Source organism: Phragmites australis, chromosome 16, assembly GCF_958298935.1.
Source record: "Phragmites australis chromosome 16, lpPhrAust1.1, whole genome shotgun sequence".
NCBI classification, from domain to species: domain Eukaryota; kingdom Viridiplantae; phylum Streptophyta; class Magnoliopsida; order Poales; family Poaceae; genus Phragmites; species Phragmites australis.
The window spans coordinates 23,693,991-23,765,301 of NC_084936.1; the positions used below are offsets into that span (position 1 = coordinate 23,693,991).

At 43.9% G+C, this 71,311-nt stretch overlaps 5 protein-coding genes and 1 non-coding gene across 7 annotated transcripts; 3 read left to right on the forward strand and 3 right to left on the reverse strand.

The window, feature by feature from the left end:
- The first annotated feature begins 527 nt into the window (after window positions 1–527).
- LOC133894908 (zinc finger protein 8-like) lies at window positions 528–1,865 on the forward strand. Its single transcript, XM_062335106.1, has one exon. It carries the CDS (start codon window positions 765–767, stop codon window positions 1,641–1,643), a length of 879 nt encoding a protein of 292 aa, XP_062191090.1. The 5' UTR covers window positions 528–764; the 3' UTR covers window positions 1,644–1,865.
- Window positions 1,866–16,694: 14,829 nt separating this feature from the next.
- LOC133895743 (protein PHOTOSYSTEM I ASSEMBLY 2, chloroplastic-like) lies at window positions 16,695–20,036 on the forward strand. 2 transcript variants are annotated; one of them, XM_062336244.1, is made up of 5 exons: window positions 16,695–16,901; window positions 17,137–17,216; window positions 18,676–18,850; window positions 19,392–19,484; window positions 19,735–20,036. In XM_062336244.1, exons 1-5 carry the CDS (start codon window positions 16,787–16,789, stop codon window positions 19,863–19,865), a joined length of 594 nt encoding a protein of 197 aa, XP_062192228.1. In that variant the 5' UTR covers window positions 16,695–16,786; the 3' UTR covers window positions 19,866–20,036. The 2 variants fall into 2 exon arrangements, with proteins under 2 accessions (XP_062192228.1, XP_062192229.1); XM_062336245.1 differs by having other exon boundaries at window positions 16,698–16,901; window positions 17,137–17,213.
- Window positions 20,037–22,171: 2,135 nt separating this feature from the next.
- LOC133895437 (uncharacterized) lies at window positions 22,172–29,594 on the reverse strand. The gene is made up of 3 exons (XM_062335744.1): window positions 28,543–29,594; window positions 22,875–22,954; window positions 22,172–22,766 (listed from the first exon to the last, which is right to left on the reverse strand). The coding sequence occupies exons 1-3, from the start codon at window positions 29,422–29,424 to the stop codon at window positions 22,673–22,675; spliced, it is 1,056 nt and encodes a 351-aa protein (XP_062191728.1). The 5' UTR covers window positions 29,425–29,594; the 3' UTR covers window positions 22,172–22,672.
- A 13,733-nt stretch (window positions 29,595–43,327) lies between these two features.
- TRNAS-GCU (transfer RNA serine (anticodon GCU)) lies at window positions 43,328–43,409 on the reverse strand. Its single transcript has one exon. It is a non-coding gene; the product is annotated as a tRNA-Ser (tRNA).
- A 6,066-nt stretch (window positions 43,410–49,475) lies between these two features.
- LOC133896166 (probable E3 ubiquitin-protein ligase RHC2A) lies at window positions 49,476–53,217 on the forward strand. Its single transcript, XM_062336712.1, has 2 exons — window positions 49,476–50,588; window positions 52,906–53,217. The coding sequence occupies exon 1, from the start codon at window positions 49,689–49,691 to the stop codon at window positions 50,565–50,567; it is 879 nt and encodes a 292-aa protein (XP_062192696.1). The 5' UTR covers window positions 49,476–49,688; the 3' UTR covers window positions 50,568–50,588; window positions 52,906–53,217.
- A 14,211-nt stretch (window positions 53,218–67,428) lies between these two features.
- LOC133894887 (homeobox-leucine zipper protein HOX27-like) lies at window positions 67,429–69,692 on the reverse strand. Its single transcript, XM_062335071.1, has 4 exons — window positions 68,904–69,692; window positions 68,470–68,783; window positions 68,290–68,369; window positions 67,429–68,188 (listed from the first exon to the last, which is right to left on the reverse strand). The coding sequence occupies exons 1-4, from the start codon at window positions 69,148–69,150 to the stop codon at window positions 67,813–67,815; spliced, it is 1,017 nt and encodes a 338-aa protein (XP_062191055.1). The 5' UTR covers window positions 69,151–69,692; the 3' UTR covers window positions 67,429–67,812.
- Window positions 69,693–71,311: the final 1,619 nt, after the last annotated feature.

The window sequence follows — 71,311 nt, forward strand, 5'->3', positions numbered from 1 at the left end:
AAAGGGAAGACAACAGTCTCAGTGCTTTTGAAAATACCCTTATTCATGGGGTTAAGGGTATCTCCAATAGTTTGAGATAGCTACGGTAATACTCTTCCTTCTATACGGAGTTATTTCGTGCGCAATTCAAGGTGTACGGATCTATAGCAATACTACAAAATATGGCAAATGAGTATTTGAATTTTGAATTGGAGCATAAGACGGCATGCAGATGCACAAATTAACACGTCCTAGTTACTACACATAAGTAGACGGCAACACCAAAACTAATGCAAAGAATTAGGGTTAACCAGCCGGGACACATAGGCGTCTTCCCTGACAACCCTATACCTATAAGTGAAATTTTCATATGAGCATTCGTACATATGACTCACATAACTTATCAGGACCATTTGTTTATAGGTGAAAAAAATCATAGTATAAGTAATTAAAAAATATGGATAAGTGTTAGATAAAAAAAATAGATGGCTGAGATAAACCGTGGGTGCACAAACTGATTTGATTTTGTATTTCCCCCTACACCCCAAAACAGCTGGTCCCAATTAGAGCTGCGCAAAGCAACTAAGCAAGGCCCCTTGAGCTGCTCCAATCCATCACATTCCGTTTACCCCATATCCTAATATTCTAGCCTTCCCCACAATCACAAATCAATGAGCAAGCAAGCATCTCCAAACGCAGCAGCAGTTAGCTTTTCTCCACTTCTCCTCTCCCCAATCAAACCCTAGCCCTACGCTTGCTCCGTCCGGCGAGATCGGTCCAGCAGGATGAGCGAGCGGGATGCGCATGGGAAGCCCAACGGCAGCGCGGTCGCGAGCATCGACTCGTTCTCGCAGCTGCCGTTCATCCGCCCGGCCCATGAGAAGCGGCCTCCGCCGCCGCAGCCAAGCAGCTCCGGGACGGCGTGCATCCGGCTGTTCGGGTTCGACGTCCCGCAGGACGCCGCCACGGCCTCCTCCCCCACCGACGTGAAGGAAGCCAGCAGCGTCGTCAAACATAGCACGGCCACAACCAGTGTTGCTGAAGCGGACGCGGCTGCCCAAACGGCGGCAGGTGCGGGTGCAAGCGGCGACAGCGGGGGGAGTCGGAGGTTCGAGTGCCACTACTGCTGCCGGAACTTCCCGACGTCGCAGGCCCTGGGCGGGCACCAGAACGCGCACAAGCGGGAGCGGCACCACGCGAAGCGCGCGCAGTTCCAGACCGCCATGGCCATGCAGCAAGGCCAGTACTACCCGCTCCCGGACCCCCACCTCTACTACCCCGCCGTCGCCGCCTACCGGCACCACCACCGCTTCGCCGCCGAGCCGCCGCCGCACTACCCCTCGTGGACAGGCTCCAGGTACTTCAGCGGGCCCGGGTCCATCTCGCAGCCGATCGACGGCAGCCCGGTGACGCCGTCCGGGCTGTGGCGGGTCCCTTCAGGCGGCTTCGGCGTGGGGACGCCGTTGGCCGCGCGATGTCATGAACAGCCGGCGCCACCTCTGCCGGTGCCCGGAGGTGAGGAGCCAGTGGTCGTGGGAGGACCTGGCTCGACGTCGTTCTCGCCGTCGGCCTCCTCGTCGTCATCGTCGGCTTCGCCTCAAAAGCTCCCCGCCCCGCCGGAGCCGGAGCGTAAAGAGAATGTGAGTTTGGATCTGAGCTTGTAGTCGAGAAATGATGGTCGGCGATGGACTTGAAATTGTTGGTATTTTACAAAACAAAAACAATGAGTGCCCTCTTTTTTTTTTGGCCTCCTCTCATGCTTGGAACCATTTAGTTCAGGGTCAATACCGATTATGGTACTGCTCACTGCTTGTCGTGCTCGATCAGGTGATAAATACACATTATATCTCTCTGAGCCGTTTATCTGTTCTTTTCAAGCTGTTCAATTCATCTTGAGTGTTTCTTTTAGCTGAAATTGGGACGGAAAAGGGAGTACTAGAACTGGTTCAAGGAGTTAGTATTTTTTTACAATTTTAGCTCCTGATTTTTTTTCTTATTGATGATCATACGTTTATGCAAAATTGCAAGACTACATCCGCATGCATACAGCTTCCCTTCTTGGAAGATTCGAACTAGCATTTGCAAGCACAGATATTCTAGTAAATTGAGCCCGCTATTTTCTCTGAAGAATGTCCTGGTCCCTTAATTAACCTGTATCCGTTTACAGATATTATGCAATTAGAATATGCATGCATTGATTTCAAAAATCCAAAATCCATTCCTACTATTTTAAATTTGAAAAACATGCCTTTCGGTAAGCCACGAGGAAAAAAAAATCAGTAAGTACTTTGGAGCATGTGGCGCTTTCTTTAACACGTCTTGTTCTGAAATACTCAGACGTTTGATCAATCGTCATATGTTTCAAAACACTGTAAATTCCAAATTAAATGATTGATCATCACTCCCATTAGTCTTACTATCTTGAACTGGTCATTTTAACTATTTGATTAACTATCGAACCTCTAAAAGAGTTAGCTACAACAATAGGAAAAAAATTGGACAATTTACTCGCTTCTTCTTCGTTCTGAAGTGAGGGGAAAAGAAACTTTAGTTCTGGTTGTGAAAGATGGGTCCACTGATGAAAATGTACACATAGGGAGAAATATATATACATGCATGCTGTATTTGAATGTTGCTATTTTAGTTGGTGGCATCTAGGACGTTTACCTGGAGCTAATGCTTGCTTTCATGCTAATGGTCACTGATGAAGTTGTTAGTTTAATTTGCTTACAATATATAATTTTGTAAAATTCTCCTTCATACCATTTGTTTCTGATGTCGAAATTGTGGGCAGGAAATTATTCGTTACTTTTTACCCTTTGAAACATACGATCAAGCATTTTTATGTACGGAAAAAATATACAAATATTCTTATGCATCCCAACAAAAACTGCAATCTGACTTTAAGAAGGAAAAGGCTGGAAAGCTGTTGTTCAATAATTGCATATTCCTTAAAAAGAGTGCAGTAGTAGTAGAATAATCATAATATCCATCATTATACGATATAAAAGGTCAGCCAAACAAACTTTGAAGCTTTTGAATCATTAGTGTTTAGGACAATATATGTACACCTGATTAGTTAAACAAATATGTTTACTTCTTATCAAGTGCTAGTTTTGTAACAAGGTGCAGCACTAGAGTATTACAAGCTATTGCATTGCATGTTGATATGTAGTACTCCTGTATAGTACAACTGTCTGTCCCTATCATTCAGAACGCTTCAACCTGTTCAAACATACCATTCATTACATATGAGTTTTGAGACGATTAATGGAAACGTGATGTGCTGCGCAATTAAACTCGATGTAATATAGAGTCTAGTTCTAGATTAATGTAGCCACTCAAACATGTACAGTATGCACCAGTTTATGTCATATGTTGAGATTTTCCTACTGCCAATTCCATTTTGTTGGTAATATTAGTTGCCAATAGTTCTCAAATAACTAGTAGGATGCTAGCTACTGAACTTTATGTGAAAATATGGGCAAATAGAAAGTGTATAGGACCGATATGTTTGTGTTATCTCCAACATTTTTTTCTTCTTTTTTTTTTCAACTACGACAACGATAATACACGAGCACACACCACCACAAACATAATCACACACACTCGAATGCATCTTCACTATTATAGAAATGATTTAGTGGGACGTCCTTGTATATACATATATGTGAAGTCGTATGTGCAAAGATTATCACAGACGACAATAAAAACCGGCTGTGATAATGATGAGACCCCTCTAAGGTGGTGGGATGTTTTTATTACATATATTTTCTATTGGGAACCGTCTGTATTAGTATTACAGATGACTCATATTAGAGATGTCTGTAATTATTACAGACGGCTCGTATTTGGAACCATCTGTAATAAAACAAATATCACAAACGGCTCCAAATGCGAGTCGTCAGTAAAATTAATACAGACGGCTTCAAACATGAGCCATCTGAGAAAATAGCCATGGAGAGGTGGGACACTTTAGTATAGACTGCTCCAAACATAAAGCCACATGTACTTTTAGAACAGTACATCACCCCCTACCTCCGAATCGAAGCAGAACAGTGGTGACCGAACATGCACAGCTTTTGGAGGGAGAGGGCGATTTTGACCAAAAAAATTGTTAGATTTCAGTGAAAACTTGAAGATTCATTAGCATTTGTTACTCCAATGTAAGATTAATGTTTATGTTGGTTTAGATGGTCTAGATTTTGGTTTGGAGAGCTAGCTAGATCTAGATCTAGATCTACATTTTTTTCCATAATGATATAGTTTTGTTCTATTCATTAGATGATGTTGATTTGTGTTCTAATTTAGTCTTGAGAGATCAACTATATCTACATCTAGATTTAGATTTTTTTTATGATGATCTAGAATATATTAGTTGTTCTGGGTATATATGAAGCTTAAAGTATAGATGAAGGTTTAATTATGTGTTACTATAAATGGTTAGCTTTAATCTAGTGTTGTAGATAAATTTTGAATTTTTGTATATAAACATAAAATTATCAATAACTGTAGTATTTAAAGATAAATTTTGAATTAATGTTTTCTCTTATTTTTTAGATATTCATGTATATAATATAACCGTAATAATTAATTATTTTTGAATTAATTGTAATTTGTATGGTTTATTCATGCATGGATGCATGGTAGCTTTTTTTTTACGAAAAGTTTGATTGCTCTCTTTTATTAGGTTGATTTGATATTAATTTACTTCATATATTGTAGATGGATTGTGGTTAGATGTACTGTTCTCATACGAACCAAGGGTACCTTGATGGTGTGATGGCTTTTTGGCAGCTGCCGAGGAGGATCGATTGGAGAAGGGTGTTGAATTTATATATTGTCCTTGTTGCGATTGTAGAAACAAAAGATACTTTCTTAGATAGAACACAAACCTAAAAATCCAAGCACACTTGATTATCAGAGGCTTCAAACCGGACTACACTTTTGTGTCTTAAGCGTTTGCTTGTGAATCAAAAAGAGGCCAAATTATTGTGTTGGCACTCGAAGGGCCGCAAGCAAGATGGAAAGGTAAGGCACCCTGCTGATTCTCCCCAGTGAAGACATATTGACACGATCTTTGATGACTTTGGTGCAGAACTGAGGAATATAAGGTTTGTTTTGAGCACGGGCGGGATGAATCCTTTTGGGAACATAAGCAGTAGGCACAACACTTGGGGTCGACATGCTTTATTTTTAGTTTACCTGCTTGCCTTGCCTCTCTCACCCGCTCCTTTCATCAATTTTCACTATTACTTTTTAATCTTTTTGTCCTGAACAGCATGGTTGTTTGTGTATGTATGCTCGATGATGATAATGTTTACCGAAATTGGGCATTTAGGCTAAGTACAATAGATTGAGCCTGTAAACTTCTCTGTTACTATTTTGCTCAAGCTGGTTGTGAAAGTTGTGACTTGGGAATCTCCGAGTAACCCCTGTATACAGAGTTTTGCAGCTCGGTTGCTTCTCTGTGCACTTTCTGGTAACCTAAAATTTTGGATAAATTGCTACTAGATTGGTGGAGCTGTAGAATTGTTGATCTATTTAGTTCCATCTATTGCTCTATAGCTCGGTTTTTGCAGTTTCTGTTACATTCTACTTTTCTGAATCTGTTTAGTAGCTCTGTCCAGTAAGTTTGTTTAGTTTCAGAGAACGGATGGTAGATTCTTTTTCTAGGTGTGATCTTAGCTAAATGCCCAATTGTGATGTGTATTATGATCAGCTAGGGAGCATAATTTTATAATTCTAGGGCTAGCTATTTAGAACTATCTGAGAGCACATTTTAATTCTTCAGCACATTTTAATTCTTCAGCTTGCTGTTCATTACTGTTTTATATTTATGATGATTGGCATATTTGATTATGCTCCGATGGCGCTTTCTTTCAAGTTCATGTATATCAATTTTGAACAGTTTTGTTCTTGTTATGCTTTTTATGGAATATGGTTATTCATACTCTCATTATTGCACATATTACAACTTGCCTGCTATTCTCAGGATACTTCCCCATGCTGTTCTCCTTTGAAACTAGCTTGAGCTAAGTGATAGTTAGCAAAATCCTTCTGCTGAATCTTTCCCCATTCTTGAGCTAAGTGATAGTTAGCTTGAGATAAGTGACTTCCTATTTTGAAGATGGTGTCTGGAGATGAACATGAACTGTCTCCAGGCTCTTATCCTCAACAACAAGAGGGGGTCACTGCTCAACAGGATGTGAATGCCACTTCTCAGGAGCAAACAGAAGAAACTCAAGCGCAGAAGCGAAAGCGAGGTGGCCGGGGTAAAAACTAAATGCCAACGAATCACTACACTATAACTCACGTCAATGAGGCAGGTGTACCAACACAGCCTCAGCAAGATCAGGTGGCATTTCATAGAGCATGCGCCTCACTTGGATGGACAAGGGTCAGGATAACCTACCCAAACTGAAAGGCCATGCCACAGAGCAAGAAAAGCTTCTTGTGGGAAACAATTGAAGCTCAATTTGACTTCACTGAAGGATGCTCCTTGGAGGACATGGAAAGACAGGTAATAGCCAAGATGGGCAAGGCATGGAAGACCTTCAAGAGTGAGTTGTATAATACAGTTGTGAAGCATGATTTTATCCCTAATAATATTGCTTATGGGTACTTTACGGATCAATGGGCAGAGTTTGTGGAGAGATACCAGTCTGAGGAATTTTAGCAGCATAATGAGGCTAACAAGGCGTGCTAGTCATGCAACATGCACCCCCACAGGCTCGGCACTGGTGGGTACGTGTGCAAGGAGTTGGACTGGGACAAGGAGGATGAGCAGACAACTCAGGAGAATCGCTCTACACCATTTTCATAGATCCTGGAGAGGCAGGTCTAGAACTAGTTTTGAGGAACAGTCGTACGCTCGGTCGATGGTTCTGTCACCTTTAAGAATCCAAAAACCGAGCAAGTGGCTCAAAAAATCCTACAACTTTTGGAAGAATCCACTCAAGGATCATTCTAGCCATCTCGAAAAAAGACATACTAACCTCGACTCTGGGGAACAAAGAGCACCTAGGTCGCACACGTGGCATAGGTGTTTCCGTTCCATGGAAGTTGAGATTTTCTGACGATGTCGATTCATATAGGAGCCGAAGGAGAAACAAAACTGTGTGCGAAGCAGCCGAACGTGAATGGATGAGAATGGAGATTGTCATTGAGGTCGAAGCAAGGATAAAAGAATAGATGGACATGCTTGCAGAAAGGATGGAACAACGGGTCGAGGAGCGAGTACTGGCAATGAGGCAGCAAGATGCAGCCACGACACTTGAATCTCCATCGGCTCGGCATTGGAGCAGCTACGCATCTGCACCAGATAACGATCCAAATAACATGCTCGATCAGCATGACTCCCTATCGACGGATTTGAAGGTGACCCCTTGGCAACGACATTCCAAAAGAGGTCCCTAGCGAGAGATACCCTGTCGATGACATAGAGGCAGCTACCAAGTGCAAGCTCTTACTGCTTACCATTGTTGGCTCTGATAACATCATTGAGGTTGGCACGGGCTTGGTGTTCCTATGTTGCTGGGAATAGATGATCCACGGACTCCCGCTAGAACCTGGTTACGTTAGGGTGTCAATGGACATGGTATATAGGAATTACACTAAGGGTGGAAATTTCCCCCATCAGGTCGGGTCCCCGTGGGTTTCAGACCCGACGGGGGCAGGTTCGGGTGCAAAAAAACCCCGCGAAGCTATCGAGTCAGGTCAGGGCCTTACCTCGGGTCGGGTTCAGGTTTGGGTTTATTTTTTCACCTGTGGGTGTCACTCGAAACCCGAAACCCCGCCCGCCCTGTGCCCGCGCCCGCCCGCCCTGCCCCGCTCTGCCCCACCCTGCTCACCTGCCCCGCCGTGCCTGCCCCACTCGCCTGCCCAGCCGTGCCTGCCCCGCTCGCCCGCCCCGCCCCGACCCGCCGCCGTCACACTGCCAGGTTTCGGGTTGCCCCGTCGGGTTTCGGGTCCCCGTCGGGGCCGGGGCCAGGGATGGTTTTGCATCAGATATTGATTTCGGGTTCGAGTCGGGTTTGGCGAGTCGGGTTTTGGGTTCGGGTCCATTCCAGCAAAACCCGACAGGGGCAGACCCATTGCCATCCCTAAATTGCATGTCCCTCCCACTTCCTATTCCCCTAGAGGATGATGTTAGGACACTTGGGGAGGCCGTCCACTCCATTTAGTGGCCGAAGAAGTTCATAACACTGGTTGCCCCTCCATTGCCTCCACAACCTCTGTCTCCAATACACAACAGCAGTGACTTCTCTTTTCATCGTGCTCCACTGAATGTCAAATCTCCTTCTGCACCACATGAGCCACAACAATTGTCTAGCAAAATTGGCCAATATTCTGCCAAAACGGCACCTCTCGGAAACCGCAGAGCCAACAAACAGAAAGACAAGAGAAAGGAGGTAGAAGAAGAACCTCTATCAAACACCTATGTGGCATGCCATCCATTAATGAGCAAGAAAGCATTAGAGCAATTGAGCTGGGCAAGTATGATTCTGCACGACATATACAGGAAGAGGCTTCATGAGGAGAAACAACTTTCTCCTTGTTTCAGCGCCAAGTACAAGCTGCGATATTTCTTAAAACCAGCTGGATCCTTCCTCGTGACCTTCGAGAATTTATTCCTCTCTACCGTCTTCACAAGTTGGATGTTGATCTAGTGAGATGCTGGATACTGTAAGTGTTACTAATTGTGGTCTATACTTAATGAATCACCTAACTCATTGATACGCTCATTCATCTAATATACTCTTATGTGTAGACTTATGATTCAAGAAGCTAAGAGAGAGAATCTGAGAATTGGATTCCTTGACCCATATGTCGTATGTGGGTCAACGATCACTTGATCTCTAGGGTAGGTCGAAAATACATCACGGAGGCCATGGTCGCTCTCTGTGGATCGAAGAACTTTATTCTTCTATCGTACAACTACCGAGACCATTGGATGCTAATTTGTATCTATACACACAATCAACACTATATATACTTTGACTCGATGTACTATGACCTAGATAGGTATTTAGATCTGACAGATTTATTGACAAGGGTGTTCACGAAGTATGTTTCGATGGGCAGGATTGTACAGAGAGATAAACCCGCAGCGATCTAACAACATAAGTTATCGGTAATAATTCCTCCATCGCACATGAATTTACCATTATAATATGCATTCCATAGAACTAAATGTACCATGCATAAATTTATGCAGTATTACAGGTAGCCATAGGGCACCAACCTCTGTGGGTTCTATGTTGTCTAGTATATACTGCAAATCGTTTGCTCTAGTCCACTAGTATATCCGTCGGTTAGTGTAATTATAGTACATTAAAATGCATTTTTCATCTTTGTGCCTACAATGGAATAACTTTCATGTTGCATGCATATTTTATTGGCATAAGAAAGAGACGACCAACATATTCGAGAATAATTATCATGGTAAATCAAATGTGCTAGAACCTGGCTCTGGTACCAAATGTAAGCAAAAATCGTGAAAGCTATACAAGATCGTATTAGCACAAATTGATTTAACCGAATAATATAAAATAGCTTTTATATGTGCATTGCACAACTCAACTATTCATGTGCTATACCGCACAAACCTACCTGCTTGCAAATTAGCACCTTGCATCTTGGAGGTATTTCTCTCCTCTCTTCCTTCTCCCTTTCGCGTTCTCTCGATGATCAGAGAAAAATTACTCTTTTATGTGCTATGAGCATTTACCTTTCTTCTATTGCTTATGTGCTAACTGTGCAATTTTCTATGCTGCAACACACATATATATATACTTGATGTACACGAGCTTCAAAGCCCACCATGTTTCATTTTGCATGAAAGTGAACATTAATGGTCCAATTGCTACTATGTGAAATTGAAGGGTTAATGTCCACGGAAAGCATTAAGACCTCTATTAAACAATCTAAGTAAAATAGCCATTAGCACTTAGTGCATGCATGCAACTGATTCCATTACAAATGCTTAATGCATTCAGTTTTTCTTCGTGAAACATGCATAATATATTGTTAGTTCTTTTGAAGGGAGAGGAGAGGGTATTTTAACCCCATGATTCTCTAAGACCTTTTTCATATAAGAACTATTTTTTCTTCATTAGTTACATGGGACATTTTCTAACATACTATAGCAACAGATCGGTAACTGTTGCGTTAGGATTCTATTGCCACGGATCGGCAATCATTGCGTTAGGATTGTATCACCACGGATCATCGATCGTTGTGTTAGGATGTTGTTACCACGAATTCAAGTTGTGGCAATAATATTCTAATGCAACAGAGATTTATCATGGCGCTATATATTTATTGCAACATTATTATCTGTTGCAAAAGTATAGTGAAATTGTTGCAATGTTGTGTTTTATTACAATGGTTTTCAAATCATGATAATAACATATTACAATGCCATTTATTGCAACAACTTGCTGGGACTATTACCATAATTTATTTTGTTGCAAAACCTATTTTTTGCAATGATTTTGGACATATTGCCACAATTTGGGATGTTGCGAAATGTTGTTTCCCCTATAGTAAATTATGTATAGTTAGATATTGTGTTTAGCTATCTATGTTTATGTGTTATGAATAAAGTTATGTGTTATGAACAAAGTGCGATGTATATCTGTTTGATGTTCTTAGCCTTTATCATATGTAAATGCATGTATTTGTGTTCTGAATAATGTGTGATCGATGTTATGAATAATATGTCAATATACTATTTAATATTGTAAATTATGAAGTGTGTATCCATGTGATCCTTCCCCCTATTAGCCAATTTGTTTCTTGGCTATGCAGCTTGGAAGCAAATTTACTTATAAGGAAAAATGGTCATATATATGGGTTTTTTAAAAAATATATATATATCTATGAAAATTGTAGGGATCGATGGCGTCCTAAGAGGGGAGATTAAGACACATAAAACTAATAAGTTCTAAAAACTTTATAAGATAAATCAATATCAATTTCTATCTAAATGTGCTCTAGATTCGTCTAGTGTGTCTACTCTACCGTTCAAAAAGATTTGCAACCTATAGCCAATCCTAGCAAACTACTCTAGGAAGGTAAATAAGCAAATATATATTGCAAGTATATAAATGCAGAAATGTAAAGAAGGTAGAGAGAGCAAACTCGGCACAAAATTTTTTTGTCTCGTGATATCGATGTTATAAATATCACCCCTAGTCTACGTTGGAGCAGCCACCTAGGCTATAGCTCCCGAATGACACCCGGTCATAGCTCTTGAGCCACCTAGAACTCAAGTAGGTTGAGCCACTAAGCTACCAAAGTAAGGCATCACCACAACTCTCTCTTCCTGTTACTTACCGTCGTTTTCACTTCGGAGCTTGAACCACCAAGGCAAGAATCTTCACATCCCTGTATAAGCTTTTTATCGCCGCTCCACACCAAGTCGGAGGGTCAACAAGTTTAAGCCACCAAGACTCACGATGCTGATGAGTCACCAAGACTTTAAGGTGTCAGCGTACCACTTGGTTCAATATAGGATCACTTCTTGATCCTTTCTTTAGACAGCAACACCTAGCAACAACTCTCTCTAGGTCTATTAGCACTAATCACTCCCTAATCTTATGCTCAATTTCCTTAGATGATCACTTTTAGTATTTTGGTGGCTTAAATATCTTCTCAAGTATTTATAAGTTTTTCTGAACTCCAGCACACTCAAATGACCGAGTGCAGGTATTTATAATCTCAACCCCGCGAACTAGCCATTGCTCCAATGGCTAAAAAAGAATATGAACACCGGATGATTCGGTGTCAAGAGCAATACAAACACCAGACAACCCATCGTATACAGCAGTACAAACATCAGACCATCCAACGTATACAGCAGTAGAAACTAGCCGTTGGAACCCTACTCAAACTCATTGTGAACACTGGATATTTCGGTGTTAGTTTAATCCGGACTATCCAGTGTATAGACTTGAGCCGATCGAGCCACTTCTCCTTGTTCATTTGTCCGGCGTGTACAATCCTCTGATCACCGAACCATCTAGTGTATACAATCACACCAGACAAACCGTTGCAATATCTCCTGGAAAATGCTCCGGTGAAGCTTACTCCTCATCGCTGGACCATTCGGCGTGTACAATATTTTCATCTTTTATCTGAGAATGCTCCGGCTTGTACAAGCCCCTAATTTCCGGACCATCGGTGAGTTAAAACCTTTCCTTTGAAGATCTACACAAGTTCTGTAAAATGCTCCAATGTGCACATCACTCTAATACCGGATAATCCGGTGTATAGAACTGGAAAACCTCTTCTGAGTCAAAATACTCCAGCGTGAATTCTTTTTTAGCACTAGATCATCTGGTGAGTACACCTTCCTGAGTATCGGAACATCCGGTGAGTGTAATATTATCTGAATTCGTCCAATTTAAACTTTTTTAGTTCCGCTTCAATGATTTCTTTATATATTACATCCGTTAAACCTATTAATGCATATATTAAACAAACAAGTCTTATTAACTATATAATTATTAATCACTAAAATTATATTCATACCTAAAAGGACCCTATTCACTATAACAATTAACGTAGACGAGTTTCAAAAGTAACGGAGATGGGGTTCTCCGTTGTCTAAAATACAGTACCTTGTTTCAAGTCCTCACCGATACAAAAATGGCATTTCACACACCAGCTGCATATGTATGTTAGGTAGGTAGCACGGAGCATAGAAATTAAGAACATCTGAACCTTAGATGTACGTACGCATGGCTGCGATAAAACCGTCTCAACGGCAGCCGACGGGCCGAGTCAAAACTCCAGCCGGAGCCCGGCCGGAGCACTCCATTTCTGGTGTGTGCAGGCGTATTTTCTGCACGGGCACATCAACCAACCATGGATGGACACGCTACACTGAACACACCAATGCAGTGCAGGATCAAGTTTATACTATAAAGGGCATAACCTACTGCCGAGTTCATCGATCCGGCCGGCCGTTTGCCTGCCATGCATGCCTGCAGACGCAAGCCAAATAGACAGTTTTATAAAAAATTTATCTATATCTAGCTTTATAGTAGATGATTTTGAAATCATATATAACAAGATCGATATCGATGATATTTTTTTCAAAATAGAACCTATAATTATCTATAATAAAATTTAAAATTCATCGGCAATACCGGTTCCGGTAGTGTGACATGCATTCATAGGCACTGCCAGTACTAGCTGACATATATGCCCCCGGATCCGGATCCCCTGACCTCACAGGGACGAAATCACGAGTAAACAGTAAAATGTGAGTAGATGAAGAGTTTCCCTAACGCCAATTTACTGTAGCAAAAGTGATGTAGCAACGGTTCCGTTAATTTACTGTTCCTACTTTACTGTTCCCATTACACTGTAGCAGTACATCTGATCCATCCATCCATGATCCAACGGTTCACCGAAGTTTGAAGTCATCTAACTTCACCTACGGGTGAAGTCAGAGGATCCGATTCCATATGCCCCCGGCCGGCCGGCCGCTGCAGCAGTGGCACTGCTGGCCTGCGTCTGCATGCATGCAAGGCAGGCAAACGACCGGCCGGATCGATGAACTCGGCAGGTAGGTTATGCCCTTGTATAGTATAAACTTGATCCTGCACTGCATCGGTGTGTTCAGTGTAGCGTGTCCATCCATGGTTGCTTGATGTGCCCGTGCAGAAAATACGCCTGCACACACCAGAAATGGAGTGCTCCAGGCTCCGACTGGAGTTTTTACTCGGCCCGTCGGCTGCCGTTAAGACGGTTTTATCGCAGCCATGCGTACGTACGTCTAAGCTTCAGATGTTCTTAATTTCGATGCTCCGTGCTACCTACCTAACATATGCAGCTGGTGTGTGAAATGCTATTTTTGTATTGGTGAGGACTTGAAGCAAGGTACTATATTTTCGACAACGGGAACCCATCTCCATTACTTTTGATAACATAATAGTTTGATTCTTACAACCAGATCAAAGAGATGACGAGTCTGATAGAAGAAGCACAAGGAAGAGAGATTAATTACCAAAGCCTGAGAGAGCTACTGACCCCAGAGACTAAAAGGATCATGACAGAACCAGAAGCAAGGTACTATATATGAATCGATCCCTGTTGTAAGGTAAGCAAGCTTACATTATGTGCACAGAGCACCCTTACACTCTGCATGTTGTTGTGTCTATCTTTGTTTTTCTAGCAACGAAAGTCCAAGCCAGTGACCGACGTGAATTTTCTCAGTCTACCTTCTGAAGGGCCACGAAAGAAAGCTTGAGATATCGAATGCATTGCAACTTCCTGGAATAATTATACAGCCGTGTAAATCGTAACTTCATGAATAACTATTGTGTGAACAAAACTGAAAGATGAGGTTATCATGAGTAAAACTTGATTTCATCTTGTAGACCACAAATACTTGCTTTAACTGTTACGAAATAAAAGGTAGATTACAGAATATCCATTCCCCTTGGCGCAGGCTTGGATCAGTACTGCTAGGAAACCCAGTAAAGCATTGTGGTTATACAATTTTGCAGCTATGGCGCGTATAATTGCAACTTGGATCACTTCAGCTCTTAACCTTGGTCTTCCATATGTGGAAGAAAGAAAAAATGAAACGAGAAGATGCAAGGATGGGTTCGCCCAAGTTCCAACATTCAATTCTTGTTCACCACAAAATGGGAGCATCAGCCGAGAAGAGCCAAATTCCCCATAAAGAAGTGGAACAGATCTGACAAGACCCTGGTATCAGATTTTGTAACTTGTACGCACGTCATCGTCATAGAATTGAACCTGATGGAAGAAGTCCTAATGAGAATTATTTTACTTGAATATTCTAGCAAAGGATTGAACTGAAATGTCATGATTTAACAAGACATAAAAGCAGATGTCACATGTAAAAATTGTTAGAACCTAGAACTATATAAGATCATTCTTTGTTTGGTACAAATCAACAATTACATCAGAACTATATAAGATCATTATTTGTTCGGTACAAATCAACACAGTTACTACCAAGCCCATTTTTATTGAAGGATCTAAACACAGTTACTACCAAGTCCACATACCAAGTTTCTTTCAACTTTGAAGCGGTATTTATGCCAGATAAATAAGAGAATGACCAGATTTTTCGTTTCTGAAGTGGTACACTTTACAGGATTAGAAATATAAACTATAATTACAACTGTCCTAAGTGTGTAACTCTACTGGCATGAGTATGGGCATTCTTAAACACACAAATATATTCAAAGAGCATATTTGCACGTTCAAAATAGTCGTCAACATAGTATACAAAACAGGTTTGCACTGGATCCAAACTCCAAATTATCTCCCCCATACCCTCAAGTAATAATTCTACAAAGCACGGTTTTTGGGTAACAATAGCTAATTAGTTTTAACCAAAACCCTCAAGATACAGCCCAGGTGTATACACTCTATTCAGGGAATCACGGTGAACCTGAACAAACAAGCCAACTCGTGCTCATCAGCTCATGTGGATCCAGCGTAAAATGGATTTTTCCCTATACTACATGTACCAAGTTATCCAGAGAGGATTACTAAGGCCTTACACAACCAAAATCCAAAGTAATTAGCAAGGAGGAGACATCACTCCGTGGTGGTTGTGCACAAACAGAGCAGTCTAATATGTACCATTGTTGCTCTGAAGTCTGATACATTGCAAGCATTTTAATGCCCTTATCTCACATGAGCCATCAATTGCATATAAGCTATCATGTTGATCAAACATTTGAGCAGTGGCTGAACGCACTGTTTCTTCCAGATCAGGGACAGTTTATTGAATCATAAGCCTGAAGACTATAAGCACTACGGTCCATTCCTTAACTCGCACAGTGAAATGACTTACCTAAGCATCAGAATCCTTACATGTGTCAGTAACAAAGTACTTACAGAGTAGGAAAATGGTTATACGTTCTATGTGTCAGTAACAAAGTCCCTTCTATATATCACAAACATATACATCCAACCATTCCTACATGTAAGTAGTATTATCGTGAGATACTAATGCAAGTAGCGCCAGGAAGGACACATCGTTCTGCTCTGGCTACACAAGCACAGTCATTACCGACTGCAAACTCCCAATCCCCAGGTAACAAACCGTGTAAAAATTATAGCATTCAGCAAAAACTTTACTATAGCCATTTTATCATTGGAGAGTATTGTACTGGCATCACGGAACACTACGGCAGAGTGGAACTGTGTTCGTTAAGAGAGGTCGCACCTGGCACAAACGCACGGTGTTCGGGGAAGGGCGGTAGCCGCAGCACGGCCTGCTCGGCCTCCACGGTGTCCGACCGCGAGATCTGCACACAAAGCAGCCATCCTCAGCGCACCAATACGACCGCACAAGAGAGAAATCGGAGGTCAGAGGGAGGACGAACCGGGTCCCGGAGGACGGGCTTTGTGTCGTCCGGCGCGGGCCGGAGGGGCCGCTTCTTCTTCTCTCCCTCCTCGGCCGGGCTCCTGCTGCCCCCCAAGGCGGGGACGGAGGCGGTGGCGCCGCACGCCGCGGAAGGGCCTGCAGACGCGTGGGAGTGGACGCGCTCGGTCGACATGGCGAGCTGGCGGCGCCGCCGACGAGTGGTGCGAGCTCGCCGCGGCCACTTCCGTTTGGCTCGGCCTCGTTGGGTCTGAACCGAACCCGACCTGGCTCGGTCGGACCCAATCACACCAATGTGGTCGGGTCCGAACCGGACCGGATACTTGGCTTCCCCAATCTCCAGCACCGCAGCCGCTCGCTTGCCCCCTCTTCTCGTCCGCACAACGCCGAGCAAGAGGAGAGGGAGAGAGGCGAGCGGCAATGGCGGGCACCGGCAGCCACTCGCTCCTCTCGCCGGCCTCGTCTCTGTCCCCCGCGTTCCTCTCGCGCCACCGAGCTGCCGCCGTCGGTGGAGGAAACCGCCGGCCGAGTAAAGGTGAGTTCTTTCCTACTGGAGCGTACTCAGAGCCAAACTGCTTGTTCAGAGGCGGCAAATTTGCAGGATTTAGTATTACTGCCATGGCATCTTCGACTGCAGCGCAGATAACAGAATAATGCTTAGTTTGATGCTTGCTTTTAGGGGGGGGGGGGGGTGGTTTTCTTGGGGAAATATATCTATACTTATTTTGGTGTTGAGGCTGACCTTCAGTTCTTGCATGGTTGTGCTTCAGTGCGACCCCAGATCAGGTGTTGCTCGAAAGACGAAGGTTCGAAGGAATGCGCAGACAAGTCCTCCAGTAAGGGCAAGGTTGTGAGTGTTGCCTTCTCTTAATATCCTATTGCTCTTCACTGAACATGTGCCCCATTGCTGTAAGCCTGTAACCTTTGAAACATTAATAATGTCCAAGTTAAGGGCTCCCTCTCCAAGTTCCTTCTCTTCCAACTCTACAATTCGAGTTGAAAAGAGATGGATAAGAGAAGAGAGTACTAGTCCGTCCCGTAGTCGTACATTTAGAATCTAGAAAAGTCAAATTTCCCACTTGGCTTTTTTGTTTTAGGAGTAAACAACACCGAAGAATCGAGAGATTTCAAAATTTAACACTCAATTCACGTGCCTCTCCGGATTTAACACCCAATTCGCATGCCTTTTAGAATTTAACACTGAGGCTAAGAACTTCTTCATTTCATACCACCGTCAATTATTGTGGACTATTTTGCCCCTTTCTTCTTCCCTCACCCCTTCGTTCCCCTTTCTCCTCCCATTCCAGGCCGGCTCGGCCAGCTCTCACCGGCGGCCCAATCGGCCCGGCCGAGGGATCCAAAAGGAGTAGCGTGCCGCGAAAAATCCATTTGGGTGGGGCTCAGCCAAAAGGTGGCCAGCGGCGGGTGGCTCATGCGGACGGGCGTGCCCATGTCAGGGCGGAGGAAAAGAGGCCCGCGTAAAAGGGGGAGGAGGGCGAGGGGAAGCTCACCGTGCTCTCGGTTGGTCGGGAAAAGTTGTGGAAGGGTGGAATAGAACCGTCGGAGTTGGGGAAGGGGCTCGGTCCGGTGGAGAAGAGGACGAATCAGGCTTGGGAAATGGTGGAGAGTGTCGGGTAGACCTCTCCGAGGCTTCACACATCTAGGATATGGAGGAACGGGGCTTTGGCATGGCGGATTTTGCTCGGAGGCGCAGGATTTGGCCGGCCATGACAGACCAAGGACAGGAGCTCGAGCTCCTGTTAGCTGAGAGCCCCTCCCTCCCGCGCGCGAGCAAAGGAGCCACCGCCGGCCATGGTAGACAAGGGGGCTTGATGTCGGAATGGGAGGAGAAAGGAGAGAGAAGAGGGGAAGGAAGAAGAAAGGGGCAAAATAGTTCACAGTGGCAGAAAATGAAGAAATTCTCAGTCCCGGTGTTAAATTCTGAAAGGCATGCGAATTGAGTGTTAAATTCTGAAAGACATGCGAATTGAGTGTTAAATTCTGAAATCCCTGATGAATTACTCTTGTGTACGTGGAATGTACAGATGACATAATCTAACTGTCTGCGTAATCTTGGTCTATCGGTGTGCACTAAGTTTCGGTGTTACTTTTGAGTTTTGACAACCACAATGCTGCCATTGAGGAATAAATAAATTTTGACTGAGTTGTTTCTAATTTCTCGAGAATTGATTTTATGTTAGCCCAATACTGAGACAATATCTGAAGAGCCACAAGCTATTCCAGCAACATTTTACAGGGTTCCATTATCTTTCAAGTGACCAAGTACCGCATTTCTTTCTCTTATACAGGAAGAACATACTCCTTCAAGACGAAAATGTATTGCTTGCCTTTGTGCTGTGACACTAATCAGTGCATCAGGCCCAACAATTTGTGCACCAAACGGACTCGCCGCAGATATGATGAACAAGTCTGGCACACAGAAAGCTGTATGCCGAAACTGTAACGGCAGCGGTGCTGTAATATGTAAGTGTTTCACATTACTTTGATCTCTTTCTGTGAGCCTTGTTGATCCCCAATTCCTTCATCAGTCCTATGAGTAGAGCTTCCAACATCAATATTAACACAACATGTTGCTAGAAACAGAGCGTTTGAGCAATAATTTTGTTGATTGGAATTACTAGCAAGTTGTGGTGCCATTTAGCAAAGATAATTAGTTCATAGCCAAGCATGTCTCTATGATTTCAAAGAAACCACCTCCCCCCCCCCCCCCCCTTGTAGGCATTCCAGGATTTGCATGTTCACTAGTAATGTGTTGCATTTGTAGCAGTTTTCATTTTTATCACTTGAATAACTACATCGATTATTTGATTATAGAAGAAACCACATATCCAATCCTGCTCGGAGTGGCCAACTGGGATAGCTGGGCCTGGGTACTAATTTTTGTAGATGAAATGATCAATTGGGCATATACGTTATATAATTTATTTAGAACTTCAGTTCTTGCAAACTGCAACCTGGTGACCCTTTTTTCTTGGAGTGATAATTCAATTCCAGCTGGATTCAGGTGACATGTGTGGCGGCACAGGAAAATGGAAGGCCCTCAACCGAAAGAGAGCAAAAGATGTTTATGAATTCACAGAATGCCCCAACTGCTATGGTATGATCTTTCTGTCCATCGTATTCTAGACAGTTTATGGTACATCAAACATGTGCACTGATCATGATCGTGCAAAGGAATTCAGTTCTTAGATGCATTGTCACTGATGCTCGGCATGCAGTATTTCAGTTCTAATGTCCACTATTCCACTTCACTTCCCCACTGTTTTGAGCCCACACCAAATTTGTTCTGGAGTTTCTGTTGTTTTATTTGTTAATCATGTTTCTCATGAATCCCAATGTCTTATTAGGGCGGGGGAAGCTGGTTTGCCCAGTATGTCTTGGAACTGGCCTGCCGAACAACAAGGGACTCCTCCGGCGACCAGAAGCAAAAGAATTACTCGACAGGATGTACAATGGTAAGATATTGCCAAACTCGTAGATCTCTCAAAGGATTTTGCTTCTTGGTCACGAGTACAAAGAAACATTTGAGACAAATGTAGTTCTCGAGATGTTAAATTTTGTTCGTCTTTACACAAGATTACAGTTTCGATGAAGGCTTCTGCCTACGAGATTCTGGTTACAATATCAAAACATAGTGAATTCGAAAACACCATCCTTTTCTTTTCGTTCAAAGATATTGTTCAGTACGGATCAACGTGTTAGATAACTCAAAAACCCAAGACTCTACGCTCTACACACCTGAAGATGATGAATGGCAAATTTTTTTGAAGATTACGAGTATTGATTTGATGCGAAATGTATTGGACATCGGGATGCACACCTCGCAAGGGAGAGACGGCGCGTGCATGATAACTTATTCCGAGCTCGCTGTCAGCAACGTGCAGCGCTGGATGCGCTACGGCAACGAGCGCATCAGAGACTCTAATTTGTTGCCTTCGGGTCACAGAACAAAGAAGCACAACCACGACGATCTGAAAAACAAACCGAAAACACACAAATGCGACGAGCAACACGGAGGAGATCGAGCCGGGGCCTCAGAGACAACTTGGCAGATTGGATGCATCACAAATCAGATGGTACGGACAATGGATCTCCAGTCATCGGCCCCGAAACGAGAGAGAGAGAGAGGGTGGAAGACGAGGCATCGCCTGAGAGATGAAAGCTTCTCTCCTGGCCCGTGTTGGTAACTGGCAATGGCGAGACGGCGGAGTGCGGACGGCGCCGCAGGAGGGAGTGAGAGGGAGGGGGGTGATGCAGAATTGCCGATGGGTATGGGGCGGGATATATAATGGTTGCGCTCGATAACCCTAGGTCCGCTCCATGTGTGGAGAGATTTGATCATTTGACCTCAGAGTGTTAGTTAAATTGACACTAGATCCATTTGCATAGACTTAGGTGGCATGTGTCATCTCAACGGGCAATTACCACATGTTTTGGATGTTAAATGATCAATTTTCTCCCGTGTGTAGGCTTTGGAAGAGACTATGGCATTTTCAGGCCCATAATAATGCCCAATGATCCATATAGTTTTCACCGATTTGGGCCCATGAGATTCAACGTTCTATCTAATTTCCCATGCAAATTTTGGGCGTGTTTGGTTAGCTTGCCTCCAAGTCATCTCGCCTCGCTCGGCAAGACTAGCTTTGCTAGTGTCGGAGAGCTATTTCGGCGCAAGGAATCCAAATGCGCCCTTGCTTCTTCCCCATCCACGCCGAGGAGAGCGCTGAGCGCGAGCCCCTAATCGTAGTTCGTGCACGTGTTCGAGTTAATTCGCTTCAAACTGTGTGCTAGCAGATTACTTTTCCCAAGCCGGTGGCTAACAGATTGATGTGTCCACGGCGGTCACGAGAAGTGCCATGTCTCGTACTAGGAGGAGGCTACGAGAAGTAGCTTTAAAGATTAAACATATGTTGGGTGGATATCTTGGCCTGCCTTAACGTCATGGAACTTGGATCTTCTTGGATTTTAGGTGTTACTTAACGATACTTGTCAAGTTGCCTCTGTATTGTCACTCTTATGTGTTCATGCTTCGGTAAATCCGCTTATCAAATCATGGACCATAGACTGACGATCTACCTTAGAAGTGGAATGTCGGGTGGCTACACTTACGATGCAATGTACTCACAGAAGCAAGTCACAAGTGCTCAGCTCTCATCGCTGTCACACTGCAGGACGCTCGAGCTCCCCAATTCAAGCGCATATCAACCGGCCCCTGCACCAGCGCCGTTGCCACCACGTAGCTTGGCAACGACGAGGAGGCGGCGGCCGGACGCCAGCGACCGAGCCGATGTGCGGGCGAGGATTGAATTGGGATCTGGGAGTATGGGACGGAGGATTTAGGACGCGACGAGGATCAGCTATGTCGCTCCGTCCAGTTGAGCAAATGCCTTGATCGAACTGTAGCCGAAAATGATTTTATAATGATTTTTTAAAATTAAATATATAGAGGATGTGATTTTGTACGGAAAGTGAATCAGAGAAAGCTGCTTTTTTAACTCTCCAAACTTTTCTAGTTCATTTCAAATAATCACTATTACAGATTCCACTCAGAGAACTAAAAGCTGAAAACTGCTATTTAGCAGAACTCCTTTAATTCCAACTGAAAAACTACTCTATGATTTCTGCCAAACAAGCCTTAGAACGCGGTGAGGATCAGCTATGTCGCTCCGTCCAGTCGAGCAAATGCCTTGACCGAACTGGTGCTACGACGCGATGAAGATCAGCTACTGCTCACCTAAACCTTCTGAATACCTGTCACTGATCATATATGCAGCAATTCACATGTACCACTTCTTAGTATCTGATTGAAAATTAAGCAGAAGACAAACGCGCAATCTTTTAAGAAATAAGAGTGCCAGATCACGACCGGCACGGCACAGTGCTCGCAAGTCGTAACTGTAACTTGCTAGCAATCCACGATAAAAAAAAAACAATCAGAGTAGTAAGCACAAGGCAACTGCTTACTCCTGCAACTCCAACAGTCATACAATCACACAGCAAGATCATGTTCATCCACGAAACAAGAGTGTACCCAGGTCCGTCACCATCGGCTGATCTACATGATTCAGTTGTGACAACACCAGAGTAAAGAGTAGGAAGCAGGCCCATTCTAGCGTGCTGAATAACAGATGTTTTTAACCCCCATGGTATGCAACGTTTTTGTGTTTAACAACATGGAAGAACAGGGTGAGTAAAACATGAATGACAGATGTTTTTAACCCCCATGGTTAGATTTAGGACTTGCTCAGTAAAAAATAGAAATCCAGCTTCAGGCCAAATACTTCTTTAGATCCCAAAACCAAAAACTCCACGGATCCGCTGGAAGATGAGTTCTCTCCAGCCTCTCTCCGTGTTCTCCACCACAGTTGAATTCCCGTACCTACAATAGCAGACAGGCGACAGATTTTAAGTACGAGAGACACAAGTACTAACAGATTTTATTATCAAGCGCAGGAGATGACATGATGAAAACTGAACATGAACATACTTGTCTTCCTCTGGCACATCAGTTTGTTTGAGCTTTATGATTGTAACTCCTGATTCGGGCTCATCAAACACCAGCCTGACCTGCATTTCAAGATTCATACAACACAATGAGGTGATATCCAAAGTAGCATGGTTAAAATAATCTAGATGGAAGTAGCGATTATAATTAGACGTATTGCCACTTAAGCACATCGATAGTTATTCTCAAAGCAAAATCATACAGCAATTGTCAGAAAGCAGCATTTGAACATGACGAAAAATAGTACCTTGTTAAGCAACCAAAATAAAGCTAAGCACAACAAGCCAACAACACCACTTTCAAATTTCATGAGTCCACAAACGTAAGGCATCACTGGGAAGTGTTGCATACTCACTGTAGAAATTTCAACAAAGTCATGTGCTAAAGTAATGATGAACTCATGACAAAAATTGCAAGATTCCACAAATGGGACAAAAATTGCAAGATTCCACAAATGGGGCACATTGCTGAAAATGCTACGTACTCAGTACGCTGAAGAAAATTCGGCAACCTAAAGTGCTCAATTAGAGGAGACATAATGCTGAAATAATTTGAGCAGTTAAATGGTATTTAGCTGGAGGAAACGAAGCGAACATTTAAATTGACTAGCACAAATCCTCACCTCCTATGTTTGGTTTTGGGAATTCGAATTCAATTGGGAGGAAACTACCATGCCTAGCAGTCCTTACTGTTCACGCACCATTCTCTGTTGCGCTAATCTCTCTTTCTCTCAGTGCTAACCAATCAACAGCAACACGATGATTCCGGCTCTACGTCAACAAACTCCACGTGCTCATCTGCTCCACCTGATGTCGTGGGAGCGCATCTCCAGGATTTCCAACAACCTGCCCTTGCCATTTAGTTAGGCTCAGCACACATGCGCTCCTGTACCAACTCTATATAAGTTGTACTCTGTGTGAATCAATACAAGCTGAGCATTCCATTCCTTCATGGTGTCAGAGCCTAAAAGATCCTACCTCATCTCTCCCACCAATGGCTGATGGCAACTCTTCTTCTCCCACCCTGAGCTCCACTCCAACCGCTGCCCTAAGCTCCACCCCTACCCATCTCCCAAGCCATTCATAGTGTCAGCATCAAGTCTCTGCTTGCCATCACCCTAGACATCCAAGCCAATAATTACACTAAATGGCACAACCTCTTCCTGGTAGTCCTCAGACGCTTCAATCTCCGCAATCACATCGAAGATGCCGAGCCTCGCCAAGACGCCGCCGACTGGGTCAAGGAGAACTTCATGTTTCTCATGTGGCAGTACGCCACCATTTCAGAAGAGCTTCTAGACATGGTTATGAAACCTAGCATCACTGCCTTCCATGTTTGGACTCACCTCAATGCCATCTTTACTGGTAACAAACCCAGCCGAGCTGCCCCTTTAGAAGCCAAATTTCATGCTCTAAGTCAAGGTGGCCTTTCTGCTTCTGCTTATTGTCATAAACTCAAAAAACTGGCTAATGTCCTTGCTGATTGCAATCAACCAGACTCCAAGTGAGCTCTTGTCCACCAAATGATTCGGGGCCTCAATCCCAAATTTGCCGTACTCAGAACTACCTTGTCGTTGCTGCCTACCTTCCCCACATTTATGCAAACACATGTTGTCTTAACTCTTGAAGAGACTTCACAGGCTGGCTCCTCTCAGAAGGCGGACGACACCACGCTTGCTGCAACCGGCGCCAGCAACTCTAGGGACTCCTTCACTCCACGCAACAACTCTCCTGATCACGGCTGTGGCCGTGGCAACCGTGGTCGCAGTCGAGACAGAGGGGGGCACGACAACAACTCTTGCAATCGTAATCAACAGCAACAGCAGGTGCCTTCTGTCTCCAATCAACAATTGTCGCCCTACTACAACTATGGTCAGTGGGGCGCCCTTGCTGGCGGGCCGTGGCGTGCACCCTGGACCGGCGCCACTGGCCCCGACATTCTCGGATCGCGCCCTCCGGCTCCTCCCATTCCAGGCCATTCATACTCCGTTATGCAGTCAACATCCTCTACCTAGGGTCTGGTCCCATCTTGGGACATGAATGGCTTGATCCAAGCGCTCCATGCCGCGTCCATCAGCCAACCGTCCACCTCCGGCAAATGGTTCATGGACACTGGTGCCATCTCCCATATGACGAGTGACTCCAATAACTTATTCTCCTACTCTTGTTCTTCCCCTTCTGCCACCCCCATATTATTGTCAGTAATAGTGCCTCCTTGCCTGTCCTTGGCATTGGACACAACACTACACCTCACAAATTCTCACTTCGTCGTATTCTACACACCACAATTAATCAAAAATTTGATCTCAGTTTGCAAGTTCACTACTGACAACTCTTGATATGTTGAATTTGATCCATTTGGTTTTTGTGTGAAGGATCTCCCAAACAAGTCCTAATGAGGTCCAATAGTGCCAGAGGGCTCTACCCGCTTCACTATGCCACAAGCTCCACTCCTGCAACAACGCTCACCGTTCACTCATCGGATGAGCTCTGGCATCATCAGCTTGGGCATCCCGGACATCAATCCCTTTCGCATTTACCTTTCAAGCTTTATGTTTTTTGTTCCAATAATAGCAGCACCTCACGTGTATGTCATGCTTGCCAATTAGGCAAGTATGTCCGTTTACCTTTCTCTGCTACAACTACTGTCACATACTTTCCCTTCCAAATAATCATTGTGATTTGTGGACTTCCCCAACTTTGAGTTTTACAGGCTACAAATACTATCTTGTCATTCTTGATGATTTTTCTCACTACGTATGGACTTCTCCTTTACATGCAAAATTCGACACTGGTAGCTCCATTGAACAATTCTATCACCTTGTTCTTACACAATTTCACATTTCTATACAATGCTTACAATGTGATAATAGCCGCGAATTTGATAATCGTACGCTTCGTTCTTTTCTCCGTTCTCGCGGCGTCACATTTCGTTTCTCATGCCCCCACACATCACCAAAAAATGGCAAAGCAGAGGGGGCCATTCATACCATCAATGATATTATGTGCAACCTATTAGTTCAAGCTCACATGCCCCAAACGTATTGGGTTGAAGCCCTCACCACTGTCACATATCTCCTAAATCGTGAGCCCCCATACCAAGTATTATATCGTGAGCCCCCACAATACAATCATCTCAAGGTCTTCGGTTGCCTATGTTATCCCAACCTCACCGCCACTTCGCTAAACAAGCTCGCTCCTCACTCCACTGCCGGATCATCATATCCATGCATGTTATTTTTAACAAAGTCGTTTTCCCATTTGCTACACTGCAGGCTACTCCACCCTCCACCAGGCAACCAACCAATGCCTATCCCACCGGGTCTGTTTTGGATTTGGTGCCGATTCATTTGGCAGTTACCTCATCATCCAACAGCGTGTCACCTCTTCCCACTTTGTCCGGCACCAACCAACGACCTCATTCTCCGACGACCGCATCTACTGAGCCCGCACATGCTTCCATAGAACCCAGGCCACCAATCCACTCGTTCTCACCCACTGCACCAGCTACCACTCACCCTGTGCACCTCACACCTAGCTTGCCATCCCAGACCACACTTAGGCTATTGTACCCACACATGCACCCACACAGCAAACACCCCACCCCATGCACACAAGAGCCAAATCATGCATTTTTGTTCCCAAATGCATATTCAACCTAACTGTCGCATCTGAGCCATCCCCAGTTCCTACTACTTATCGAATGGCGCTTAAGGATCCTAATTGGCACAAGGCCATGGTCGATGAATATAATGCCTTGATCTCGAACAATACTTGGCAACACATGTCTCCTCTTGCGAGTGGAGAAATGGATCTTTCACCACAGGTTCCATCCCGACAGCTCTCTTGCTCGTTACAAAGCAAGATGGGTTATGTGTGGCTTCTCTCAACAACCTGGTGTCGATTATGACGAGACATTCAGTCCCATCATCAAGCCGACAACTATACAAGTTGTCTTGAGCATCTCCACCTCCTTGTCCTAGCCTATCCACCAACTAGATGTCAAGAATGCTTTCCTCCACGATAATCTCACTGAAACTGTCTTTTGTCAGCAGCCACCAGGCTTTGTTGATCTTTTTAGCCCTTCACATGCTTGCAAACTCAATAAATCTCTTTATGGTTTAAAGCAAACACCTAGGACTTGGTTTCTCCGCTTCCAAACATTTCTTCATACAGTCGGGTTTCAATCCTCCAAATCTAATACTTCTTTGTTCATATACAAGACCACGTCCCATGTCGCCTACCTTTTGTTATATGTAGACGATATCATTCTGGCAGCCAACGATTCCAAGTTCCTATCTCACCTCATTTCCAGACTTCATCATGAATTTGCAATGACAGATCATGGACCCCTGAAACACTTTCTTGGCATATTTGTCCATGCAAACTCCAACGGCCTATTTCTCTCCCAGCATCAATATGCACTTGACGTTCTCAAATGCTGAACTGCAACCCATGCAAAACACCTATAGACACAAACGCAAAATTATATGCCCAGTCCGGTCCAACAGTCTCCAACGCCTCTGATTACCGCACCTTAGTAGGCGTGCTTCAATACTTGACCCTCACTAGGCCAAATATTAGCTACGCGGTGTAGCAGATCTGCTTGTTCATGCACAACCCTCGTGAATCGCTTTTTCATCTCTTAGAGCGTATTCAACACTACATTTGTGACACCACTACTTTCGGCCTACAACTTTACCGCTCTAGCTATCTTGACTTGATGGCATACTCGGACTCGGATTGGGCGGGTTGTCTAGATACACGAAGATCCACTTCCGGCTATTGTGTTTTCTTCAGTGATGACCTTGTTTCCTGGTCAACTAAGCGCCAAGTTACCATCTCATATTCAAGTGCAGAGGCCGAGTATCGAGCTATCGCAAATGTCGTCCCCAAGAGCTGTTGGTTGAGGCAACTTCTGCAAGAAGCAACAATCGTCTATTGTGACAATGTCAACGCGATGTATCTATCGTCCAATCTAGTTCAACACCAACGCACAAAACACATCGAGATTGATCTTCACTTTGTTCGCGAGAAAGTCCCTCTTGGTGAAGTAAAAGTGGTTCATGTGTCTTCAGCTTCACAGTTCGCATACATTTTCACCAACGGGATATCGTCCGTGCTCTTCAACGAATTTCAGCGCAGTCTGCATGCTGGACGTCCAGACCGAGGGGGGCTGTTCGCGCACCATTCTCTCTCTCCCTCGCGCTCGGTGCTAACCAATCAACAGTAACACGACCGATTCCGGCTCTACGTCAACAAACTCCACGCGCTTATCTGCTCCACCTGACGTAGTGGGAGCGCATCTACAGGATCTCCAACAACCTGTCATTGCCATTTAGTTAGGCTCAGCGCACATGTGCTCCTGTACTAACTCTATATAAGTTGTACTCTGTGTGAATCAATACAAGCTAAGCATTTCATTCTTTCACTTACCACTATGCCTACCTTATCAGAGTGGGCATATCAAACTTGTCTTTCTTGACTAAACAATCTTAATCCTTGAGAGAGTCACTCATTGCAGTTTCCGCATTTGTTAACTTTTGACATCCGAGTTTTCCAATCTAATAGAACGCCGAGCATACAAGAGCAATACCAAAATGATTGCAATGACACAGGTAAATTAGGCATCAATCGCGTGAGGATCTTACCGAGGAATACAAGCCGTCTGGCCAGCTCCCAAACCGCCACTTTTGCGCAATCAGCTTCCCTTCCTGCAGCTCCTCATTGACGCCAGTGATGGACCCATCGAAGAGGCTAAACTCCCCTCCGACCTCTCTGCTGATCCTCGCATTGCTCTGTGTGAACCCCCTCCATCTGTTCTCGTCCATCAAGATCTCATATATGTTCTTGGCACGGCAGTAGAACTTCTCCGTCATCTCAATGGTCTTGAATCCTTCCTTCGCCTTCCCCTTCGCCTTCTTCTCCTTCACCACCGGCGCAGGAGCCACCTCCTCCTTCGCCGCTGGGGCGGCGCCAGGCACTGCAGCGGCCTTTGTGGGCGTCTTCTTGGACTCCAGCTCGTCCCTCGCCGGGCCGCCCTTCGCCATGGTGGCGACGAACTCCCGGATCTTCTCGAGGACCAGGGGCTTGCCGCGGGCGAGGAAAGCGTCCTTGGCGCGGCGCGCGAGGGGGGTTTCGTCGCCACGGACGGTGACGCGGAGGTCGGGGTCCTCGTCCGCGTTCTCGTCGGCGAGGTAGGGGACCTCGGCGGCGCCGGTGACCTTGGCGACGCCGGACTCCGAGGCGGCCTCGGCCTCCCAGGAGAGGGTGAGGGAGAGCTCGTACCCCGGGATGACCTTGCCCTTGCGGATGTTGACGTAGGCCTCGCCGTCGAGCTTGTCGAGCGCGGTGGTGCGGATGGTGAGGCCGCCCTCGCCGTCGAGGACGGTGAGCCCCGCGAGCAGCGCGGAGAGCCGCGCCCGTGACCACTCGAGGCAGTCGCGCTCCGCCCAGTGCCAGTTGTGGACGTTAGTGCCGTCGGCGCGCTCCTCCACGATCCACCGCTTGTCGCCCTCGCCGTACTTCGCCATGGGTGCGCGGAGGGGGGCTTAGGGTTTGGCCGGGCTCGGCTTCGTTCGGATCTGCGTGTGGCGCGGTGGTGGGGTTGATGACCGGAAAATGGGAGCTTTTTAGAGAGGCGGCTGCTTCTGGATGGTTCGGTGTTGGATTTGGTCTGGAAGCGAAGCCAAGAAAGGGAAGTTTATCTGGCAAGTTCTAGTACCTTAAGTCTGGAATGGAAATAGCTTTGTTTTCTTTTTTCTAGGAAGCTTCATTTCAAATCAACACGGGAAAAACAAAGGCTTAACAGAGTTCTCTACGGGTGTTGTAGGCGCGTTTGGATCTTGCCGCCACTTGCTTTGTCTGATTGGGCAACAAATTTTGGTTGGTTTGCTAACTACATTGGTGCTAGTGCTTTTTAGTTTTTTCTTTGACAGATCAAGTGTCGACGATAGTTGAATTGTTGGTCTAATGAATTTGTTAAGGAATATGAGGTATTGTCACGCCCGGTTTTTCAAAAGAACAATCAGGTGTATTCCACTTATATGTCAGGATCAGTTTCATCATACATACGGTGATATATCGGTGATATACAGTTCTATATCGAACAAAAACAACTTTATTAAAACAATTACCAGAGTTTTGAACAGCAGCGGAAGAACTCGAGAAAACTCCAACAAAAGTTTTAGGGCACACCACAGGCAATCGACTGGGGGCAACGTGACCTAGGACGCTCCATCTTCATTGTAGTCTTTAGCTTCATTAATCTCTGTGTAGTTTTCTCCAACTGAGCAGCATGTATTTTTTTGGAAATAGCAAGTGTAAGTACATATCGTACTCCGCAAGTGTAGGAAAATATGACATGAGGACTTAAATCAAGAAAAAGGTTAGACACTGATTTACTGCACTAAGCATCATTAACCTATAACTCCCAGAATCAGGTATCCTATTTACTAGGTATGAAGACATAACTTAAACAAGAAGAACAGCTCATCGGATATTTCATATCCGGCTACCATAACTCACCAGATACTTCCATTACCTGGTTACCCGACCATCCATACCAGAACCCTGATCACAACTAATCAAGAAGAAGTCCAAGCTGCTCTTGACCGTGAGCATGGCTGATCGATCAGTTTTACACTCTGCAGAGTTGGCACACTTTACCCACGAGTCGTGATTCCCGTTTTGCTTTTACACTTCCAGGGTGTAGAGCCAGGGTCTCACTACAAGGCCGTTACAAAGCGCCTCCAAATCTATAAACATCCACTAAGGTTTCACCGCTAACAGGGATTCCATCCACTGCAGAGGCCCCCTCTTGTGCCACTAATCCATCCATTGGTGCATACAGAATATGAAGGACACTAATTACTTGGTCAGGCCGTACCCATATAGGTCTCATGGTTGTGCTGTTATGCCGGGTTACAGGCTTCAAGAACCGATCCTTAGGACCCCACACAGAAACAGACACATTCCCAACGTGCGGCACAACAAATGCGCCTTCATGCACCATCCACATAACAACCATCCTGTTAGGATCCCTATTCCATGTTGCTACGAAAGATTATCATACCCAATTCATATTGCATAATCGTTAGTCAAGTTTAACTTCTAACCCAACCAGGATAGCGACTAGCATATCTACCATTTTCTTCCCATGACTCATCAATGGCGACAAGGATATTCAGACAAAAGCTAGTAAACCCTATTAATAGATTTTCAATTTAGACAAGCATGCAATGAAGGATAAACAACTAACATAAATTCCTAAAAATAGGTGCAAGATGTTCAAGGAAACTTGCCTCCTTCCGAAGTGCTGCTCAGTGTTATCAAAATCTTGATCTTGAAGTCACTCGAACTATTCCAGAACGTCATCAACTAATCGCAGGAACTTTCGACAAACAAAACAAAGGAAATACTAAGAACAGTGCACCAAACAGAAGCAAGGTGCTATAAAAAGCCTACTAACGGAAAGTACTCGCTGCTACGATCGCGGGAGCACAAGAATCGCCTAAAACGGAGCTAGTATGAAAAAGTTATGAGGGTTTTAAGCTACAAGGGCTTTTCTGAAAAAGAATAAGGGCTAATTTGTAAAACAGAAAATTCTAGGGGCTGATTTGTAAAAGACCAGGGACCTATTTGTAATTAACTAAAAGTTCAGGGGGCTAAAAGTAAAATAACAGGGCTGTCAGGGGTTATTTTGTGAAATCATAAAAGTCTAGGGACCTAATTGCAAAAGTACATATTTAAAAGAATTAACAGATTTTTTTTTAATTAGAAAACCCTATTTATGATGTCAGCATGACATCATCACGCTGACGTGGATGCTGACCGGCTCGGCTCGGCTGACGCGGCTGACACGTGAGCGACATGTGGCACTGACGTGGCTCTCATAAGCTGACTGGGTTAAAGAGGACACGTGGCGCGATCTGAATGGCTAGCGAAGGGGTATTTTACAATCTAATTGTGGCCGTTGCTGCAAGATCGGATGGCTCACCTTGAGTCTTCCTCCTCTGGTCGGCAGCGCGGGGCTCAGTGCGGCGGTGCTTGGCCGGAGAGTCGCCGGAGTTGAGCTCCGGTGGCCGGACTTCAACGGCGAGCGGCGGAACGTGGAGAGGAGACGATGGCGAACCCGTTTGAGGGGCAAGGTCGCGTCGGGGCGGTCTCCAACGACTCGGCGACGGCGGCAACCTTCGGGGAAGGTTCGGCGATGGAGTGAAGGCGCTCTAGGGGAGGAAACTTGATGAGATTTGGGGCTTTGAGCGTGGTGTGGTGAGAGGAGGCCCGTCTGGGGGTTTGATTTGGATTATAAAGACAGGAGGAGCGGTTGCGGAGAGGGGCGCGGGGTGGAGATCGTGCAGCGACTTTTTCGGCGACAGTTGCGGCACGACGTGGGCAGAGAGAGGAGATGGAAGGGAAAAACGGGCGTTACATGTATTTTGAGTAGACAAACTATAAGAGAGACACGTATGGGGTTTTAGACATGTTCGAACAATTCTGAGAATAATAACCTTACGTTATGTTTGTCTTCTATTGATCTAAACCTGTTACAATGGATGTAGCTAGCTTAGATGGTTTTAAACCTAGTTATCGACTTCTTCCTTGGCTTCTATTGGTTTGTATGGGATTGTGAAACTTATATCGCTTAAGACGATTTGTTTGGGGTGTCGTACGTCCTCTAGACTATTTCTTCCTATTTTTGAGATAGATCTTCCTAAATACGGGATGTCTTTGGTACCTACGAGCAGTTTCTTTTCTTCTAGGGATCCTCTTCCTAAAGATAAAGATATGCTCTGAGGATTATGAGACACCCTAGGGTACCCGGATATGGTGACTATCAATTATTCATCATCAAGCTCCATATCAGTACGTGAAATGAGGCTTCGGCGGTTCAAGTATATAGCCAGCAAAGATAAGCATTTTGCCCGACTATATCATCGAGTAACCTTGATTTTCTGATTAGGATAAAATATCTAACCGAGTTTTCTGGGTTTTTAAGATCACCTACTCGGGATTTCAAATGCCTACGAGTTCTAAGGAGAGTTCTCGAGAAGGTATTCCGTCTAGATAGATTTCTAGTCGGCCTAGTCCTTTGGAAGAAAAAAGGTTTTGTACTGACAAACTTTGAATTTTGAAACATCGCAGCGGAGATTTTGGGTGGTGATGAGAATCTTTTCGTGCATATTATCATGATTATAGTAGCTGTGCGAGGAGGCAAACTCCTCGCAGTATGCATCAACTGCCCCGCATGTGCCGGTCATTAAGTGCAACGTGACAAAAAGGAGGGAGATCATGGCCTTAGGTCATGTCACGTTATCAGTTGGACCGCAGTTTCTGAGAGCCTCCCCTCTGCATAAATGCAAAGGAAAACCTACTTCAACGTCCATTCTTCCATTGTTGACTGTCTTCTATCGCCCTCATCGTTCTCCTTGCACTTCTACTCCAAGAACCATAAAAAACCCCTCTTCTCCCAATCTCTCCGCTGCCATGGGCAAGAAGAGGATTAAGAAAGAGAGCTCCCTCGTCGATGAGATGGCAAGCACAATCCCGAAGTGGAGGGAGTCAAAGATCACAGAGGAGGCCTTTTGAGAAGGCCGAGAGCAAGGAGGTGATTCTGCCCCGGATTTTGATCCCCTACTTGCCGGCGGTAGGGCAAACGATCCTGAGCTCGGACACCCATAACTCAATGGTCTTCCTCGACTTCTTTCGCTGTGGGTTTGGCTTCCCTCCTTCTAGCTTCTTCCTCTAGGTACTGGCCTTCTATGCCTGGAGCTCATCCGTCTGAACCTCAATTCCATCATCATGTTAAGTGTCTTTGTGCATTTGTGCGAGGCCTATCTCAGTTTCGGCCCCTCCCTCGACCTCTTTCGGTATTTCTATGTTATGAAAAGGCTCTAGAACAAGGTCGCTGGCGGTGCCAAATTCCGGCTCCGAGAAGGCAAGTCGGCAGAGTATATCAGTTTTGCCGCCAAGTCCTCCTAGTGAAAGAACAATGATGTCACCTAGAGGGGGGGGGGGGGTGAATAGGCATTTTTGGAAAAAATTCGTCCCCTTTTACCGTTGGTCTAAACTTGCAGCGGAATATAAACTAACAGATTTTTCACAAGTGAAAAACCTAAATATGCTACGCTCAACTAGTGCACAATCACGCTAAATAAGTGTGAAAGTTACAATCCTAGGGTGACAAGAATTACTCTAATCCAACGAAAGATATGCAATAAAACTTAAATTGAAAAAGGCTGAAAACACTGTTCACACACCTGAAATCATTGTTTATCCGGAGTATCCGGGGTTGTCCGGATACTCAGGGTTGTACAGGTCCGGAATCTCCGGTAAAGTCCGGATTCTTCAGGTTCTGTACAGAATTGAGTCCGAAACTGAATATAAAGGATGGGTAGAGAGTTCTAGCTCAAACCATGTGATGTCGTGTGTTCCCGGAGATGATCCTAAGTAGATTCACGGAGAACCTACACTCAAATACACACAAATAAGTAGATCGAGCAATATGCACAAAGATTGAGCAAGAACTCAAAAGTAGAGGAACAAAAGAGGAGACACAAAATTTGTTTCCCGAAGTTCGGATTCACCACCGTGAATCCTACATCTCCGTTGAGGAAGCTCCAACGAGTCGGGTCTCTTTCAACTGCTTTCTTCGATCCACTAGCTTTATCTCTTCCCTTTCAGAGGCGATATCGACCTTCACAAACTTTACCACGGCTCACCACACGTGTGGGAGCTTGCCGGGCAACACCTAGCCGGCTAAGAGGCTTCACCTCCAAGAGTAACAAAGGCAATTGAACTTCTTGCCGATGAACTCGAGTGCTCAAGATTGGATTTAGCTCATTTGCACTCAATCTTCCAATCTCTCAACCTAACTCACTTTTGTTCTCAAATCACACACTAGAATGGAGTGGGAGAGGTTCTTTTGGCTCTAGAAATGTGTTCTTTCGTACCCCTTGCCCCAGCACAAAGGATGAGGTGAGGGGCTATAAATAGCCTACTTCAAAAAACTAGCCGTTACTCAACTTTTCTGGTCTTACCCAGAGTCTCCGGGGTACACCGGAGTATCCGGGTCAACTGTAACAGCCCAAACCGAGATCCTCTGGCGGAGACTCACCCGGAGTCTCCGGTCAGCCCGGAGTATCCGGCCTACCTCGGAGTATCCAGGTTCAGCACAACTGACCTCTGAAAAACGATGATAACTTTTGATCCCAGAGTCCGATTTTGACGATTTTGGACTCTATGGAAAGCTTATTCAGAGGGCTACACATCCCAACTGAATTCATGACCTAAAATATATAATATAAAATTAGGAACACTCTGAAACCCAATTCAGATACTTCCACACTTTCCACATCGGGATTTCTAAAAAGAAACTCTCACATGAGTTTGGTTAGAAACTCTTGAGCACTGAAACACGATAATTAGCTCACGTTGCATCCTTCTTAATAGTGCAGCATACCTATACTCAAATTCAAAGATAAAACTCGTTTGAACCACTTTGAGCATTTGAAAACTTTAAGTACCACTTCTTTCTTTCAAACCTTGAGGGTTACCAACTTCCATATATTCTTCACTCCATCTCTTCTTGATTCTTCATATAATTGATGTGAATCATCCATAGCTTCCCATGGCCTCCCACGGTCCATCAGCGCAAAGCCTTCACTCGCTCTTCACCACTGTCTTGGTCCTTCGGCGCCAAGCCATTTGCTTGCCCTTCACCATGGATGGTCCATCACAGCTAAGTCTTGCTTGCCCTTCACCGTCTTGCTATAGAAAATCACTTTGTATTCGACATCTTCAAGGAATTCATTTTATCAAATATGAAGTCCACTCTTGTTCTTCACTCTTAGCATATATGATTTCAATTCAACTTATGCCTTCTTATGGATCCTAACCTCAACTCACTCTCAAGCACAAAGCACATGGGTTAGTCCATAAAATCTAAATGATAATATTTATACCTTAAGTTACTTGATCTCCACAACTAACTTATTAGCCTTCATGCATATTGTCAATCTTCATATAGAACCTAACCCCACTCATTCTTAAACACATAGCACATGGGTTAGTCCATGAAACTCTATTAACAAGTCATATCTTTAGTTACTTGATCTCCACAAGTAACTTAGCCTTCAAGCTTATTGCTAATCTTATTTAGCTTCCTCTTCTTCTTATGAGCATTACTAAAATCTCAATGACTTTTGATGCAATTCTTAATATGATTGTTAGTTCATAGCTATTGTCATCACTTACCCGAGCATCATCTAAAGCTCATTCATCTCGATGCATTTTCAATCTCCCTATTTACCTAGAGCTCATGCATATCTCTCATCCATACATCACCTATGGAACAACCTACTAACAAACTTAACACCGTTGTTAGTCTATAGGTATTGTCATTAATTACCAAAACCACACATAGGGGCTTGATGTACTTTCACCTGGTCGGGTTGGCACAAGAACTGGTTCTACTACCGACCTGGACCGAAGGGACTTCCTTATTGGGGCCTAGCACTGATGTCAAGGGCCGCCTAGACAGAGGAACTGGTGATGACCGCCCTCCGCCGAAATCTTATCAAGGAGATCTTGCTCCTAAAGGAGAGGAATCGGATGGCATACGACATCGCCAGAGACTTCATCAAGTGCCACCTTAGTCCTCTGAAATCGAGGATTATCGGGGCTTAGCTTTTCCCAACTGGATTGGATCCAGCCCAAAATAGTGAGATAGGTACTTCCCAACTCCGAGTAGTTGTATGCAAGGGGTTTGTAAGATCTATCCTTATTGATTGTTGCTTTTTCTTGCAGCATACTCATCAGACGTCGCCAATAAGAAGGTTAAGGTGCTTTTTGAAGCCATCCCTTCTTCCAGTCGCAAAGACGTCTCGACTCCCATCGTAGATATGATCCCAAAGCTTAGGCGAGAATCTTGTTGGTAAGTTCCTAAGTCCTTCTTGATTCTTGCTTTAAGTAGTTGTACTCAGGGTAACTGCCATCGCGAGCTTCACAGCTTCTCGGATGCGGAGGGCATGATCTAGAGGCGGAGAACACAAAGCCCCTACCACAAACTCGGATGATGTTTTCATAATGGGCAGTACAGGTCCAAGCAGGATCATAGGTGATGGAGCATCAAAGCGAGTCCCATCCCCTACCAGCGGAGCTGAACTAGAGGGGGATGATGATGGGGGAACCGAGTCGCTAACAGGCCCGATTACACACACAAGTACTCGAAGCAGCGGCCTTGACCTTGGTAAGTTGAGCTTTTACTCAAGGTTTTTGCTGATAATTTATTCTTGACTCTAGGCGTGTTTTAGCCTTCTGCCCATGAGCGTGGAAAGGCCATCGTCCCTATGAGTTTGTCAAGAGGTGCTCTCTCAACTCATACGAGTTCGGGAACTGGTGGGAGCACCCCCGAGAAGACTCTTAAAAGGCCAGCATCCTTCTTAGTCCCGGCGAAGCCTTCCCTTATCAAGAAACGGTCCAGGTATGTGCAGTACCATAGTGCCTTTTCTTATGTTAATAGGAGTTCAGTTCCTAAATTTTCTTATATGTAGGCTTTCTAGAGTACCACCAGCGGTTCCTAAATCCTAGCCTTCACAGGCCCTGGTTGTGGCCTCCTCCGGAGGGGGTGCAAGGAGGTTTAGCAAGCCCCCAATGTCAGTCGGCGAAGACTAGAAAGATGGTCTTCCAACTCCCCAGGCCCTTCCTGCGAATTTGGTGTATGTGCTGCCTAGGGATTTGACTTGGAGGGAGATAGTCACTGGGCCTCCTGCTTGACAACATCTTCTTGCCCTTTTATACGGTAAGAGTTCCTCCTGCAAAAACAACCATTTTAGTTGATGAAATGATATATACTAACCTTAAATCATGTAGGTATACGTGGTGCGACTGAAGAGACTCCGAGATGAGGACCGGGAAGCTAACTCCCGAGTGGCCACCCTTGAAGAGGATGTCATTGCAATGTGCTAGCAACTTTCCCAACCAGCTATTGAGACGGAAAAAAGTGATCACTGCCGAGAAGAGAAGGTAATTTCCGAGCTGGAAAGCCAGACCAAAGGTATACTTCTTAGAATTCTTGATTTGTCGTCTTGCTATTGTGCTCACTGTTTATAGTTATGAGACTATAGAATTGGGGGCCCGATAAGGGCTGGAGGCGGTGTGCTCGCCTGAAGCTGACCATTGCCTGCTACCAGGGCCAGAGGACCCCGATCGTTTGCTAGGTTGTCATCATGATGACCTAGATCATCACCCCCATTTCCGATAGTGAAAACTTTTCGGGGGTACTCTCCGTTCGAGGTGGCATCTAGATCCAGCACGGATGCTTCATCAGATTGCTACGGGTTGGTATCTTGATAATTCATGTTGTTAAAAGTTGCGGGGATATATCCTGTCTTGCTGTAAATCGGACATTCACAGTTGTCTTGGTAGCCGAGTGGTTTGAACGTGATGTCGTAATCTTTGGCACATTGAACCATGAATCGACTTACCGCATCGCTTGAACCATCGCCAGAAAGTTCGTTGCCAAAATCTAACCAATCAATCACCATTTGTCGTAGAACCTCTCATCCAAAAAACCAATTTTCAGTGAAGCTTTGGCAATGTCAACCACATGTCGTGTATATACTCTTTAACGCATTTTGTCATGATCCCCACGGACAGCGCCAGCTATCGACAATTGTTGAATCGCCGATCTAACGAAGTTGCTAAAGAATAGGGGATGGTTTGAGTAGACGAATCACAAGGGAGATACACATGAGTTTTTAGACAGGTTCAGACCTCCCTGATGATAATAACCCTATGTTATGTTTGTCTTATATTGATCTAAGCCTGTTACAAGGGGGTGTAGCTAGCCTAGATAGATCTAAATCTAGTCGGCGACTTCTTCGTTGGCTTCTGTTGGTTTGTAGGGGATTGTAGAACTTATATCGCTTGAGACAATTTGTTCTGGCTTGAGACAATTTGTCCTCGTTCGCAGACGATTTGTCCTCGTCCGGTATATATATGAGGGTGTCGTACGTCCTTTGGACTCTTCCTTCCTCGTGCGTTGGGTACTTACAAGTAGTTTTCTTTCTTCTAGAGATCTCATTCCCAGAGATAAAGATATGTTCAGAGGATTACGAAACACCCTGAGGTACTCGGATATGGTGACTATCCATTATTCATCGTTACCGAGATCTCATTCCCAGAGATAAAGATATGTTCTGAGGATTACGAAACACCCTGAGGTACTCGGATATGGTGACTATCCATTATTCATCGTTACCGAGATCTCATTCCCAGAGATAAAGATATGTTCTGAGGATTACGAAACACCCTGAGGTACTCGGATATGGTGACTATCCATTATTCATTGTTACCGAGTGAGCTGAATTTGCTCTTCATCGAAAGCAAGGCTAGCCTCGCTAAAGAACCAAACACACCCTAAAATTGCTACCTGTATTCAAAAGTATAATAGAAGGAATGAAAATTAGATAAATTTTGCTATGAACCGTGAGTCATGTGTATAACCTTTTTTCCTTGTTAAGTAATGTTTATTAGAAGCTTAGATTCCTTTTCTATTTTTTTGGGTGCTCGTGCCAAACAAATTTTTAAAGAGTATTGCGTAAAACACTCTCACATTGCATATGGTTTTACCTCACACACTTGTCTTGGTTCACATGGTAGTTGCATATGTGCTTTGTATGTCCATGGGCTGCCACATCTGTGCAGCTAACGTGGACAAAAAAGCCACGTGATTGAACCGTATGTTTTCTTTGAGCGGTGTCCTAATCGTATCCTCTTAGTTATACAGAGGGACAGAGTGGCAAGGCTAGAGAACAAAGAAATATATTTGGTTCATTTGCTTGATTTGAATTTAGATAATGTGGGTAATGATTTCATTGCTTTTGAGAGATAACCAAATTGACTCGTCTCTTCTAGCAAAGTTTATCTTGCCTAATCTTATCATACAAAACTAGTGAGCAAAGAAACCAAACATACAATAAGTTCGAGCAGCAACATTGTTGTCCTCTGTTATTCTTGATCGAGCACAAGAAGGCTACAAGCAGCGATGGCTGTTGAGCCCGAGCGGCGGCACTGCCCTTTCGTGTTTTCACGAGCACATGACTCAAGTGGCGACCCGATGAGACCCAATGTAACACCCTAATTTTTAAAATTTATATTTTTTTAAAATTTTCTAAGATTATTGAATAGCTTCACCAGTAGAATAGATATAAAACCTATTTTTTAATCAATCAATCAATATAGATTATTGTTTTGTCTGTATTGCATGTTGAGTTTTGTTACGAGCCATGTAAATGCATTAGGGTTTTTTTTTCTTTTTCTTTCTCTTTGATTTTTCAAGTGAAAAATGGTTTAAAAAGGTTTTTGTAAAAACTCAATAGCGAATAAGTTAAGAATCTTAATAGTTGGAATTCAAAATTCTTGAATTTATCATCTATTCAATCATTAATCATATCAAATCCTTCTATAATTCAATTCAAACTTCTCTACAAAAGTTTCTTTTCTAAACCTTAGTTATACCCAAAGTGTCTTTGAGCTCAATCTTGCTCAAGTTCAAACTCTTAGCCAAATCTTCTAGAAGTCACAACAAAAAGGACCAACGAAATCTATAAATATTCGCGGAGTCCTAGATATCCTCTTCTTCCTACACAGTTTCAGAGTTCAAGACAGCATCAAATGCAAATCTTGATAATACCAAAGTTGTAGGTCTTATCGAGAGCTTCAATTTTAACCTATGGAAGTCCCCTTTTGGATAATGGAGGTAAGAGTTATGGCCCTCGAAATCAGTGTTGCGCAGATAAGTCTGAGTTCAAACGGTTTATCTTGTGGTGTATTTTTGAAAATTAAGATAGTATTTTCAGAAATTACAATGAATATCAAAGTTGTAGATCCTTTCGAGTACTATAATTTAGAGTTTAGAAACGTCCAATTTGTAGTTAGGACGATGAAGATACCATTCTCGGAATAAAGAGTTACGAAAAAGGAAACCGTTACCGACTCGAACTCAAACCCGAGTCGTGTCCGATTTGGACTACACATCAACCAGCCGCCGCTAGTCCTATAAATAGGAGTTGCACAACCTCTCCTACCCCTATTATATGCCCCCCAAGCACTAGACACTGCTGCTGCCCTGTTCGTGCGTCGCCGTTCGCCGGCTTGTGAGTAGGCCAGCAACAGGACAGAATGTACTTGATTTGAAACCAAAATAAAAAAAAATTGATCTGAATCTGAACCGAATCATAACAGGTGCAAAATTACCTCCTGCCATAAACCTAGCACGGATCCGAAATCCAACAGGAGCCCACGGGTGTGACCCCTCAATATAGAAAGCAGTCAATTATGTATTAGAAAAACTGCCATTTAGCATTTTATAAGCAAAAAATTTAATCTAACAAACATATAATGATGTAAGAATTAATAGTACCATGATCAGGGTTCAACTTACCGACCGAAGCTCAGTTACCGAGCTCCGGCAGTAATCGAAAAGTCGCGGTTACCGCGGTAACCGATCGAAAATTCAAAAAGATTCGGACAAAATTTATTTGGAAAAATTTGAAATTTGGAGAAAAAATCACGATTTTAGCCGCTCGGTAACCGGTCAGTTTGGACCGGTTACCAAGCGGCTTTTGCGATTTATCGAGTGGTTTTCTCGAATTTTCCGTATTATCGGTAACCGCCCAGTTTTCTCGGTAACTGCTTGGTTTTCTCGATTTATCGAGCGGTTTTCTCGATTTTCAGTGAAGTTCAACAAAAATCCAAAAATTATCTCAATCTTGTAAAATCAATAACTAATTCATCTGAGCTTCAAATCAAGTGAAACAAATTTTGTTGGTTTCCTTGTAATATCATCTACATAAAAGTATTTATACTCATAAAAAAGTTTAAAATTTTCTGTGAGAAAATGTATTTGTTAAACCAAGTTAAATGCATAGTTTACTCTTTGCTAATCCAAAAATTATGAAACTAATTTTGTTAGTCTTCTTACATGATCCTATATTTTTTAAAAATATATGAACTCATGAATTAGTTATTGTAACATGCAAGATTGTGTAAATATATTACGACTAGATTAATTCATAACTGACCCATCACACCTCAAAAATTAGTGAAACCATTTTTATTAGTTTATTTATACTATGATTTATATAGAAAAAATAATAGTAGACATGAAAAAATTAATTACAGTGTTGTTTTTTAACATATTCACTTTATACTTGTGAACTTTGTAAAAATTATAGAGAAATTAATAAAACTCTAAATAAAGTGAAATAAATTTTAAAGATCCTTTTAAGATAGTTTTACACAAGAAAAATATGTGTTTGCATGTTAAACTTTTTCTTAACATGAGTTAATAACTGAGCCACACGCTTCAATTTTTTTCATTTTTTTCAAACTTCCTCCCTATAGAATATGATGCAAACAACATTATTTTTGAAAAAAAAATTCACAGAAGTTCTTAGAATTGTGTCTAGTTTTTTTTGGAATGTTTTTATTTTATTTTTTTCGAATTTTTTGAATTCAAATTCGGTTATCGTTCGGTTTATGAAACCGAACCGGACCGAGATGGTCGGTTATCACGATTTTTGCTTGGTTACTGTCGGTTTTTTAACCCTGACCATGATTCATACTTGAATGCAATTAAATAATTATACAATTTTATAAGACAAATAAGAATGAAATCGAACCTGAACTATCTAACAGGTGTAAAATTACCCCCGACCCCACTGGGTGTATAACCCACGGGACCCGATCCGACCTTACCCATTGCCAGTCTTACTTGTGAGAGGTAAAATCTGGTGTAATATGAAAATACTTGTGCTAAAACTTAGTATTTGTAAAAAAAAACCCTAGTGCAATATAAGAATATGACACTAAAACCTAGTGTTAAATATAAATTTTAACCTCTACTTTTATATGTATACACACGTAGTTGTTGCTAGTTACATTAATTCTGGTGATTGTTACGCCGCAACTTGAGTTTTCAAGCTTATCATTTTCGTACTATCGTAGAGAAATAATTATGTATTCTGTGATGTACAATTCTCTTGGCTCATATTTGTCTTCTACTACTTTAGAAGCTCCCAAAGAGCTAGATTTATATCTCATCTGATAGTAATATTTAGGCTTAACAGCTAGCAGAATGCTAAAAAATGGTAGTAACTGTTTTACGTAATTATTCTTTCTGTTTAGAGATACTGAAGTTAAAATTTAAGAACTTTAGCCATTAATATAGACAAAAGTACTAAGATTTGTCATATGAGAATAATATTAGTAGATTTGTAATGAAAAATACTTTGAAATGGCTGTGTTTTCAATAACTTTGATAACAAATACATAGAAAAACAATAGTCAAATATATTTGAGAACCCTTTTTTTTTAACGCTAGAGGTAAGAGAGGGAACGAAACAATTCGGTCAAAAAAGAAAACAAATTCGACGCCTGAGAGATTCGAACTCTCGCGGGGAAACCCCATGTACTTAGCAGGCACACGCCTTAACCACTCGGCCAAAGCGTCGAAGTTGTCTATTTTACATATCATATATTAATATCTTTATTTCATGCTTGGAATAGTGGGCTGGAGGGAAAGGCAGAAGCTCCAAAGTACAAGGAGATAAGGAAGCTTCAGTCTGTTACTGTATATTGCATCATATAATCAGGCTGGGCCGAGGTCAGAAAGCTCAACTATAAACTTGAGACATGGCCCCAAATGGAAGAGGATGGTTCGGACCTGTGTGACCCTAACTTCGACATGATTGAGCCAAGCCCGATGACAATTTGGCTGAGTGGATCAAATTTTCTTGTTTCGATTTATTTACTTTTTTTGGGTAAAGAGAGCTTTATTAATTCTCCAAATGTACCGCAGCGCATACCGGCACACCGCAGGTCACTAAATCCGCATGCTTTTCACCAGTTGTTTGGGAGGAAGCATGAATAAATAAAATTAGATAAATCAGTCAGGTGCCTGTGCATTACAACGTATCACAAATAAACGAAAGTCGCTTTAGCTGGTCCATAGATGCATATCACATGAAAAATACTGAAATTATAGCACACATTCACCAAACACGATACGGCAGCTAGACATGCGGATCGCCCTGGTAATATGTTATGTGTCACAAGTGCACAACGTTTCACATGATTAACATGGTAACTTATAATGCATGGTTACCTAAATAACCAACATCTTGTGTTGAACATAATGGCACTGGCCGCACTGCCCATTCTTCTCTTCCTTGTAAGCAATTACTAGCAAAGAAGCATCAGCATGCCCTGAAAGCGCAACGTGCCAGCTCCATCCCACATGATAAATATTGAGCTTATAACGTGGCATCATAAAAAAAATGCCTCGCCTGTAGATAATAATAAGAAATAACATGCATTTTGCAGGTTTCATGAACAAACTAGCACCTACTAGTTTTTCTCTTCCTTGATAGCAAAGAAATGTTAGTGCCACACACAAGCACCCTCCAACTCACATCATTGTAAAATACAAATGTGGCATTACTAGATCAAATATGTGACATGAAGTGTACATGATACAATCCTAGATAAAAGATGTGACATGATGTGTCTCGTCATGTTACACGAGACAGTATGATAATTGCCAATTCTTCCATTTCTTGTAAGAACAGGAGTGTTAGCATGCTGTTGACACACAACCTCTTGCCTGCATAATAGATATCAAACCTATAGTGCAATATCATCAAAGCAGTTTATCGCCAGTAGATAAGGACGAGATATGACATGTACTTATGTATGTTGTGTGAGTAGGCCTGCGCCGATCGAGAAGCATTAGTGTCCTCCCAACGCGCAACCTCCATCTCACATGACAAATGTTGAGCTTGAAACGCACCAACGGAACACCGAAAAACAATGATAAACTATAACATGTACTTGCCAGTTACCCGAACAAACCAGTACCTATCAATTATTCTTTTCCTGGTAATCGAAGAAGCGTTAGCGTGCTCTTGACACGCAACCTTTAACTCACATGACAAATGTTGCACTTGTAGCTAACCATCGTCAAAATGGTGCGATACCAGTAGATAACGATAAGATATGGCATGTATTTGCAAATCTCATGACTCCTTGGTGGGCCATTTTTAGCGTTGCTATATGACTCACATAGTATTATTTTGTTTAATAATGCAAAACGATGTTTTTACCGTGATTATGCAATCGTAGGATAGACAACAAATGTAAAAAAAACTCAGTACTTAGACATGTGACAAACTACCCTTGTTTCACAACAATGATGGCTATCGCCGATTGCACTCAACCCAACCCAACCGATGCGGAAAAAAATCCAACGCAAATGCTGGAAGGAAGACCCCTGCGCTGCATCAACCATGGGGCATCCTAGAGCAGAGTGCATCTGCACACCCGCACGCCCCCCACCCCTCAGGGTTCGGAATTTAACACTGCTACGCCGTGGGAAACCCCCACAGAGTAGGGCCTCGTGCGGCCAAAAGGGGGCCAAGCCCATAATTATTCTTACATGTCACACACAAGCAACCTCCAACTCACATCATCATAAAAGGCAATGTGACATTACTTGATAAAAGATGTGACATGGTATGTATCTTCATGTTACACGAGATAGTCCTAGATACCATCTGTGACATGATGTGTATTATCCTGTTACACGTGACAGTCGGAATAATCACCAATTCTTCCCTTTCTTGTAAGCAAAGGATGAGATATGACATGTACTTTTGCATGTTGTGTGAGTAGGCATGTGCCTTTTGAGAAGCATTAGCGTCCTCCCAACACGCAATCTCCAACTCACATGACAAATGTTGAGCTTGCAAGGCACCATCATTAAAAAAACAACGAAACACCAAAAAACAATGATAGTTATGACATGTACTTGCAAGTTACCTGAACAAACCGGTACCTGCAAATTATCCTTTTTCTTTGTAATCGAGGAACCATTAGCATGATCTTGACACGCAAACTTCAACTCACATGATAAAATGTTGCACTTGTAGCCCATCGTCAAAGCGGTGCCACACCAATAGATAGAGATAAGACATTATGTGTATTTGCAAGTCTCACGAGTCCTTGGTGGACTGTTTTTGGCGTTGTTATATGACTCACGTAGTATTACTTTGTTTAATAGTGCAAAACATATTTTTATGCAACTTTAGGATAGACAGTAAATATGATATCTACTCTATAAAATACGAGTTGGTTCCTGACTTCTTCCCTCTAATCTCCTCCTATCTAACAAAACCCACTTTTGTCATTCACCCTCGTCTTTCAACCTCTACACCTTGTTACCGGCTATGGATATACAACTAATTTTACTAATAAAAATAAAGAAAGAAATTAGGAGAGATATTAGTAGATAATCTCCTCGCTCCTGAGTAAGAGTTTGGCAATGTTTCTATGGCGCATCTATATCTTGATACCTTAAATTTGTGCTTGATGTTCCTATATCAAATATTTATATTTTTGTTGTAATGTATGGATAGTTAGCTAGCAAGAAAAACTTGGTGCTTAGACAAGATAAACTGCTCTGATTTCAAGACAGTCATAGTGCCAATTGGAACCGGCTCCTCTGACGTAGAGGGGCTACGTCAGAGGGCAGTCCAAACTCATATTGGCGTCCAAACAGCATCGCACGATGAAGAATGCCAAGGCTTCCCCTCCCTTAACGCTACTTCCCCTCCTCCCTATCTGCGACGTGGCTGCCTTCCACCTTCCCCTTTCTCCTCCTCCTCCCCTACCTCACATAATGCTTAGCTCCACCCTAGATTGGTGTGGCGGCGATGCTTGATGCCCGATCTGTGAGAGGGACCCCACCATGAGGGCCTTTCTACTAGTCATGTTGCTCCTGGCCACCTGCGCAGCGATGGCGTGGGCACAAGCGCCGGGAGGCGACAACTCCACAATGTTCGTGGCCTGGGACGACATCCTGTTGGACTGCGACACGATGGGGCAGGGCAATGATACGGACGGGCAGGTGTGGACCGGGGATGCGGGCTCCAAGTACGCCCCTGGCCAACCTCGCCTCAGCCGTCCCGACGGCGACGCAGAACCCCTCGATGCCGCAGGTGCCCTACCTCGGAATCGGCTCCTCTGACGTATGGATTGCCCTTTGAGGAGTAGCAGAATCAGCGGCAGGTTCAGACTGAAGTGCGATGTCAATAGCAGCTTCAGACGCCCTTGGCAGTAGTAGCATCAACATCATGGTTTTGTAAAGACTGAATATTTTGCAATGGTAGTAGCACCGACTGATTGTTTTGTAAATTGAATGTAAAGATTGATTGTTTTGTGAACTGAGATTGTGATCACTGACTGTTTTGTCAATTGAACATTTTGTGTGGCATTTTGCTGTCATTTTTCACTACCATTTCCCCTTGCGACCTAACCAAAACATGAAAGTGTGCCTATTGGGCTCGACTAGTGTGTTCATTTGAGAATGAGATTGAGAAAAAGGCTCTAGAATGCATGGATATTGAATGTCGAAGACTGAACACTGGAAACACTAAACATTGAACATTTAGAGATACATGCCTTCAAGAAATTTTACAGGAGCTTTAGCTGAATGTCGATCCAGAACTGAACATGCATTCAGAAAATATATATCAATGTTGATCCATAACTTTAGCTCTGAATTTTTACACTCAAATTTCATATTTGCACAAAGGAAGTATCCTATTGCCAGAGTGCTCTCAGGATACTCACTTGTAAAATGACAAAAGAAAACATATATACAGAACTAGACTTGTAAATCTGAAATTTTCCTTTGTAACACTATCAAGTGCAAGGTTTGTTGCAAGTACTAAGTACATGCTAGTATCAAACCAAAAGGAAATTCAGTGCTGCTTGTATCAAACCAGTCCATATCCAAAGAATCAAGCTTGTAGGAAACTATCAAACCAAAATGAAATTAAAACATAGGACTCCATTGCTAAAATAATTCTTCAGTAAAAAGATCATCATTGATTGATCCGTTAGGAGTTGAGTGAAACTATTAAGGACCGTGTATTCTCCGGATTCCTCATTATCCTTAGAAGCACTATCATTTGTCACTTGTGTTGCTGCACCAATATGGAGTGTTTCTTCCTTGGTGTCTTGTTCTTTCCAAGAAAATAATATCAAAGAATCAAGAAAAAAATATATGAATGAATAATAACATTGAAATGCAGAATTTTTTTTTAAAGAACATATCATTGAACTTTTTCCTTTTTTCCTTTGTTCTTTTTTCCTAGTCTTGCGCTTCTTATCAAACTAAGTTCTTTTTCGCTTTGAAACTCTTACGCGGACCTCCTTTTTGTTTAGGCTTGCATTACTCAATAATTCATTTGGTGGCATAACATCTGTGCAGACTGTACATGGATCAGCAGTACTAGTGCATGCATTGATTTGTTCTTCAACTTGCTTGCTAAGCATGTTAAGTGCATTATTTACTAACAAGCTGCATTCTGGATAGCTGGCAGCTCGATGTACCAAATTGAGAAATTTGTAGGATAGAAATTTATAGCGAAGCATAGCATCAAACCTTAGATTCTCAATTATGTTTCTTTCTTGGTTGTCTTATATTGTTCCACTCTGCATTTCTCGTGTCCATCTCTTTAATATATATTATGTTGGCAGTGACTTGATGTTGATCAAATTAAGAACTTTTAGAGCATGAGCACACTATCTCAATTCTATTGAATTACCCACAACTGCATATAACTGTTTGCTCCAAAGTATCACCAATAACTTTGTACTCCTCTTCAAAGATCAAATCTCCCTCAAGACTCCCAATTGCTACAAGATATTCATTATTTTCATCAAATATCTTGGTGCATGCTGCCATAGATCTTTCATATTCACTTGAAAAATCTTCAAATATAACATTTGTGTAAAGCTTGCTAGCTTGCAACAATATGTGTCCTCATTAGGTAGTTTTTTCCTTAAATCAAATTCTAAATTCAGTTTATTATTTCTTTTTCCTTCATCACCCTTTCAAAATGCTTAAGAAACCAAATGATATCAAAATTAGATTTGAAATGAATTTTCAAGTTATTGTTTAGACTCACTCAATTGTGTACTTCTCATTTCTAGTGTGAAAATATCATTCATATAACATTCAGCTCATTTTTCATTCAACTTGTATATACTATCCAATCAAATTTGTTGAAAGGTGGGTAAATAAACTATCCTTGTCCACCGTCGCGCATGCGGCCAAGAGTAGCGCGACTAGCAAAAAGGCCCTCATGATGAAGTCCCTCTCACAGATTAGGCATCAAACGTCGCTGCCACGCTGATCTGGAGTAGAGCTAAACGTTAATGAGGTAGGGGAGGTGAGATTTGCTTGGAGCTTAGAGGAGGAGGAGGAGGAGGAGAAAGGGGAAGGTGGCAGGCAGCCGCACCACAGACAAGAAGGAGGGACAATAATATTAAAGAAAGAGAAACTTTAGTATTCTCCACTGTATAATATAATTTAAATATAAATTTAAAATTAGACTATCCTCGAATATAAATTTCTCTAGTCACACGAGTCGGTTGGTGCCGATTGCACTCAACCTAAGCCCAACCGGTGCCAAAAAAACCAAAGCAATCGCTTGAAGGAAACCCCTGCGCCGTGTCAACCGCGGGACAACCCCGAGCAGAGCGGATTCGCACACCCGCGCAGCCCCCGCCCCTCAGGGCCCGGAATTTAACGCGGCCGCGCCGTGCGAAAGCCCCGTAGAGCAGGGCCCCACGCTGCCGAAAGGGGGCGAGACTGTGGAGCAGAGGACAGAGCCGAGGCGACGATCCCCAAGACCCCAAGCGAGCGAGCCAGAGAGAGGGGGCCATGTCCGCGCCCGCGCCCTCCCCTTCCGCCGGCGCGCTACCGGAGCCCGCGCCGGCACCGCCCGTGTCGTTCTACTGCTACGAGTGCGACTCCACCGTCTCGCTGCCCGCGCCGACCGCGCCCTCGTCGCGGCTCCTATGCCCGCACTGCCGTAGCGACTTCCTCGAGGAGAACCCTAACCCCTTCCCCGACTCGTACCCTCCCCCGCCGCCGGGGTTCCTCTCCGGGTCCTCCGACTCCGAGGACATCGACGACCTCGACTTCGGGATGGACCCCGCCGCCGCGCGCGCCTACCTCAGCCGCCTCGCCCACCACCACCTCTACGATGGGCCCATCGACGTCGCCTCCGCAGTGTCCGTGCTCCAACACGGGCACCTCGGAGGGGAGCTGCCCGCGCCGGCCGCGTCCATCGCCGCGCTGCCCACGGTCGAGGTGTCCGAGCCCGCTGAAATCTGCGCCATCTGCAAGGAGGACCTCCCCCTCGCCTCCGCCGCGCGCAGGCTCCCCTGTGCGCACCTCTACCACCCCTGCTGCATCGTCACGTGGCTGGAGATGCACAACTCCTGCCCCGTCTGCCGCTTCCGCCTCCCCTCCTCCGATCCCGAGGAGGCCACGCCGTCGGAGCACGCTCCGCCGCCCACGCAGATCACTATCCGGTTAACTGCCACCAGCCTTTTCCGCTTTCGCATCAACAATGATGCGGCAGTTGCTGCAGCTCCAGTCTCGGCGTCGCCTACTCAGCTTGCGCAGGCTGTTACTGGGGAAGGATGTAGTGGACCTGCCAATAGCGGTGAGACTGTGTCGTCTGAGTGGCCACCGCACCCTGAGTCCGATACAGTCATGTCAGAGGCCCGCGAGGGGGATGCCTTTTTTGATTGAGACAGAGCTTCGAGTTATCAGGTAAAGACATCGCAGCAAATCTTTGATCTTTCGTAGCTATATTTGTATCCCTGGAGCATGAATTGAGTTGCCTAGCGACTTGGCGTTACCGAACTATACAATTTTAGTGAAGCCAACGGTTTAGGTGTTTTGTGATGTGAACCATATGGTGTAGGTCGTGTTACATTTTGTTTTTCTATTTGGCCGTCGGTTTTCTGCTAGTTGATCATGGAAATTCTTGACTTTTTAATTTTCTTCTATTAGTATTTGAATAATGAATTACATGAAGCTGATTTAGTGGGCACTACAAACTTGAAGTTAGCGTCTATGAGGTGATTTAGGTGTGTTCTGCAGTTGATAATCTATATGCTTTCTTCTGAAATTGTTGTTTCTTTCTGTTAAATTGTTTGGTGTTATTAATTGTATTAAAGCTCTTGCTTATAAGTCATAATTGGATTAAAGCATTCTAATCTTTTTAGATGTTCATCGTCAAGTTGATGTTGACTTAGTGCTACTATCTTAAGACATAGTTGCCCCGATAGTGAATAGTAATTACTGTGCAATACTGAACAGGGTATCTGTTCGGAGGTTTTTCAGTATTGTCGTCATGTCTTGTGTGTTGAAGGCTAGAAAATACCTTTTGTGCTCAACCTTTTGTTTTCATGATGTAGCAGTGGTAAAAAATGTAGAGAAATGCCATGTTCTTTGAGGAATTTTGATTGTAGTAAAGAAAAAGCTGAGTAAAGCTAACAAAGGCACAAAGCTGATTTGGGTTAAAGTTGTTTTTCACATTGTTTGATTGTTGACCTATAAAAATGTACCTATGTCATCTGTTAGAATGTTGATTTTGAGTGTGGTTTACAGTTGATTTCAATAGGTTAATTGACTTTTCTCTGGTACCTTATAGCCATTATTATTTAGATTTGCATTGTCTTTATTGTGGTGGTACTAAAAATAAGTTTAGCCAGTCTGCCTTGATTTCCTTAAAAAGAATGGAACTAACTCATTTTACTGTTAGCTGATAGTTTAACAACCTTAATTTCTGATTCCCTGTTCTTGCTTCAGTTCTAAAATATATTATCTTCTCCTTAGTGCTCATTTGCCAGTTAGTTTCTTGACAACTCCATTCTTTCTTTGTTATGCTTTCTACGCCTTGTTTTTAGCAGAGCACAAATATATCTACCCCAAAATCCATGGCTCTCTGATGTTAACAAATTATGCTCAAGTCCTCATATGTATGATTTGGCTGGGAGGAGGATGCGTACTCGCCTTCGTTGCTGAGGCTCTGAGCAGCTATTATGGGAAAGTTAAGCTTTATTGATCATTAACTTCGCCGAACAACCTCAGCCTACAATATATAGCCGACGCCTAACCAATTCCAAATCCTATCTCTAACAAACCGTATCAAATCTTATCTCTAACCTCAACGAATCTAACTATCCAATCTTTATCTCTAACAACATCTATTGAATACGACTGGCAATCTCTATCTCTATTCCAAGGCCCGTTCTGCATCTGCTGGCGCCGCCGGTCCTGTCTTCCTTTGAACCTGACACTTGTATTTTCATCCAACAAAAGCGTCCACAACATGTCTGTATCATTCTTGCTCTATTATGACAAAAGGCTGGAAAAACTAGTTGTCTGAACGATGTGCATGAAAACCAGACAATCACACGCACAAGCTCAGAAAATTACTTTGTTCATGGAAATTATGCGCCTATGACTGCAAAGAGGTTGATAAAGTAGGATCAATGCTTGACCTATCCTCCATGTGATTGGTTTTCTGTCTTTCAAGCTTTTATTCTTACATCTACCTTGAGAAGAAGTTAACCAACTGCTTCAACATTCATACGCTGTTATTTGAAGAAATGGTGGATTACTGAACTTGAGTTTCTCCTTTGAGCTTGCTTTTATGAAAGCTGAAGTACCCTGCTCTATGAATGTTCGGTACTTCACTTTACACATCACAGAAAGCACTTTTATGCTGCCAAAATTAGTTGACACAAAGAAACATGCATCTTAATTCCTATTTTGGTGACTGAGGGACGTAGTTGTGGCAAACTAGCAAGGCAATAAAGCAGGGGTTCTTCCGTGGTAGCATTCGTCAACTTGTGTAATGAATAAATCCTATCATGTGGAACTAAACGGATGTCTCAAGAGAATAAAGTATATAGGCGTTTGCTTCTTAAAGTGTCACTCAACAGCATCTTTTTGACTTTCCTTTCCTAAGAACCACTCTTATTTACTATGATCGTGCTGTTACTGTATGTTGTTTCTTAAAGCTTGCAAAGTCTTCCAGTTGTGCTCATATTATTCTTCCATTTCATGCCCTTCTCAGGTTTTAAGGTAGCTATTGTTAGCTGTCAAACAACAACAGTAGAAAGAAGACCACCATATGCATCGTCCTTCTGGTTGCCGACTTGCTCGGACGAGATTCCTCCTCGAAGTGCCTTTCTTGCTTGATGATAGCATGTTGTTACATGCTGAATTAAGTTGTCTTTTGCAGAGACCAGGGGAATCAGTGCATTGCTTCTCAGTACCTTGTATATTGGTTAAACTTATTTCTTTCGCAATAAATATGTACATTTGTGAGTGTTTCTCTTTCCCGTTACCCCGTGACTTGACCTGCATCTGTGGGAAAGATGGAAAATACTGGAGTCTTCAGTGATTATACTCGGTGTTGATGAAGCGGCTCTCTTGTCTGAAGGCATGTTAGGCTGGGATTGTTGCAAGAAGGTTCTTGTATCTGCTGATGCATCTCTCACGGATTATATAGTTCTTTGATCGAAGCTCATACTGCAGGTGGTCTGAGTTAACCCCACATTTCTCAACACGATGATATGATGTAACACCCTGGGGATCACTGTAAGCCCGTAGCGCAACTAAACTGACATAACTATAAGCCTGTTGAACCTTAAGGAAAATTTGGCAGCATCTTCTGTGAAAATCGAGGTTTAACTGACACATTCACAAGGAAAGTTATATATAAAATATCACACTAGCAAAAAAAACATCCTAACGAGAGGAATATATCTCAATCATCCATTCATACCATAACATGATAAACACATAACATCCTAATGAGAGGAACATGCCTCAATCATCCATTCATATCATAACATGACAAACAGATGATGAAACGACTAAGAAATCGCACTAACTACACAACAGAATTAAAATACTAGGTGGTGGTGATGTGCAACGATCGTGTTGCTAACTTTCCCACATGCTCACCATAAAAACTTCTTTGCAATACAGGAACAACGTCAAAGCCATTAAAGTAAAGACATCCATATGAATGCATATATATATATGCATATGATATGTTTTTCCTTACCCTTACTCTTCCACGGGTAACGTAAGAGTATACACCGTATCCCTTCTTAAGTAACATACATGTTGTACCGGTACAGTTCTGGCCATAAGACGATAACATAATTTTTAATGCATGAGATATATATGTATGACAAGCTTCTTGTATAGACAACAACATAACTTTCAAGATATGTTTAATACCTTCAGAATTGCATATTATGATAAAGAACAACTGCAAAGCGACGTATCTCGCTTCCTACACTTCTTATTTCAAGATGCAAGTAGACTTCAAAATAGTCTCTCCTACTTAAAACATTTGCTATTTTCCTTTTATCGTGCGTGGTCTACCCTCTCGCATCCTGCACGCCGTGTGGGTCCCACAACTTCCTGTGTCTCCCTCACGCTTCCGCATCCCGCACCGCGCACTCTCATGTCTCCCGCGTCCCACGCCGTGCGCTCCCACGTACGTGCAAAGCAAGGGCACAAAACTATCAAAAATTAATGCAACAAGCTCATGCTTAATCGAATGACATAACTTTCAACATAGGTTTATACATCATGCTTCGCATATGAGGAACATAAACAATTATAAGAAATAAGACATATCACACTTCCTTTACCTTATAATCCAGGGAAAACGTCAAACCTTCAAAAGGCGAAAAGTAAGTAACATGTTCATATTTTATTTGATAAATTATTAGTGAGTACAATAATTAAAGGATAGAGGTAACCAAATAACAGGTCAAAGCATAGTCATCCTCTACATTCGCTTGACTTCACCGACGACGAAAGCAGGAACTAGCTGCGTCCCGAAGCGGCATCACCTTTGGAGCGAGAACGTGAATCAACGACGAGATCCGATGAACTTGCGAAAAATCCCCTTTCTTTTCCCTTTCTTCTCTTCCTCCTTCCCTCTCTCCTCCTCCTCCTCCTCCTCCTTCTTTCCTCGTCTTCCTTCTTCTTTCTTCTTTCCCTTTTCTTCTTTTTTTTTTCTCTCTTCAAGTCTTTGGCTGGCACCTCCCCTACTCGGCCCTCCCCTCCAAGGCCGCCCTCCACCAGTGGCGGCAGCCGAGGCCCCCAGGTTGCGACGAGGCAGCGATGGTGATCGGCTGCTAGGGTTTGGGTGAAGTTGGGGAGTCGAGGTGATAGAGAGTCAGGTGGGATCGGGTGACGACCTATCTCCCGACTTATCTTTTTTCCCCATCCCATCCAATGGTGTAAATTTATTGGACTTGCTATGACTTCATCGAGTATCTAACCAGGACATTAGATAGCACAACAAAATAGTCTTGACAAGATCTATGTATCTGCGGTCACTGAATCTGAGCATCGGTTCAAAAGGCCAAATTTTGTACTCCTCGCAGGCCCCACGGTCAACGGTAGAATTTGCACATTTGCAGGTATTACATGTGCCTTACCCTTTCATTCTTTCTATGGTTGCTGGTAAGTGTTACCAACAGTTGTCAGCACCAACACTTCAGTTGGTCTAATTTGCCTCTAGCCTCCAGGAAACTGAAAATGCGATGTGCCCCTGCCTTTGCTTCCAAGCCTTTGCTTCAGTGAAATTGATATTACTACATATGAAAGCTGGGAGCGTCGGTGGCCAACTGCGCTATCCACATCGATAGAATTCTTCTTGCTCATCCGATCCTACTGCTCGAAGCTACCCTCGGAATATTCCGAATCTAGTGGGCGGTGTGTTCCAGGTGCCGCCACACGATTAGTGCGAAGCTTCTCGTTAGCATGGGAAAATATCTTTCGCTCAGAAGACTCGACGCCCGTGTGGTCGCGTTGCTCGCTTCCCTGCCTCGTCTCCCTCGCACACCATCGTTTCCACCTCCCCTCTCATGTTCTTGTCGCCCGGCCGCCTCCTCCTCATCCACCTCGATGCCAGCCAAGAGTCGCAACATCGAGGTCGCGGCTTGTTGCCTGCAAGCCACCCTGCCATCTCCGCCTCGCTCCACCTCGATGATGGCCGAGAGCCACACATGGAGGCCATGGTCTGTCGCTTGTGTGACGTCTGGCGACACCCATCCGTGCATCCTCTCTCCTCATGGAGCTTCTCGTCTGCCTTCCTCCCCGTCACGTGTCGCCCCTTCCTTCCTTCCAATGCTCTCCCATCAGGGCATCGCGCTATCAGCCACCCTTGCTTGTGCATGGGGTGTGTGCACAATGCAGGAGCCAGCTAGCTCCTTTCTGATGGCATGGCAATAGTGATGCAGCAGTGACATAGGAAGGTGCAAGAAGGGGGCAATGGTGATGACACGTGACAAGGCGGAGCAGCATGACATTTTGTGTGATGGTGCGAGGCGGGCAGGTGAGGAGCAGTTCATCGGCATCCGCATTGAGGAGATGGAGGCAGTGGTGTGGATTATCGCTGGCCATCGCACGCAGAGGGGGAGAGCGGTCTATCCTTGGGCGGTGATGCCGCATGATCAGGATGGCAGTGGCTTCCTTCGGTGGATAGTGGTCGACATTGTTGAGGAGGACAGCGGTAACCTCGCTGGCTCGCCTCTCATCACGGATTGAGGAGGATAGAGGTCCTTCAGGACCTCCTTGATAACCACACTATCGTCGCTCGCAGCGCGCGCCTTGTCCCCTGCCACTTTTGCCCCACCTTGGTTGCCCTAGTGCGGCTCGGGAGTGAGATGGTGACCTGACCAATGCGCCTTCGTTGGTGGCCACTAGGTGCAAAAGCATGAGCCAGTTCCACAAACGGGCGGAACAATAACATTGCAGATATAAAAGGTGTGATTGATCTATGAATGTATAATTTGTTTTGGGAGACTAATGTTGTGGGCTTGAATATATGGTATGCTTTACAAGAACATGTTGGTTGAATTTGGATTTTGATTTAACGGTGTGCCAATTACTCCTCAATACCAAGCGTCTCCTCCGCTCCCAGCCACCCTGGCTGCATCAGTTGTTTTGCATCGATGCCGCCATGGTTCTCCACCACCGTGATAGCTGATTCCAATCGATTTGTGCTCTCTTTTTTTTCAAATATGTGTGCTTTGTTCCTGTTCTTTTGAGTAGTCATGATTTATATTCCCTTTGATCCAACTATTGCTATTGATTGTCACACGTAAATCTATTCATTCATGCATCTTTCTTAATTATGAAGCTGATACTCATAGTAAAATCAGTGTGATATATTTTAGCTCTGTATTTACAGGAATAGAATCAAACCAATACCACAACTTGATCCTATTGTGCCCGTTGCAACCTATCGATACCTTGAATTGAGATCAATATGCATTTCTTTGCTTTGTTACATCAATGGTGAACATAACGGACAAACAACAGATTAGGGAGGAGGGAAAGAGAGCAAGCGAGCTAAACATTAATTCATTATATTGCAATGTAAAAATATCACACATTTATATAGATTGAGCTATAGATAATTGTTGAGATGAACTCTTCTTAAAGGCCCAACTGTTCATTCACTCATCAATTGTTAGGCTATGGAATTGTCCATTTGTTGAATGCAGGGGTGATGTGATGGCCAATTTGGAAGCAGCAATAGCAATGCGATTATGGACTAGGTATCCTACACGTCATGCTCAAAGCTCTGCCACCGAGTAGAATTGTCGCTGCTACTGAGCAGAATTGTTGCAGTGAGATCAATGATAGGTGAGTTTGTATGCTCCAACTGTTCAAGCAGCAATGATTAGCAATGTTGTTCTTTAGGTTAAATTGATCATATGTACTCAGTGTCACTCTTTTGGTTGCAACGGGAGAGAGCATTATTCCTTGAATTGTTCTCTCACTTACCTCGCTTCTGGAATGAATAGTTCAATGTTACCAATTCAGACGGTATCCTCCCGGATACAAGTGCCAATTGGATGGCCAATATTTTCGATCACATCATCAATGAGCATGGTGCTAAAAGAGGCTATTGTAGGGGATGCGTAGAAGAATGATGGTTGGCCATGGTTTTGTTAATGCTTTTTACAATGCTATTGATAGTTCAGAAGCTATCTCTGCCTAGCTTTCAATATTATAAGGTAATTAAGTTTACGTGTTGTCATTGCTCTAAGAAATATGTTACCTTTTTTGTTGTATAAACGTTCCAAAAGATTGACTATAACAAACATGTTATTTATACTATTTCTGCTCTCTACAATGCTAAATCTGTCACCAATAGATTTGAATATGAAACAAGAGGTAAAACTAGAGGAAAGTGATATGGTTCTATTTTGTTCCAACGCAAAGGTGAAGTTGATTATCTGATCTCTACTTGCAATCTAAAACTAAACATTATTCTCATGGCTGCGACAATTGCCTTTCAATTGAAAGGAGGACATGATCAAACATTAAGATATGCATTATTCTTTGCCCAAAATACAGCTTCAACTAATGTCGAAACATATGCACAGCTCCTCTGATCATTTTTTTAAGGTATTGCACATATGATGCTCCAAGGCTCATTCTAAAAATGACACTAATCTCGGCTACTTCATATAGTTTTACACAAGTTCTCAACAAGTATATCAATTTGCTTGAGTTGAACAAGATGCCTTTTAGTTGCAGAATTCATAGTAGATGCCCATTTTTCAGTGGCCATCTTTTTCTTTTTAAAATAGTACACATGTAAAGACTCATTCAGGACAATTTTCAGATTAAGCCTTACTTGCCACCTTTTTTTCTCATTCACAAGTTGCAGAAATTTTACTGCAAAAAAATTCTAAAGGAATTGCCATACGTTGTTGGACCATTTTCAGTTGCCTATTTATAAGGGGTTGATATTGAAGATATTGAACCGAAGAATTGAAGTATGAGATGTAAAAAGTATCAATATCACATCTATGCTCTTTGTCCAGTATATGTTCTGATATAGTTACAATTTATACCGATCAAAAATACATATATATAAACTCAGATTAAAAGTTATCAAGACTTAACGCCCGCGCGCAGGGGCACTCACAAGCCACTAGTGGGATATAAAATATGCGAGTTGTCTTGACCATTTGCTCGCATGATAAGTTCTGTAATAGATTCTGTAATGTCGTCATATTTGTGGTCATATACCTGAAGGTGGTTTAGAACACTCCTGCATCTACCGTGCTCTGATGATGCAGTTTCAAGAGTGGCATAGTCGAGCTGTACTTAAGTTGTTCCTTTGTATATATGTTTGTTGCGGCTCTTGCATGAACTCTAGCTCCTGATACTTCATTCAAGCAGAATTATGTCCATCTTTTCCAGTCATGCTAAATTGCCGGCTGCCCTGTAGAGAATAATCGTTTGCGTTTTGCATCCTCTGGAGGCCTGGATTTCAGTTCTACTCGTTCCTTCCGTGGTGATACTGCATAATACAGTAAAGTTGTTGAAATTGTCATCTTCACAGACAACAGTTTTTATTAAGATCATCTCCGGCAGATACTTTAAAATTTAACACTATTACAGTATCATTTTTTTTTTTTTATCTTTAACAGCTATTCTAATTTTTACCTATTATTACTCTTCTTCTCTATTCGAACCCACGTGCATACTCTATGTAATGAAGGCTACCTTTGCTGCCGCTTGGAGCCCTCCGTATCACTGTGCCACTAGTTGCCGTCTCTGCTGGAGTGCTCGTCCGTCCTCCCGATCGGTAAAAACGTGAGCAGTGATGACAGCACAGTATTTTGCAGTCACTGCTGGAATCGGCCTAAGTCTTCAAAGATCTCATTTTGATTGACATAGAACCCCAATCTGCCTCCAGAAATCTTTGCATGAACATTCAGTATGCTAGGCACTGCAGCCCATGCACTGGAAAGGAGGCAAACGCAGTTAATTTGTCAAGTGGAAGCTGACCGGCCGTTTCAAGTCACAATCCTACGTTGACCTCAGAAGCGTTTTCTCATCAAATGACCCTCAAAGCTTTTAGCTGCACTGAACAAAATGCTTCGCCCAAATGATGCATTCTTTCCAGGAAACATCAACGAGCAACGCTGTGCTGATTCGCTCATCGCACTGAACAATCGTGCCTGGGTTTCTGGAAACTAGATTCAGGCTTCAGCGAACGGTCAATGCAGCAGAGTCAGTGCACGACTTCTGTGCAGATAGCCAGGGTAGACTTTCACACTGCATTTCATCATCCATGATCCATTGACCTTAATCAAGTCTCCACCTTACTGATACAATAAAGTCAGTGCCCCGATCAAATTAGTAGCCGGTGCGAACAACGAAGCGAGGCAGATTTGATCGCAAGAATTGTACGCAAAATTTGCAGTAAATTTGTGCAAATTCATCTGGTGTTTTCACTAGTAGTTTCAAATGACTACAGACTACAGTACACCGAGAAATTGGAATTTTGACGAAGTTTAAGACTGAGTGTCAACGCATGCTTACGCTGCTTTTCTAAGCTTATGTAACCTTTTGTATTGGGATATTTTACACAAATCTAACATATCGAGGGCATGGATTAGATGTGATAAGAATGTTTGCCTTTTTTTTCTAAGGTCCCCATGCCACGAGGGGGACCTACCACAATTTTGTGACTGGCAACTTGCCTGGTCTGTGTACTAGCTACTGGGGACAAAAGGTTGGCTCCTGGTCGCCATTTGTCATTGCTAGAGTCATGATCCAAGGATGTTTCAATCAATCATTTCGTTTATTCTTTTTCCTTTTCTGCCACATATTGTATTATATTATTATGGATTCACCGTACACGATAGGTACAGTGCAGTTGCAGCTCATCGTGCTGCAAGAGGCATGTAGCTGCAAGCAAAAATTTCGTTTCCACGAACACTTAGAACTTTGTTCGGCGTTAGAAGATATTCTGTTGGTATGAATTGAGCATCACATGCCCCTTGATCTGAATATTCTCAACGAATAACAATTGCAAATGCTCTTCATGTATTCGTTACTCTCAGATTTTATTCTCCTATACTGCTCAATGCCTCACTGATTTTGTAATTTTGTTAACTTGATGCAATGCAGAGACAAGAAGTGCTAACTAAGAGCCAATTCCCCTGACCCCAGAGAGGCAGAGAATGAGTGAAAAAAAGGGAGAACAGGAGGGTCCAACTCAAACAGCCAGCTCCAAGACCAGCCAGAAGACAATGCGATGATGGACACAAGGAGGGTTCATGCGGCCGCAGGCAGAGGCGAGTGGGCGTCACAGACGGTGGTAGGGAGGGGGAACACACCGGAGGACAGGCAAGTCTCTGAGAGCGAGACAGACAAGATCGATGCAATCATGCAGCTTCACAGCGAGTCTAGTCTGCTCGCGGTGCAGCAAGGGTCCCCCCCATGCTCGGCGTCGTCTTCGCTGCTCATCACCATGCCGGGCGATGCCTGTATGTGATGGTGTTAACCGATCACTGCCAGCCATCGTATGCCAACAGGTGTTGCACCAATTACACGCCCGGTTCTGTGAAAAGCATCGGTTTCGATAGGCAAGGATTTTCCGGGAATGATTTGGTAGAGGTAGCTCGTGTGAAAAAAGCGTTTGTTCTGGGCTGTCTGACGGCGGATTTCGTATACTTTCAAAACGATTTATGAAATGAGGAACTCAGGATTTCTCGTGGCTATTTCTCAAGTGTTTAAAACCATCTTATTTTTCAGTCATCATCTAAGTTTTTTGGAACAACCCAAACCACCTCAAGCCATATATAAATAGCTGCATATCGACCAAAGAGACGAATGGAATGGCGATCGAAAACGAGTTGGTTTCAAACACTCGGAAAATAATCATCAACCTTTTACTTTTTATGGCCACAGTAGTCTCTTTCATAAACAAAAGGATAGGAAGGTGAGAACAGGTACCCGTGCACTGTGCAGAGTCCTTCAGTGCTGAACCTTTCTACAGTGACAAAGCAGCTATCAAGAAAGGATTTTGAAAGGCAGCTTGTAGGGGACAAACTGTGCGGCAGTGCTCTTCTCTCATCTGTAAGGAGTAATAAATTGGGCTCTTGAGAAAGCTTTGTCTACTGGTCACTGGTCAGCCCTACACATGTCTAGTCATTATCGGTAATAAAGCACGGACATGCTTAACAAGAGTATCTTTATTTGCTAGGCAGATCTCAAGTGTCAAGTCACACAGCTTAATCACCTGTCGACTAAATTAAGGAGTGGCCCAATCCATGACCACTTGATCACAGCCATTATTCGAGCCTCAAGATCTTGATTTCAGGTAAATCTCCAATTTGAAACTCCCTCTATCCAAGTAAATTTTACAAACTTATAATTATTTGTATTTTTGTAATGTAAAACTACAACTTCTGAGATTTATTTTATAAAATAATAATTAAGTATGCCTTTAATAACGCAAAACCATAACTTTTTGATCTGGTCTCACCCGTCAATACACACATTTTTAGCACAATGGGAAAATAAGTAATGTGTGGCTTACGGGTGGGACTAAGCCAAAAAATTATAGTTTTGCATTACTAAAGGCATAAGTAGTTGTAATTTTGTGAAATAAATCTTAGAAGTTATAGTTTTACGTTACAAAGGTACAAATAGTTATAGTTTTGTGAATTTTACTCAACTATGTAAGATGTATTTTATTTTGCTTTGTTCCTTAAAATTAAATTTTGACGTTGTTTGCTCACGTATATATCACTTGTAGCTATAAAACCAATGCAGTGTGAAAGTGATTGTATAATTTTGAGTAAAGTTCGCAAAACCCTGGGTTTTGTGGCCCTAGTGTCACAAAACCCTGGGTTTTATGGTCAGTGTCACATAAAACCAGGTATCGTAGTGCTAATATTTCTAAAAACCTCATCCTTAACCAATTTGCTTCTAACCTTACATGTGGGTCCCATATGCAGGATGGTATGGCCCTTGTGCTCCTTCCACACGAGTTGCTGGTGTGTCCATGCTAATACACGTTAGAATTGATTGGTTAGGAATAGATCGACAAATCAGGTCACGGACTCCCAGGGTGACAGTTTCATTTTCCATTTGCGAGCATAGAAGGCTCTCCATGATTGCCAGAAGCGAGCACCGCCCCAACCTCGCTCACATCGCTGCGATCTTTGATCCAACAACCGTGTTGCCTTTCTTGCCACCCCTCTTCCCCCACCGACAGCCAGGTATTCAGACCATCTTCTGTCCCATGCTCGGCTGCAAAATTGTTGAATTTGATATGTTCGGGTGCATGGTGGGTAGTTTCCTCGTTACGGTGATCACGTTCTGTTGAAGAATACAAGCAGATTGATAGTATGGTGACAGATTGATATTAGCGATGGGTAGTGTTGCAGTGTTGTTGAGGGTTCAATTTCAGGATATTGAGTTGTTGGGGGTGCAATTTTAGGATAACATCATGTTTTGATTTTTAGTATGCACTTTTGGGCCAATTGAATGGATTTGAATTAAAATTGATGCAAAATTCCTGAAAACCATGCATGTACTTAAGACAGACTTGAACACACTTGCTGCATCATGACTTGGTGATCCAATGCTTGTAATTGTTCATGTATTGATCTAATTTATCAACATTTATATCTTTTGGTAGGATGGCTGATGAGGTGTGGAATCTACGGTTCTTCAAACACGATCATGGTTCTAGAGCCAAGGTTGTCGAGGAGCCTATGGACAGAGATCTCATTAGATTTTTTTAGCCTTACATAGTTAGTGGAGAAGCTCGGGCACACCGAGGGCGATGAGATATATTTTGCCATGCCTGGATGTTATTCTCGTGCATCCATGACAAGCATCGAGGGTAATAATTCTTGCGAGGACATGCTGAGGGAGAATGATATCATAAAAAGGCCAGACATACATCTCTTTGAGAAAAAGTTAGTATCCAATAATGTAGCAGTAGGGAATGCGGTTGGTGCTGCTAGTGATTTGGTATGTACAAGTACTATTGAAGTAGAGAAACATGCTAATCAAGATAGGGTAAAGGAAGCTTTTGAGCATTTTGACCCCTTTGATGTTGACTCCTAGCGAGAACAAGGTGACAATGCAATGTTTTTAGTGGATGGTGATAAAGAAGATGACATCGATGATGATGTGGAACTTCAACAAGATAAGCTTGATTACATTCAGCAACTGCAGGAGATGAAGAGATAGAGAGATGATCCTAAGAAACATTATGAAGGTGACACCAATATCGAGATTTGTATGTTGCTCCTATTGATTAGACCGCTCTTTCTGTTGTGGTAGAGGAGCCTAAGGTAGTAGGTGATGATGATTTGGACCAAGGGGTATGGGCCCATCATCAAAGGCTACGAAGAAGAAGAGTGCCAACACATGAAGAAAGGCTAGTGGAGATGGTGTTGGGTCTTCCCAAATTGAGCCGTTGGTACTTTTCTGACCTTCCTAGTGACAATGGTGGGGCTAGTGTTGTTGAGTGTGAAAGCAATGATGAGGGGCAGAACCTTGATAGAGAAGCTAAGCAGAGGAAGAGGGGAAGAAGAGAGAAGAGGGGAGCTAACAGGAGGATTTATTTTTCTAAGGAGAACATGATGAACCAGACGTAGTTATGTGAGGGCATGTGCTTCACTGATGTCCACCAGTACAGAAGGGAGTTGAAATCCTATCACATTATGCAGGGAAGGAATTATGGCTATACAAGGAATGATCCTGATAGGGTGAATGTAAAATGCAATGGACCATCATTTTGTCCATTCATCACACGAGGTTCACATGTTGGAAGTGAGCACACTTTCAAGGTTCTATGGTCTCTTCATTTGCTTAAATGCTTAAAGGCAAGGCTTTATTAATGGTTGTAGGCCTTTCCTAAGTAAGTTTCTCAATTGTCGAGCATGCTTTGTCAATTCATAGCATCACGTCATATGCAAGTGTCCTATTTTTCTCATCTTTTTTCTTTTGCAGTCATTGATGGTTGCTTTGTGAAGCTCTCTAATGGTGTCCAAGTTCTAGCAACTACTGTAAGGGATGTAAACAACAATCTATTCCCAATAGCATTTGGGATGGTTGGCAAAGAGGACTTTGATAACTGGACATGGTTTCTATAGAGGCTAGAGACGACCATCGGTAGAGGGGAGGAGCATGGTGGCTGGACAATAATGTCCGATAGATAGAAGGTAATACTAGGTTATAGAGTAGATGTATTTTTGTATAGAGTAAATTTTGCAAAACCCTAGGTTTTGTGGCCCTAGTGTCATAAAACCCTGAATTTTATGGTTAGTGTCACATAACCCTAGGTATCGTGGTACTAATGTTTCCAAAAAACCCACCCTTAACCAATTTACTTCTAATGTACATGTGCGTCCCATATGCAGGATGACATGGCCCTTGTGCTCCTTCCACACGAGCTGCTGACGTGTTGGACCAGCTTATCTGGTTGGGAGTGATTCGATCCATACCAATACAACCTGTCATCGTCTTCACCGCACCCCACCGTCGCTCCCCTCGTTGCGACTTGCAACCATTGTCCCTGCTGCCGTCGCCCTTCTTATTGCGCTAGCCATGGACCTGTTGTCGCTCCTGCCCTATTCATCACCCTCATCTTCGCCTCCCTCGTCGCACTAGGCATTAATCTGTAACAAAAAGGTACCCCTTTTTGTTTTGTGACGCACATTTGCTTTATCTAACACTACCGGTCAAGAGTCAAAACTTGGGTTCCTATCCATGCTGATCACTCCAAAATGCATGTGACAAATTGAGTTACATGAGCGTAGAAGGCTTATTACAGAGTATTGGATGAATAAATAAAGGAACTTGAGAGTGTTCAAATTGATGGTGGATGAAGCCGATTGTTCTTGGTGGCGCGCCATCCATGCAAGGGTGGAGCTTTGTGATGACCAAGGTGGGTCATAGCCCCCCTATCCTAACAGTTTTTTTGCATTTCGTAGTTCATTTTGAGCCCAATTTGTCAATTTCTTGAGTTCACCCCCTTCAGCCCAGTTAGCTTCAGCGACCCTTGTTGACATTTGGCCCAAGTTCCGCCACTGTGTCCATAAATTTATACTTGTGCCCAAGGCAGTTGGTGATAATGTTTAGCGAAGTGTCATGTCCCTTTGTGATGGAAGTTGTCTTTGGAATGGTGCAAAACTGCTCTCAGAAGAGATAACTACCATCTTAATCGCACGAGGCAACCGTTGAGGAATAACTTCCCTGTTCGAGCGGAACTGCCCATGCCAACTAGTTGCCAGGTGGACCCCATGTTCAAATAGGTGTGGACGTGTTGGATCTCACACGGAATTAATTTTTCAACATATTATTTAATTAAGGAATATTTTGAACTATAGGTTGATTCATTATGACTGGCTATCAATCTTTGTCACTGCCATCTCTTTGTAGCCCTAGCAACAACGACGAGACCACGTACGACCGCTCTTGATAAACCTAGTTTACCGGGTCTATCGGTGAATCCCGGTAGATAAAAATTTACCATGTTTATCAAAATTTTATTTGAATTTTGTGTGGTATATCCGATAAATTATGTTTAACGGTAACCTCTGGTAAATTTTATTTAACGGTAAAAAAACCCTACCATCAACTAAATGACATGAGGAACTTCTCCACCACTTATATTAGTGGAAATGTGACCTGTCAAATGTAGAATGGATTGTGAATGAATTGGATGAGATGAATGGGCCCTCATTTATAACTTATTATAAGGCGGTTAGGCCCCTTAAACATAACTGTTAATCAGAAACTCACTTGAAAGTATAATCGGCTACATGTCAATCCCATGAATCTTTGATTGTTTGGAGATCTAATGCCTAACAACTTTCTTGTACCTTCTGCTACAGTTTCTCTCTCTACCCCGCATCCTAACCTCTCTATTTTGTTGTCCTTTACTGTCAACTCGGCTTCCTCACTCGTGACTCCGACAACATCACGCTGGGCCACTGCCTCCCCGTCCTCCCTATAAGCGGCACCGATGAATCTCTAAGACCCCCAACTCCTCCACAAACCCTAAACCTTGTCAGTAGTTGAACAATGAATAGATGTTCCCATAATTCAATTTGGGGAATGCATTTGAAAGTATATTTATACTGTTTGTAATGCTCACCTTCCTCATCGTGTCTTTGGGCTTGTTTGATAGGATTTCAGATTTTTTTCATAAACGTTTTGGTTCTAATTTATCCCTGTAAATATTTCTCTTGTGAACTAAAAAATCATAATGTGCAATTGTTTAGCTAGTCTGATTGATTCTAACTCTCGAGAGAAGATGATAGTTAAAAATGAGAAGTAAGTAATTCAGAAACAAAATAAATCACTTTTTATCCATTTCTCTCTCGCAGTGCAAAAAATAGAAATATTTCTTATGTTTCAGATTCAAATTACTTGTCAAAAACACCACTTAGCAAAAATTTCACTGATTCTGACGGGAATCTAAAACGTTTCTCTCCGTACAAACAGACCCCAAGAATTTGCAAAAGTTTCCATAAACTTTTTAACACAGGCCTTGCTGTTTCATGTAATAAGTAAAATCCTGCCAGTACTCCTTACTCAGTACAGACACAACTCAGACCTCACAAAGTCCGGAGTTCTATCCCGTGAAGTGAACAACACCGAGTCTATGCAAATCGCAAAAGCAAACTGCCACGCACCGGCGTGGCGTACGTAAGTAAAATCTCCAGAAAATTTCATTACTTGGGAACTCGTGCGGCGCCATAATTTCGCAAATCTGCGCCCCAGTACGAACCGAGAGCAGCGAAGCAATTGCACTTCATAAATAGTGGAGGCATGTGTACACTACGATTTTTGAGTGAGTTATTTTGTTCCTTTTTAATTTAAAAATAGATATTTAAATCACTTTATATTAGTTTATAAATTTAAAATCTGATTGAGCTGCCAAACAGAGCATTAAACCCTGAATCGATCCATTCGTGCTAACGTGAACACTCCTTGTTCTTAAAAAATAAACAGAGAACAAATCAAGGTTAACTCTATCCCAGCAACCTCCATTTCTCGCATCCCAGCCGTCCACGCAACGGCGACGGACGGCCTCGGAAGCCCCAAAAATTCTCACGAGAACCAACCAACGGAGGCCAGGGACGGACGGCGCCCGCGTGTGTATTTACAAGCAGTTGCTCGCCGGTGCCGGCGGCCGCGGCTGGGAGGCCAGCGAGAAGCTGCGGGTGGACGCGAACAGCGCGGCGAACGACGAAGGCCGGTGCTCGAGCGCGGGCGCAGCGACGGCGGCGGCGGTGGTTGTGGCCGGCGGCGCGGACGATGCGGGCGCCGAGGTGGAGGCGGACGTGTTAGAGGCGACGCGCTCGCAGGAGGGGCACATGGAGAGGGTGGTGGCTGGGAGGTGCATGTAGAAGGGCTGCGCCGTCTTGAGCGCGCGCAGCTCGGCGATCTCCTTGTGCAGCCGCCGGTTCTCCTCCGTCAGCGTCTCGCAGCACCGCTTCAGGTACTCGCAGTCCACCTCCGTCTGCTTCAGCTTCGTCCTGCGCGCGTCGCCGGGGAAGAGAAGGTTAGCTGAGCTCCGTGGCTGGCTGGAGAGGGTTTTAGCCGAGGATTAGGAGGGGAGATTTTCTGTGCAAAGCACCTGGCGCGGCGGTTCTGGAACCAGACTTCCACCTGGCGCGGCCGGAGGTTGAGATGCCTCGCCAGCGCCGCCTTCTGCTTCTGCTCATCGCCGGCGACAAGGTTCGTCAACGTCAAGACCAAGAACGAGGTAGGAACACATTAAGATAAAAAAAAGGTCTAAGTTATCATGGATCCTTACGGGGTTAAGGGTGCTGTGCTCCTTGAAGCTCCCCTCCAGGAACGCGGATTGCTCCTTAGAGAGGCGCAGCTTCTTGCGCGCGGACGCGCCCTCGTCTTCGTCGCTCGCGCGCGAGGACGACCGCTCGCCGCCGGCCTGCGCCGCGCCCTCAGCGCGGACACGGCGGCCGAGGTCCAACGGGAAGGAGCCCGCGCTGTCGTTGGGCGACGACGACAAGGCCGCCGTGGCCGGGTCTTCCTCCAACGCCAAAGCGCCCGCCGCCACCGACGGCGCCCGGTTCACATCGAACCCGCGCGCCGGCGCTTCCGAACGCCCTGCCAAGAAAGAAGAACGCCGCGGTCACGAAATCACCCGGCACGCAAACAAGGAAACCAGAGCAGCCAAAGGAACAAGAGACCACGCGCGCACGCGCATCCTGCGGCTGCGCCACTCACCGCTCCAGGAAGGCGGCCACTGGAGCCCGAGGCTGGACACGAGGCTGAGCCGCACCGCCGGCTCCGGCGAGGCCGCCGCCCACCACCTCGCTCCCGCTCCCGCCCCCGCCCCCGCCACCCTGCTCCCCGTCCCGCCCTCCTCTCTCCTGCCCGCGCCAACCCCGACGCCAAGCCCAAGACCCAGCTCCGGCGCTGCCTTCCCGGCGTCCGCCACGGCCACCTCCCCCAGGCTCAGCCCCAGCTCCATCCCTCTGCCCACAATCAAGAAACAACCCCAGGCAAGCACCGCTAGGACCAGCAGCCGGAGACCCACGACGGCAACGATGCTTTATACCAACAGATCCAGCAGAGCTGTGTGGAGGAGCTGAGTGAGTGGTGTGCGAGGCGAGTGACAACGGCGAGAGCTAGCTGCGACTGCGAGTGCGAGGACTCGCGTTTGGACCCGCGGGACAGCGGTTTGACGAGCGCACGTGAGTGGCCCGGCAAAAGGGAGCAGGCAGGGGGGATCGAATCATGAGGGCAGGATTAAAAAACCGGGCGATGGCATGGGAGCGCTTCGTGTTCTCTGACGGATCGAGAGGGGCATGCAGCGCAGCAGCAGCAGCAGCAGCATGGGTCATCTTCCTGCTAATAATTATGTTAATCATCACCGTGGGCGACGTATCTTTCCCCTTTCGTTAGCAGCGCCCACGATCTTTATCAGAAAGCTGGGCACGCAGCTGCCGCCGTGCTCGCTGGGCCGGGACGATCTTGGGGAGCGTATAGTTTTTAGCTCAGGTGCTGGGATGAACAAGGAACGGGGATGCACCGTGCGGCAAGTTCTAAATAGTAGAAAATTGCCAGTATTACTTATCTCTACAATACTAAATGCTAAAATCTATTATCTTGGAACGATATTATGGAGGTGACTGATTGGATGATGGGCTATCCACGAGATGAATTTTGTGGTTTTTCTTAGATGAATTTTGTGCATCACAAGCCGATGCCACCGGTGGAGGCGTCCCAGAGATTTCTGGAGAGTTATGCCCGATCCTTGATTTTGATCCAGCAAGTTTCATGTCCGGACGTGGTGAAGGGGAAACAAGTCCTCGGGCTATCCATGGAGAAGGTCCAAAAACTGAAACGTGACAAATCTTGAAGGATACAGTGACCAATGGGTGGGTACGCCTGCCTCCTGGTTGGCACAAGCTCAATTTTGACAGTTTGTTTGCTACTCATGATGAAGGTGCTGGTATTGGTATGGTGCTGCGCGATAATAACAACAACGGTAAAGGGACTGTCACTTCATACAGATCTCTGTTACACTGCACAGAACCTTTGGAAGTTGAGCTTGTGGCATGCAAGGAGGGCATCGAGTTAGCGCTTCAATATTCTTCTTCGTCGATTATTGTGGAGACTGATTGTGTCATTGTTATTAAGCTAACCACATCTCATGAGGATGATCGATCAATCCTTATCCATGTGGTTAGGGAGGTGAAACGCCTATTCATCGGACGAAGGAGACTGGAGATTAGGAAAGTTGACCGAAGCCAGAATAGAGTTAACCATGAATTAGTGAATTATATGCTCGCATCTATGGTACTATTGGTACATGGATAGGGCAAGAGAAAAGTGTAGTAAGTCTTATTCATGATGACTGTATCACTTCTGGCTCTGGTTAATATATCCTTTTTCTGTGAAAAAAAAAAGAGAGAGAGAGAGGGGAGCAGCAGTTAACGAGGGCAATAGAAGTGGAGGGCGAGATCAGGCACATGAACGAAATTACAGAGAAAAGAGAGCTGATGAAGGGCTTGGTCTCACGCTTGCACAGCGAGAACAGACGAGGAAGTAGACAACTAGGCATGGAATGTTGATGCAGCATGGTAGTTTCACAAACATCCACTGGAACAATATGGCTGGATCCTATATAAGTAGAAGAGGGACAAGCCACTGCATCCTGTGAACTGCGGTAGCGAGTCGAGGAGGCTGCAGCCCTCCAACGAACAGATGTTGACTGACACATGCATCGCGGCCAGGTCCACTTCGAAGCTGTCAACGAGACGCGCGCCCGTGTCAGGGGTACTAGATCATCGTGATTATATCGCCAACTAACTACAGCATGCAGGGAGGAGGCGATGATCATCAGGTGAGGAAACGATGAGCATCAGGCGTCTACTGACGATGCCGGAGACGGGGGCGAAAAACGTACAGATTCTCGGCTTCGGAGGTGATGTCGAAGCAACCGTTTTGAGCTTCATGGGCAACCAAGGATCATGGAGGCGTCGTACCTACGGAGGCAATGTACAACGGCATGTACATCGACTTCGACGGTCTCTCAACTATCAATGCTATGCCTTGTATGGTTCTTACCCAGTGGGCTAGCAACCATATATACACCAGGTGTGGCTACGACTCCAGCTACCACTACC

What these genes read in the sequence shown, in the direction of transcription:
- LOC133894908 (XM_062335106.1), top strand. Translation starts at nt 765, where the DNA reads ATGAGCGAGCGGGATGCGCATGGGAAGCCCAACGGCAGCGCGGTCGCG.
- LOC133895743 (XM_062336244.1), top strand. Translation starts at nt 16,787, where the DNA reads ATGGCGGGCACCGGCAGCCACTCGCTCCTCTCGCCGGCCTCGTCTCTG. An exon ending in CGGCAGCGGTGCTGTAATAT is followed by an intron (nt 18,851 to 19,391) that starts GTAAGTGTTTCA and finishes AGCTGGATTCAG; the next exon opens with GTGACATGTGTGGCGGCACA. An exon ending in AGAATGCCCCAACTGCTATG is followed by an intron (nt 19,485 to 19,734) that starts GTATGATCTTTC and finishes ATGTCTTATTAG; the next exon opens with GGCGGGGGAAGCTGGTTTGC.
- LOC133895437 (XM_062335744.1), bottom strand. Translation starts at nt 29,424, where the DNA reads ATGGCGAAGTACGGCGAGGGCGACAAGCGGTGGATCGTGGAGGAGCGC. An exon ending in CAGACGGCTTGTATTCCTCG is followed by an intron (nt 22,955 to 28,542) that starts GTAAGATCCTCA and finishes CTTGAAATGCAG; the next exon opens with GTCAGGCTGGTGTTTGATGA. An exon ending in GATGTGCCAGAGGAAGACAA is followed by an intron (nt 22,767 to 22,874) that starts GTATGTTCATGT and finishes CTGCTATTGTAG; the next exon opens with GTACGGGAATTCAACTGTGG.
- LOC133896166 (XM_062336712.1), top strand. Translation starts at nt 49,689, where the DNA reads ATGTCCGCGCCCGCGCCCTCCCCTTCCGCCGGCGCGCTACCGGAGCCC.
- LOC133894887 (XM_062335071.1), bottom strand. Translation starts at nt 69,150, where the DNA reads ATGGAGCTGGGGCTGAGCCTGGGGGAGGTGGCCGTGGCGGACGCCGGG. An exon ending in GTGGCCGCCTTCCTGGAGCG is followed by an intron (nt 68,784 to 68,903) that starts GTGAGTGGCGCA and finishes CTTTCTTGGCAG; the next exon opens with GGCGTTCGGAAGCGCCGGCG. An exon ending in TTCCAGAACCGCCGCGCCAG is followed by an intron (nt 68,189 to 68,289) that starts GTGCTTTGCACA and finishes CGACGCGCGCAG; the next exon opens with GACGAAGCTGAAGCAGACGG.